The following is a 72,089-nucleotide window of genomic DNA, read 5'->3' as shown; positions in this document are numbered from 1 at the left end:
ACGTGACTATCATCACAAACAAAGATTACTTCATTGCCTTGAAAAATGGTAGCGGCCATGTTACTCGCATCACCATTTTCTTGTTGCTCTCTTTTGAGCTTCCTACATTCTCTCTTCATGTGACCTTTCTCGTGACAGTAAAAACATTCAACGTCTTTTCTTGCCCATGATATTCCATTGAACTTATCTCTAGACTTGCCTCTTGACTTGTCTTTATTATTGAACTTCCTGTGAATACTTCTTCCACGATACTCTGTGACAAGTGCCTCAGATTATGACGGCATTCCTTGTTCCTTCCGTCGGGATTCTTCATTGAACATGCTATCTTTTACTATGTCCAATGTTAGAACACCTTGTGGTGCCGAGTTACTCAATGAAACCACAAGTGTATCCCAATTGTCTGGCAAGGAACTTAATAATAACAAAGCTTGCAATTCATCTTCAAGAACCATCTTCATATTGGTCAGTTGATTTATCAATCTTTGAAAATCGCTCAAGTGTTCGGAAACACTTCGGGTTTCTCTATACTTGAGATTCACCAATCGCCAAATAGTATAGGCTTTATTCTGGGTTGTCTTTCTCTCGTACAATGTTTCTAGTTTCGTCCATAATGTGTACGCAACTGTTTCTTGCGCAACGTGATGGAAGACACTTTGATCTATCCATTGTCGAATTTGTCCAACGGTTTTCCTATTCATCACATTCCAATCATCATCTGACTTGACGGTTGGCTTCGTCCCTTTATCTTGCAACGGTTGATGCAAATCCTTGCAATAAAGTATGTCTGCCATTCTTGGCTTCCAAATGGAGTAATTCGAAGAGGTTAACTTAATCATCATCGATGATCCCGTTGAGGTTGACTCGTCTATTGTTAATAATAGAAGTTAAAATGTATGGTGAGCCGAAGCTCTGATACCACTTGTTGGGAAAGATAACACTTAAAATCTCTAATACAAGGTCAGTTGATGATTAGCCCAAGATCTTACTTTTCCAACTATAATAATAATAGTAACAATGGAGTAATAATAATAACTTTGTGAAAATGAATGAGAATCCAGATGTTGTTATTAGAATCTCACCAAAAATAAATGGTGGCTAAACTCTTTTGGATTTTTCTTCTCAAAAGGTTGTTTCTACGATGATGTTATTGATGTTGTAGAATATGACTTTTATAACCAATGAAAGATAGTAAATAGAGGCTATAATTCAAAGAGAGTTTTTCTCTTTTACTTTCCATATATTTCCTAGAAAAACTCGTGTTATCTTTAGTTTCATAATTACTATTTTATTGGTTAACTCTCCTTAATTTTCTATCCTCCTAAAGAGGAAACCTATCATAGTTGTGGTATGATTTTTTTACTAACCACTTACTCAGGTAGTGCTTGCAGTAGCATAATTTGAAAGAGAATCAACATACACTTTACGGAGATACATCTTCGAATTTCGGAGATTCCGAACAAAGTTTTTAAGCAAAATAGGGGTGCTTCGCTTACGAAGTGTTACAATATGTGTATAAAAGATGTGTCTGAAGACGCATCTTTAGATTTTAGGAGAATATTTCACGGTGGTGGAAGAGTACATATAAGGATGGAAACAGCAATCATATTTTTGTTGTGGTTATAAGTAGATGATTGTGTCAAGTTGTTGTCTTTCTTAGTTATCAGCTAAATTGTTTGCTTGTTATTTTTAATAAATCACTAATATATTAAATAAAAATAAAAGAGTACAAAATGTCGAGGGGACAAAACCTGACTCAGTTAAACCATAGGAAAAGTAGTCAGCATTTCATACAGAATACAATTATTATAACAATGGTTTAAAAGAAGAAATAAAAACACACACAACACATGCGCTACCTAGCGAACTTGCGTACAACAATAGAATCAGATAGCAAAAGAAAAGGTGTTGTGTGGATTTTCATAATCTTTAAGAAATGGTGAATGAATCGACCGTCAACACGAACCAATTCACGTATCAACAACTCTCTGCGACAAATCACAACAAGCATGAAAGCTCTTTAAAGCTAAACAAACCTAGATCACATTGAACCATAACAAAGTACAACAAGATTATAAAACAGAAGAAAATCGTTGTTGTGGTAGCGTCAACCCAAATGCTTTGATAACCGCATATATCAACAAAGTTGAAACGAATCAGAAATCAAAAGCAAGACACGCCACCATCAACCACAAAATCAGAACCGAAATAAATGAATGATTCAAATCTAGAAAAATAAGCAAAAGTTCAATCGATGGAACTAAAAAAAACCACACAACTCTAAATCTGACGCTAACCGATCTACGTGCAGCGAATGTTTGTCGGAACCAAACTGTCAAAAATAGATGGACCAATGCATCAAAATAGATTGGAGGTTCATTGGAACACTATTGTAACCCGAAGAGGATGATGGGGTGGAACGACTTGAAAGGCATCACACCACCAAAGCGAGAAGCTACATTAAGCCATCGGAGAATTGAATTAATGGAGAAGCTACATTAAGCCAACGATGATATTTCATTGATTGAGGCAATATTAACCCATTGGATAGATGAACGCCATTATCATCGTTTTTATACTATCAATGGAACTTATTTAATTTCAATTTTAGAGAGTTCATAGTTGTTTTTGCTTGTAAGTGTATTTTAAAGACTATAAAACTTTTTGAGACTTTGAAGTTTAAGAAGAAGGCTCTTTGGTTTGTTTCACTCTTTCAACATTTCCTCGTATTTAACTAATTAATGTTTTTTGTCTCCACATGAACAAAGATAATTCATTCCCTTCATTATAACAATGTCTGAAAGCATTTATGATTTTCCAAAACTCTTTCAAATTTTTTTATTTTTAAAATAGAAACCAAAACAGCTCAATAGTCAATTTGCATTATTTGGTCTATTGCTACGATTCAAAAAATACTGAAAACACCAATAATTTTTATCAATAGTATTATTGTTAATAATTATATAAGTTGAATTATTACATGTATAATTAAATTCTATAATAATATTTGATTCGTTTTTTTATTATAAGTCACTTTAAAAAAATATTTTATACCATAATATATGTCGTTTTATAATATCAATTAATCATTAATATATTTTTTCTATTCTACCCTTAAATATTTATATTTATTATTCTCTCTTCTTTCAATTATGTCAATTTTTCTTTTCAATATAATTAATGAAGGACAATTTTATAAAACTCATCATATAACAATTACTACATTTCTTAATACGTGTGAAAAATTAAAAACGACTTATAATAAAAAACGGAGGGAGTATAATACAATAATAATATTAAATTAACTACAATAATGTCACTTAAAATTTTGATTTAATTTTCAAATATTTATCAATTACAACATTAAAATATTTTATTTGGTTTTAATAATTATTACTTTATTTTTAACTAAATATAAAGCACCATTTAAAAGACTAAATATAAATTCTATTTTAACTTATTATATTAAAATTTTAAAATATACTCTTACTAAAACTACTAAGAATATATAAGCCTAATATTGACTACATAAGTGGATTTCATTAGTATTATTCATTTATAAATTTTCAATTTTTTTTAATTAATTCATTAATAACTCTATATTATACATCAATAATTCTATATTATCATAATTTTATATTTTACTATTAAGAAAAAGGGTGGATTATGTGGTGAAAGTGTGCCAACAATCACTTACCTTAATAAGCTATTCCCTAAATTTAAATTTTATTTAATTAATGAATGAATGAAATTAAATCTAATTATTTTAATTTGACTATTAATTGATTAGCCAAAGTATTTAATTACGAAAAAATAAAGGAGTTTTGAGATTTCATTAAAAAAAAATTAGCTTAAGGATTTATATCCGTGATTCAATTATACACTAGTTTCTCCTTCAATTTTTTTAATTCAAAATTGATTATGTGTCATTCATTTAATGACATGACACAAAATTATATGACATTAATTCAACAATATTATTGAACTATAGATCATTAATTATATAATTGCAAATTAAAAGTGTATTAATTGAAAATACAATAGTTGAGAGAGATTAGGTAGGAATTGCGAGAGAATATACGCTGATTTCTTGATTTCTTTGTGTAAGGGAGCATTGAACATTGTGAGACTTTTTCTTTTGAAGCAACACCTTTGTGAGAGACACACCACATTATCCTAACCTAAAACCTTAAGGTGGTAGGTGAGTGGGTTCTCTCACTTATAAATGTTCAAGTCTCCATATTACCAACCAATGTGTGACTATTATCCACACTACTCACACTTGATACATTCTCAACAAAAAAGGATTTTTTTGCTTAGTTTCCTAATAAAAAACGTGGGATTGGAAGAAGACTCGGCAGGAGATGTTTTTTTTTTCATTTGACAGATATTTCTAGACAGTTACTCATTAGATACTTCACAGACCAGTCCACATATGTTAAATGAAACAAGTCATGGATTTCAATCTGAGCGGGATGACTCAAGTCCAATTGTGTGACCTAGGATGTGCTTTGAGCTATTAGATTAAGTCTTTCCTGCGCTAGCTCGATTACGACAATTTCATGAACTTTTTCTCAATATCTATGTATATGATGCCAATGAGATTGAAGGATTGAGTTTTGTCTTCTGAAATGAGGTTTGCATGTAATATTAAATTTTAGTCTTCTAATTTGAGAAAAAAATAGAAAGATTAATTGAAGGGTAAAAAATATCAATATAAGAAGAATTAGTTAAACGTTAAGTTAGTTAATTGCCAAAAGAAGTATCACAATGGATAAGAAAATTGCAAAAGAAAAAGTATGAAAGAAGACAAAGAAAAATGAAAATGATTTTTCGTTGATGATTGGATTGCTGCTTCGTTTCAAATCTTCTTTAAATTTTTATATTTTAACTTAATATTTTATTATTTTTTATTCATTTTAATTTGAATAAATTAATATCAATAAATTTAAATTTAATAAATTTTCTAAGAAAAAAATGACATGTAAAATGTGATGAGTCATTTGGAAGTGTACATGAGACTCAAAAATGTGCAGCCAATTAAAAAAATTTACACATCTAGATTTTTTTTTTACTAAAAATAATATTTTTGGTATGAATATAAAGATGATTAACATAAAATAGAGAAAATTTGAGATTAATATGATTATTTATTAAAAAAGTATTCTAAAAATATATGATCATGAATTTCCCATTTAAATTTAATATGATAATCTAGATTAAAATAAATAAACATTATTATAAAATTGAAATATGGATAATATAAATTTCATTTAAAAATAGATTTACGAAATCAGAGAAAAATGAACCGAGTCTGTTATGAGATCATATTTCAAAGAGAATGCAGATACCAGATTATTCAATTGGTAGAGAATCTTACCGTGTGCAATATCATTGCAGCAAGAGGCTTGTAGCAGAGGGATTTTGTGAGCCAATTTTACTATTTGAATTTACCATACTTCTAATTAATTTAATCTTCAGCCTCTTATTTTTTCTATCTTATCCTTATTATCAAAATCACTGCATATACTGTTGTTCATGTGTCTCGTGGCTCGTTCTACAATTATTCTGAACTTTCTGAATAGTTTTTCAGTTTAGGCAATTTAATATTTTCTTCATGTGTTTCTTCTTCCTGATATCATGATAGGGAGCAGCTTTTCTCGATCATCCCATTTCGAAAATAAGAATGGAATTTGGTGCAATGATTTACTAGGGATATCAACAACTTACTCTTTTGAAGTGATAGGCATGAGATGTACTACATCATCTAGCATTTTATCTCTTACCACGTGGCAATCAATTTTATGTGTTTTTTTCTCTCATGGAAAACTACATTTGCAGCTATGTGCAAATTAGAATTGTTGTCATAATAGATCATGATGAAGGTGAGAAAAATACATAAGAATGGGGGTTAATTGTGTATGTCAAAAACTCATTTTTATTATGAGTAAGCAACTTCAGAATTTGGATAACTTTCAGAGTCTGATATCAGAACTAGTAACAACAGCAAAAATAATAATGATCAAAAGTAAAAGCAAACAAGACACAAACATTATCCTGATTCCTCTCCTTAACTAAGAGTAGTCCAGTTCTCTTGCCTCAACAAGAGATTTTCACTATAATCAATATATTACTCTTTGCTCAAGCACACTTGCAAGAGACTTCACTTGCTCAATCAACCTAGAAAGAGACTTTTGCTCAAGAAACCTTGCAAGAGACTTCTGCTCGATCAACCTAAAAGGATAATTCACTACTCAAGTACATATACAAGAGACTTTCTTGCTCCAGCATGCAAGCAAGAGACTTCCTCTAATTTAAACAAATAATTTAGTAGAAATGGTAACCATTATACTTAGATACACAATCATAAGTATAATAGTTGTGTAATAACCACAAAGGTTCTTGACCTCTTAATATTTCTAAGATATACAAAGATAAGAAATCTTAAGATCTTATGCAATAACAACTACAAATGAAAGCTCAAAGTTCTGCTTAAGATATTGGATTGTGTTGTTCTACACCTTTTTTCAAATATTCAACTTCCTTTTATAGAGGTAGAGAAAGAGTCGTTGGATGGTTTAAACATAAGAGCAAACCTAGTGAAAAAGCATGTCAAGAGAGACGTTGTATAATGTATATGGTTAGAAGCATTGTCCACTGAATAATGGAATTGTTCATAGCACCTTTCAAAGTACTGGGTATATACTAAAGGTTAGAACATCCTGAAGAGGTCATATCACAATTCCTTAAGCCTTGCAAAACAAAATCCTAGTTGACTCAGTCCATAAATCTGGGGCTTTGACAAGACAAGTCTGCTTTATTACAGTGTATGGATCAGAGGCTCTTTAAGCCTTTAGAGTCTGAGCTGTCATAAGAGGTTGGAACACATGACTAGAGTTTGAACCTTCAGAGGTTGATGAACACATTCAGAGTCATCAGATTCTGATCAATCAAAATCAGAATTATATTGCTTATCCACATATGCTTTCAATCGGGATTAATTCTTATGCTTGTGATCCTTCACACTTGAACATATGTTACTATACCCTTTTTTTAAGTACTTTGTTATCATCAAAATCCAAGGGATATGAACAATCTTGTTTCAACAATCTCTCCCTTTTTGTTGATGACAAACAAATGTATTTAAGAATAATGGTTGGTCAGTTTAACTAACTTGACAATATCAGAGTCTGAGGTTTGTAAGTCGGTCAACAACTATTAAGCACAAATAATTTAATACTCTACAATAGTAAAAGTCTATCTCCAACGATATTCACAAAAAAAAACTAAGTCAAGCAAATTGTCGAACACTTGGTGTGCGAAAAACAAAGTTTGGAATTTTATATGGTGTTTGTTGTTCTAAGAAATCCAATCACAATCAAATGGTTAATGATCAATACAACAAACACAAGATTCAAAATGTAATCAAAATTATGATCCAAACTATGTTGATGCAGTAATTAAAGTAATCGACAATTTGCGAGTTGAAAAAGAGAGAGAGAGAGAGAGAGAGAGAGAGAGAGAGAGAGAGAGAGAGAGAGTATGCAAGGATTTATTTAGGAGGTTCCCCAATCGACCTCGATATGGGTACATCTACCCTCAATTCAAATTCAAATTGAGATATTAATATAATAAATCTTACTTTGCAAATGTATCAATACAAGATATGAGAAATCAAATCCCATAAACCCTGAGTTTGTTATTGACTCTAGCACCTCCAAAAACCTTGATCAAAGATTGATCAAGTAACAAATAATGCCGCTTCAATTCACCTGTTGTTTCTACTTCCTTGCACGACCTCCTTATCTCAAGGATTTCTCCCAACTGAATTAATCTCAGACGCACACTTGTTGAACCCAAGATTTGTCAACATGATCCACCATTTCCCTCTACTCCCTTGCCGACATACCTAGTCTCAAGACTTTCACTTGATCGGATCAGAATTGAACAATCTTGTCTAAAACCTTCAAACCCTAAAAATCTTGAAGGAAAAACCCACCTCGTTTTTCTTATGTGAATCCCTCAAAGATCACAACCCAATATTCTCAGTATAACAAACCTAACTATACGTTATCAATCCTAATCTAGATGACACCCAATTAAAAAATGATTATGTGTAGTTTGATTGTGTGTATGCATATATTGAATTGAAGATGATGAGATGCTTTGAAATCCTGGATTGATGTAGGTTTTACTCACTCTAGAAACCCTTACTAGAGAATGATGCATGTGTGGAGTATTTATATGCATGGGAGATTTAGGGCAAAAAGAAATGCAAAAAAGGATATAAAAATATGAAATTTTGAAGAAAAATACCGAATAGGTCGACCTATACAGGTTATGTGCTGACCTGTTTGATGCATAGGTCGACCTGTCCAAGGTCATGTGTCGACCTGACAATCATGTGCTTCCTATGTGTTAACCTGAAGACTCGGCACATGAAACAAAGGTCACATGCTTTAATACAAAAGCATATGTTTCGACCTATAGACTTCATGTGTCGACTTATAGCCAAGAAATTTTTTCCATAGGTCGACCTATAATTCTATATATCGACGTATAACCATAAATTTTTCCCATAGGTCGACCTATAGTTCTATGTGTCGACTTGTACTGCTATTTTTCACAAAAAATGATTTTTCATGCATGTTTAATGCATGAGACCTTTCCCACATTTTTTTCCAAATCATTTTATACTTCCTAATGCTAAGATGGACATAGAGATTCAGAGGATACCGTCTAATATACATTTACGCTAAAGTATCCTAGTTTTGAAATCATACAAAACACATCTAACGGAAGTTGTACTCACATACTCCCCCTATTCGATGATGTCAAAAGTTGCGACGATGCGTATGCATTTGCAATGAAAAGTTCCCCCTGAAAGTATGCACCATACAACAACTTCATTCATCTTCATTTTACTTCTCCCCCTTTGACAACATCAAAATGAAGCAAAGCAAACAATGAGAAAAAACTAAAACCACGCATAAACGAATATAACATACATAGGCATTTTGCAAAGATAAGAATATCAATATGATAACACTCACATAAAGTAATTTTCATATTGAAAAGATATACATAAACATAAATACAGGATACTAATGCAACAATAGAACAAATTGTCACAACTTATGCCACATAAACACAACATAATCATGAAAAATGAAGTATACAAAGTGAACACAAAATACTTGACATGCTACAAAGAATGATATGATTATGTGACATACGCCTTTGGTGCTCCCGAAATGCTGCACACGCATGTGCTATAGCAAGACAATAAACAAAGTACCACCACACAAACCAAAAACATAGATGAAAACATAACAATGACACACAACCAAGGATATTGTTAACAATGTAACATGTTCAATCGTAAATCATGAGAAAAATATATAACAAACAAATGCACCAAATACTATATTTCAAGAAGAGTGAAGATGGCATAACGTCACTATAAGCATATGAATTGACATGCATCAATTAAACATTGTTGGAAGTATCATATATGAACTATCTTATATGTCATGAACACCAATTGATATGAACCATAAACAACATGCGAAAAGAGAAAGATAATACACAAAAATGGAAAATGAAACGATAGTACCTTGCTTGTGAAATGATGAGGAATGCACTCTTATGAAGTATGCTTGTCAAGAAATGTTAGATAGACAAGATATATTCAATGTGCATTAACATAAAATTTAGGCAAGTGTCGAGATGTCAAGAATTCCTAATTCTCGTCGAATGTTAAAGAAGGGTTCGGTCGTAAGTGGTTTTGTAAAAATATTGGCTAGTTGATTTTTACTATCAACATGCTCAAAAATGACGTCGCCTTTTTCAACATGATCGCGTAGGAAGTGATAACGAATCTCAATATGCTTAGTACGAGAATGTAGCACCGGGTTCTTAGTTAGGTTAATGGCACTAGTGTTGTCGCACAAAATCAGAATATGGCTTAATTTTATATCAAAATTAAGTAATTGTTGTTTAAGCCACAAAATTTGAGCACAACAACTATCGACCGCTATGTATTCCGCCTTGGCAGTTGACAAAGCAACTGAAACTTGTTTCTTGCTATGCCAACTAACTAAGGAATTTAAAAATATATGAGAAGTCCCACTAGTACTTTTCCTATCCGACTTGTAACCGGCAAAGTTGGAGTCGGTGTAACAAACTAAGCTACAATCACTCCCTTTAGAATATCAAAGCCCATAATTCGAAGTACCGTGAAGATACCTAAAATTACGTTTGGCGACTTTTAGATGAGATTCCTTAGGGGGCCGATTGATATCGGGCACACATACATACACTAAAAATGATATTTGGCCTAGATGCAATGAGGTATATAAGAGAACCTATCATACCTTTATATTTCTTCACTTTCACATCCTTACCATTTTCGTTCCTTTCCAAGTTACCATTTATAGCCATCAGAGTGTCAATCGACTTTGCGTCAACCATGCCAAATCTCTTTAGCAAGTCCTTGCAATACTTGGTTTGACAATCAAATGTGCCTTCATTTAGTTGTTTGATTTACAGATATAGGAAGTAATTTAGCTCTCCCATAAGGCTCATTTCAAACTCTCCCTGCATAAGCTTAGAAAATCCTTTGACAAGTTGCATACTAGTAGATCCAAAGATAATGTCATTAACATATACTTGTACTAGAAGAGTATCATCTCCGTGGTGCTTAATAAAAAGAGTAATGTCAACCTTTCCCCTTAAGTACCCTTGATTAATCAAATATTTGCTTAGTTTCTCATACCAAGCCCTAGGTGCTTGTTTGAGACCATACAAAGCGCGTTTTAATTTGAAAACATGATTTGGATACTCTTGATTTTCAAAACCGGGAGGTTAAGCAACAAACACCTCTTAATTAATATAACCATTTAGAAATGCACTTTTCACATCCATTTGAAATAATTTAAAGTTCTTAGAGAAAGCAAAGGAAAGAAGAAGGCGTATGGCCTCAAGTCGGGCGACTAACTGAGCCTCATAGTCAATACCCTTCTCTTGGTTATACCCTTGGGCGACTAACTAGACCTTATTTCAGGTTATCACTCCATTTTCGTCAAGCTTGTTCCTAAAAACCCATCTTGTGCTTATTACTTGTTGATGTTTTGGACACGGGACAAGGTCCCAAACGTCATTCCTTTTAAATTGATTTAGTTCATCTTGCATTGCCATGAGCCAATGCTCATCAAGTAATGTAGTGTTAGCATTTTTAGGCTCAATATGTGACACAAAAGCAAAGTGCTAACAAAAGTTACTTATCTTAGAGTGTGTTGTCACGCCTCTTGTGATATCTCCAAGACTATTATCAGTAGGGTTATCTTTGGATGTTCTCTAAGACAAAGGAAGGTTATCTACTGCAACTGGACTCTCCTCCTTTTCCTCTTCATGATCATCATCTTCAACTTTCTCATTTTCATTCGTTTGAGGTTGATCAATCCCTTCATTGGCTTCATTGAGAATGTCATGCGAAGAAACACCTATATCATGAAACGCCATACCCTTCCCAACATATTTTGGAAAAGACTCATCAAAATAAACATGAACGAACTCTTCAACAATAAGTAGCCTCTTATTATAGACCATATATGCCTTGCTAGATTGTGAGTATCCGAGGAAGATACCGTCATCGACTTTAGCATCGAATTTACCTAGATTGTCATTTCCATTGTTTAAAATAAAACATTTACATCCAAAGACATGAAGGTGGGAAACATTAGGTTTTCTACCTCTAAGTAGTTCATATCGGGTTTTGTTTAGAATAGAATGTATCAGTATCCTATTTAGAACATATCACGCCATGCTAATAGCATCAACCCAGAAGTACTTTGGTAAATTTCCTTCATTAAGCATTATTCTTGCTAACTCCTCTAATACTCGACTTTTACGCTCCACAACCCCATTTTGTTGTGGAGTTCTAGGAGCCGAGAAGTTGTGCTCAATACCATATTGCTCAATACCTTTGATTTTGACATCTTAGGTATTGATTTGTTCAAAACCTTTGATTCATTTATCTTGGGTTCTGATTTGTTCAAACTTTTACCTTTGTCAAAAGCAGACACAAAACAAGTTTTTAGCCCTATTTAAGCATTGCTTGAAGAAGAAGCGTCTGAGGTTTTTTTTTATTTCAGCTTTAGCACATTTCTCATTGTAACCCATACCTTTTCCTTTGATCTTACTTACTCCATATATTATGGAAGCAAGTTTGGTCATTCCAAGACCAGCTATGATAAAGTCTTGAAGAGTTATCTCATGATCACTCAAGTTTTTATCAGATAATTTATTTACTAGAGTAATGTGCTCTTTCTCCAAAGTTTCAAATTTATTTTGAATTTTTTTTAGTTATTCTTTCATAAGATCACATTCCTTTTTCAATGTCTTCATGAGTCTTTCTTTATCTTGACAATGACTCGTGATCACTTGAATGAAAGATATTAAGTCAGAATGAGATAGGTTAGAAAATACATCGTCTTTGTCATCTGAATCAGAATCAGAGGTTGATTCATATTTTGTATTTGAGGGTGTTACGGCCATAAGAGTCGGGTTTTCTTCTCCCTCATCTTTATTAGATTCGTCCTCGTTATCAAGTTCATCTCATGTTGCCATGAGAGTCTTATTGAGTTTAATTCTAAAGTTATCTTTATGAAAGCTCCCTTTCTTTTTGTAGACCAAGCTTCTTACAGTTGAAACAGTTCTTCTGGTCATCATCATTGTCTTAAGAACTAGACCCTCTGAAACCATTGCTTTTACCAGAGAGTCTTTTGTTATTTTTAGACAGATGTTGGAACCTCTTGATGATAAAGGCCATTTCCTCCATATCAGAGTCACCATTAGAAGCTTCTTCATCATAAACTTCTTATGATTTCCAGACTTTAGAGGATCTGATAGTTTTACCACTAGATCTTCCAGCCACAAATTTCAATGCTAGTGTTTTAGATTTCATTACTGGCTTGTATCTATTCAGTTCCATTTCATGGTTCTAAAGATTGCTTATTAGAATTTCAAGACTCAACTTACTCAGGTCTTTAGCCTTCTGAATAGTTGTGACCTTAGGTGTGAATTTAGCTGGAAGACTTCTCAAGGTCTTCTTTATATGGTCAACCATAATGTAACTTTTGCTCAGGATCTAAAGGCCTGATACAAGAGTTAGAAACCTATAAAACATGGTTTCAATGTCCTTATCATCCTTCATCTTGAACAACTCAGAGTGTTGAACAAGAAGATTTGTCTTAGTTTCTTTCACTTATTGGTTCCTTTCATAAGTGGAACATATTGATTCAAAGATAGTCTTAGTAGTAGACGTATCAATGATTTTTATGTATTCCGAGTGAGGTAGAGCCTCAATCAGAATACCTCTTACTCTGTGATGTTTTCTATACACTTTCTTATGAGATGGTGTAAGAGTTTTTCTGTCTTTAACCATCCCAACACCATTGACAGCCATGTAAATGCCATCTTCAAGTATGTCCCATAACTCATCATCAAGGCCAAAGATGTAAGTATACATTTTGCTTTTACACTACTCAAGCTGGGTGGAATCATCATTGAATGAGGGTGGTTTAGCAGAATAATGACTTTTATCATTAGCACTATAGTCATAAGGAACAGACGCATCTGACATGATAGATCAAGTTGATACGTCTCGTGACTGTATATAGAATATAATATATCGGGTACTTAACTGCAAGTGCACAGTCTAGTCGTTTTAGTTTTAAAAGATATCGAACCCACAGGGACCGATGGTCAAACTAATGCTATCGACGTTACTATGTTTAGCTAAGGAAATGATTTTTAGAGGTTTGGTTGAACAAAAATTAAATCTAAGGGAAGTTAAGTTTTAAGAAAATATTAATAGGGGGATATCAGTATGCAACGCATTAATCGTCAGGGATTCGATAAGTCACCGGTGTATATTTTAAGTACCAAATATCTTCAAGTAGAAAATACTTATTTAAAAGGCTTTATCTCACACTCTCATGATTGTTGATTCGGACTATACCTTTAAGTCAGAATGTACGCTCTCGGTGTCTCATTTGAAGTTAAAAATACTTTTTAAAAATAAATAAGTTCTAATTGCTTTAAAGTGCTCTCACTATTTTTAAAATCAATGTCTAGTTTTTACTATCCAGTTCGACCCTCACGCTCTCGCGATTGTCGGTTCTCACCTTAGTTAATTTCCCACTCTCGTGGCAAAATCGTATTAAATAGCTTCTCACCCTTGTGACAAAGTTAATTAAATTTAAATTAAAAACCACAATTAAAAAGATTGTTTGAGAAAAGAAGTTTTACACTGAGTATTATTAAATCCCGTCTAATTAAATTATTTACATACCGATACCGGTAGTTTAGCCGAACATGTTAAATAACGCAAACACATACGAACATAAACAGATCAACAATAAAGTAAACATGATTATAATAATAATAAAGCAATAACAATAATAATTGAATAAAAACCTGGAATTGGATTAATAGAATATGTCGAATCTTGAAGTACTTGGGTAGTCCTCCACAGGTCGGTAGGATTCTGCTTCTTCGAAATAATTGTTTAAACTAAATTAAATAAATTGCAGTAGTTCCCCAGTGTAGGAAACTACTACTTTGGCTAAATGAAAAACGGAAAGGGAAAATCAAAGCTCTGAACAGAATGGTAAACAAATTACGGTAAAAGAAAACAACGTTGCTGAAGAAAAATAAAATAAAAACAGAATTGTTGTGGAAAAATAAAATGCAGAGAAAGGTCTTGAAAGCTGGATTCAGAGAGGAAAATTAAGCGCTCCCCTAGGTTTCCAACTTCCATCCTTTTATATTCTTCATTTGGTCTTGGCAGTTGAGAGAAATAAGGGTGACTTGGTTGAGTGAGAAATCCACGGGAAAGTGGTTGAGGAACGAGAAATAAGGGTGTGTGGATCACTTCTGTTGATAGATTCAATACACTGATTTTGGCCTTGTGACGGTCGTGATGGGCTTGTAACGGTCGTGACACCCAGGGCGTGACGGTCGTGACAGGCTTTGTGACGGTCGTCACATGCACATGATTTGTATTCTCTGCTTTTCTACTGTTTTCTCTTCTATTTCTTCTTCTTTTCCTTCCTTTTCTATACTTTGCTCATTTAAGCATGGGAATTGAAATACCTGCAAAAATAACTCGAACACTTGCGGGATAATCGGGATATAAATGAACATGATATGATTTTTGAGTGTAAATCGAGGCAAATATACGATGTATTTCCGCGTTATCAAACTCCCCTAAACTTGAATCTTTGCTTGTCCTCAAGCAAATAAAATTTGAAAACACTAGTTAAACGCGAATACATAACATATTTCCAATTCGTACGTGGTTGTTAGATGACCAGTCTTTTCTAGTTATTCCGACAGTCTTTTCTAGAATTTGTTTGATTTATCTATTTGAAACTTTGACTTGTCCACTGGTTTGTGGGTGATAAGGTGTTGTTACACGGTGTCGGACTCCATACTTCAGAAGAAGTTTTCCAAAGATATTCGATATCAAATTGGAGCCACTGTCACTAACGACTAGTTTTGGCACACCGAATCTAGGAAAGATTATGTTCTTGATCAACTTAATCATTACTCGTGTGTCATTTGTCGGAGAAGCTACAACCTCGATCCATTTCGAAACGTAATCGACAACTACGACTATGTACTTATTACCAAAAGAAGACGGGAATGGTCCCATGAAGTCAATCCCCCACACATCAAAGACTTCCACTTCTAAGATGCATGTTTGTGGCATTTCATTACGTCTTGAAACGTTACCAGTGCGTTGGCACCGGTCGCAATTTATAACCACATTATGGACATCTTTCCATAGAGTAGGCCAAAAGAGGCCAGATTGTAAGATCTTAGCACAAGTTTTTGAAGTGTTTGCGTGCCCACCATAGGGGGCGGAATGGCAATGAGAGATTATATCGTATATTTCATCCTCAAGAACACATCGACGGAAAATACTGTCGGTACCTCTTTTGAAAAGTAGAGGTTCATCCCAGTAGTATTGTTTTAGATCATGAAAGAATCTCTTCTTTTGTTGGTATGATAGGTCTGGTGGAAGTACTCCAACAGCTAGGTAGTTGACAAAATCAGCATACCATGGCAGAGTTGTATTCGCATGAATTTCTTCCACGGATTCTTTTATTTCGATATCATTTAAGGTTAGTTCAGACATGTCGCTTTCCATTTGGGCTATAAGTCGTTCGTAAGGGAAATCATCATTGATTGGAATTTGTTCAGGGTTATTCCCTTCGATTCGTGATAAGTGGTCTGCTACTACGTTTTCAGTACCCTTCTTATCTTTTATTTCTAAGTCAAATTCTTGTAAGAGTAGGATCCATCTTAAGATTCTTGGTTTGGCATCCTTCTTACTTAGCAAATATCTAATAGCGGTGTGGTCAGCATAAATAGTGATTTTTGCTCCTACTAAGTAGGAACGAAATTTGTCTAAAGCGAACACAACGGCTAGAAGTTCCTTTTCAGTGGTGGCGTAGTTTATTTGGGCAAGATCTAATGTTCTACTTGCATAGTAGATAACATGAAGTTTTTTATCCTTTCTTTGTCCTAGCACTGCGCCTACGGCATAATCACTCGCATCACACATGATTTCGAGTGGTAATCTCCAGTCAAGTGGTTGCATGATAGGTACGGTAATTAAAGATGTTTTTAATTGCTCAAACGCTGTCAGACATTTCTCATCAAAGATAAAGTCAGCGTCTTTCATTAATAAACTAGTAAGTGGTTTGGTAATTTTTGAGAAATCCTTGATAAAGCGTCGGTAGAAACCGGCGTGTCCTAAAAAACTTCGTATTTCTCGTACGGTTTTCGGAGGTTGAAGATTCTCTATAATTTCGATCTTAGCTTTGTCTACTTCAATTCCTTTATCAGATACTACGTGTCCTAACACGGTTCCTTGTTGGACCATGAAATGGCATTTCTCCCAGTTCAAGACGAGATTCACCTTTACGTATCTTTCAAGTACCATTTCAAGGTTTGATAGACATCCTTCGAAGCTCTGCCCACAAACAGAAAAGTTGTCCATAAAGACTTCCACAATGTTGTCTATAAAGTCAGCGAAGATTGACATCATGCATCTTTGGAATGTTGCGGGAGCGTTGCATAGTCCAAATGGCATTCGTTGATAAGCGAATGTACCATAAGGGCATGTGAAGGTTGTTTTCTCTTGGTCGTCGGGATGGATAGGAATTTGAAAGAATCCTGAATAACCGTCTAGATAGAAGAAGTGGGAATGCTTAGCCAATCGTTCAAGCATTTGATCAATGAAAGGCATAGGAAAATGATCCTTTCGAGTGGCTTTGTTTAGTTTCCTATAATCGATGAACATTCTACTTTCGGTCACAACTCTTTGTGTTATAGATTCACTCTTCTCGTTCTTAACAACTGTAACACCCCCTTTCTTGGGTACTACATGAACGAGGCTAACCCATTGACTATCGGAGATCGGGTATATAACTCCTGCATCTAATAACTTCTTTACTTCATCCTTGACTACAATACTTAAGATTGGGTTGATCCTTCTCTGGTGTTCTCTAGAGGTCTTACAATCTTCCTCTAGCATAATGCGATGCATACAGATAGAAGGACTTATTCCTTTTAGGTCCGCGGTGTTGTAGCCTAACGCAGTTGGATATTTTCTTAAGACATCTAGTAACTTTTCAATTTCCATCTGTCCTAAGTCAGTGTTGACTATTACTGGTCTTTTGAGTTCAGTGTCTAGGAATTCGTATCTTAGGTTCTTTGGTAGTATTTTTAATTCTAAGTCTGGTTTCTTCGGGCATGGCATGTGGTTAGATGTAAGTGTTAAGCATTCCCTTAGACTGTCGTTTTGGTATGGTTCACGCCAATTATCATCTTCAAAGATTAGAGGGATTTGGATTTTCATTATATCAGAATATGTGGTTTCTTGCATCTCCATCTCTCTTACGCACTCGTCTATGACATCAAGTAGATAACAAGTATCGTCTATAGCTGGCGCTTGTAAGAATTGTGTCAAGATGAATTCAACCTTTTCTTCTCCAACTTCGAATGTTAGTTTACCTCTTTTCACGTCTATTATGGCTTCAGTGGTAGCTAAGAATGACCTTCCTAATATAATAGGTGTACTGGCATCTTCTTTGATGTCCATGATTATGAAGTCTGTAGGAATGTAGAATTGTCCTACACGTACTGGGACATTCTCTAGTATACGAACATGATATTTGATTGAGCGGTCAACTAGTTGGACTGACATCTTGGTTGGTCTTAGTTCTCCCATGTTGAGCCTTTTACAGATGGTTAAGGGCATTACACTAATGCTGGCTCCTAGCTCGCATAGAGCTTTGTCTATGACTAACTTCCCAATGACACAGGGTATGGAGAAACTACCCGGGTCCTTTAGTTTTGGAGGCATGTTATTTTGGATTATTGCGCTACACTCAGCAGTAAGTGTAATTGTTTTGTTATCCTCGATCTTTTTCTTATTAGATAGGATCTCTTTAAGAAATTTGGCATATGAGGGCATTTGTGTGATGGCTTCTGTAAATGGATTTGTAATGTTTAGTTGCTTCAGAAGTTCAACAAATTTCCTAAATTGCCCTGCAGTTTTAGAATTTGCGAGTCTTTGAGGATACGGAATGGGTGGTTTATAAGGTGGTCGAGGCACATAAGGTTTTTCTTTCTCTTCGGCCTCTGGGGTATTCTCTTCCTTCTCCTTCGGTCACTTACCTTCTCAGTTGTTGTTTTGTCAGGTTTTTGGTACATGGCAGGATTTTGGAGTCTTGGATCTACGGGTCCGTCTAGTTCTTTTCCACTTCTCAATATAACGGCATTTGCATGTCCTTTTGGATTAGGTTGCGGCTGTCTAGGAAATGTGCCAGCGAGAGCAGCAGTAGATGCTTGTTGTTGAGCCACTTGTGAAATCTGTGTTTCAAGCATTTTGTTGTGGGTGGCTAAGGCGTCTACTTTGCTCGCTAATTGTTTAAGTTGCTCACTAGTATGCATGTTTTGGTTCAAGAAGTCTTTGTTTGTTTGAGCTTGGGTAGCTATGAAGTTTTCCATAATTAGTTCAAGGTTGGACTTCATAGGCATGTTAGGAGCATTATTAGCTGGCTTTTGATATCCAGGTGGAACAACGGGTGCTTGGCCAGGTGCATACAGGGCGTTGTTATTCTTATACGAAAAGTTAGGATGGTTTTTCCAACCTGGGTTGTATGTATTCGAATAAAGGTTTCCTTGTGTGTAATTTAATTGATCAGTGGGGACTCCTGCTAATATCTGACATTCTGGTGCAGTGTGTCCAGGAGTTCCAGATAACTCACAGTTTGGAGTCACGGCAGCCACGGTGGCTGCGGGTGGTATGGTCAAGTTGTCTAACTTTTGAACAAGGGCATCTACCTTTGCATGGACATGGTCAAGGCTACTGATTTCGTACATACCACTTTTTTTGGGACTTTTCTACTGGAGTTCTTTCACCTCCCCACTGGCAATGATTTTGGGCCATGTTTTCAATGAGTTGATAGGCTTCGTTGTATGGCTTGTCCATAAGTGCACCGCCCGCGGCAACGTCTACTGTCAGTCTTGTGTTATACAGAAGCCCATTGTAAAATGTGTGAATGATCACCCAGTCTTTGAGACCGTGATGTGGACATATCCTCATCATGTCTTTGTATCTCTCCCACGCGTCGTAGAGAGATTCTACATCTTTTTGTCGAAATCCGTTGATTTGAGCTCTCAGCATAGTAGTTTTGCTTGACGGAAAATATCGGGATAAGAAAACGTTCTTCAATTCTTCCCATGTAGTAACTGAGTTGGATGGCAAGGATTGCAACCAAGCCCAAGCTCTGTCTCTTAGAGAGAAAGGAAAAAGGCATAGTCTTATTGCATCTTGAGATACACCATTCTCCTTCACAGTGTCTGCGTACTGCACAAACTTGGTCAAATGTTCATTTGGGTCGTCCGTAGGATTTCCAGCAAATTGATGTTGTTGGACGGCTGATAATAATGAGGGTTTCAGCTCGAAATTGTTTCGATTGATAGCAGGAGCAGCAATGTTGTTGTGAGGTTCTTGTGGGGACGGGGTAACGTAGAACTTAAGAGGACGATTCTGTGGTTCCACTATAGCCATGGTTGGTTTTTCAACTGGTTCAGCAGTAGGAAAGAAGATATCGGGAATATCATACCTTTGTTTGTACTCTAGTATTCGGCGTCTTAAATATAAGAAACGCTCTGATTCTGCGATTGGTGGTGCTAAGTTTTCGCCTTGTGAGCGAGTACGTGGCATACAATCGGGGGAAATAAGGGAAAGGAAATTAATTTTTACCTTAGTCTATACTGTGCAACGAAAGAATCGCACTATTTGACTAAATCAAGTCCCCGACAACGACGCCAAAAACTTAATATGTCTCGTGACTGTATATAGAATATAGTCTATCGGGTACTTGACTGCAAGTGCACAGTCTAGTCGTTTTAGTTTTAAAAGATATCGAACCCACAGGAACCGATGGTCAAACTAATGCTACCGACGTTACTATGTTTAGCTAAGGAAATGATTTTTAGAGGTTTGGTTGAACAAAAATTAAATCTAAGGGAAGTTAAGTTTTAAGAAAATACTAATAGGAGGATATCAGTATGCAACGCATTAATCGTCAGGGATTCGATAAGTCACCGATGTATATTTTAAGTATCAAATATCTTTCAGTAGAAAATACTTATTTAAAAGGATTTATCTCACACTCTCGTGATTGTTGATTCAAACTATATCTTTAAGTCAGAATATACGCCCTCGCTGTCCCATTTGAAGTTAAAAATACTTTTTGAAAATAAATAAGTTCTAATTGCTTTTAAAGTGCTCTCGCTGTTTTTAAAATCAATGCCTAGTTTTTACTATCTAGTTCGACCCTCACGCTCTCGCGATTGTCGGTTCTCACCTTAGTTAATTTCCCACTCTCGTGGAAAAATCGTATTAAATAGCTTCTCACTCTTGTGACAAAGTTAATTAAATTTAAATTAAAAACCACAGCCAAAAAGATTGTTTGAGAACAGAAGTTTTACACCGATTATTATTAAATCCCGTCCAATTAAATTGTTTACATACCGATACTGGTAGTTTAGTCAGACATGTTAAATAACGCAAACACAGACGAACATAAACAGATCAACAATAAAGCAAACATGATTATAATAATAATACAGCAATAACAATAATAATTGAATAAAAATCTGGAAATTGGTCTAATAGAATATGCCGAATCTTGAAGTACTTAAGCAGTTCTCCACAGGTCGGTAGGATTCTCCTTCTTCGAAATAATTGCTTAAACTAAATTAAATAAATTGCAGTAGTTCCCCAGTTTAGGAAACTACTACTTTGGCTAAATGAAAAACGGAAAGGGAAAGGGAAAATCAAAGCTCTGAACGGAACGGTAAACAAATTGCGGTAAAAGAAAACAATGTTGCTGAAGAAAAATAAAAGAAAAACAGAATTGTTGTGGAAAAATAAAATGCAGAGAAAGGTCTTGAAAGCTTGATTCAGAGAGGAAAATTAAGTGTTCCCCTAGGTTTCCAACTTCCATCCTTTTATATTCTCCATTTGGTCTTGGCAGTTGAGAGAAATAAGGGTGACTTGGTTGAGTGAGAAATCCACGGGAAAGTGGCTGAGGAACGAGAAATAAGGGCATGTAGATCACTTCTGTTGACAGATTCAATGCGCTGATTTTGACTTTGTGACGGTCGTGATGGGCTTGTGACGGTCGTCACATGCACATGATTTGTATTCTCTGCTTTTCTGTTGTTTTCTCTTCTGTTTCTTCTTTTTTTCCTTCCTTTTCTATACTTTGCTCATTTAAGCATGGGAATTGAAATACCTGCAAAAATAACTCGAACACTTGCTGAATAGTCGGGATATAAATGAAAGTGGTACGATTTTTGAGTGTAAATCGAGGCAAATATACGATGTATTTTCGCATTATCACAAGTATATCTTTTTTCAGGATCGATTGTTGCACCATAGTTAAGTGTTAGTACATACCATGCTTTGGTGCCAACTAAAGGTGATAAAAATACACAATAATGGGGGTTGAATTGTGTATACCAAAAACTCGTTTTGCTTATGATTAAGTAACTTCAAAATCTGTGCAACTTTCAAGTTTGATATCATAACTAATAACAGAAACAAAAATAATAATGATCAGAAGTAAAAGCAAGCAATACATAAAGATAATCCTGGTTCCTCTCTTCAACTGAGAATAGTCTGATCCCCTTGCCTCAACAACAACTTTTCACTATAATAAATAGATCCCACTTTGCTCAAGCATACTTGCAAGAGACTTCACTTGCTAAATCAACCAAGAAAGAGACTCCTGCTCAAGAAACCTTGTGAGAGACTTCTGCTCAATCAACATAGAAGGAGACTTTATTGATCAAGTACAAAGACAGGCGACTTATTTGCTCAAGCATCCAGGCAAGAGACTTCCTCTACTTTAAACAAGTAGTTTAGTAGAATGGTAACCACTATACTTAAATACACAATCAGAAATATAGTACATGTGCAACAACCACAAAGGTTCTTAACCTCTTATGATTTATAAGATATACAAAGATAGGAAATCTTTAGATCTTATGTAATAGCAGTTACAAATAAAAGCTCAGAGTTATGCTCAAGATATTTTATTGCGTTGTTGTACACCTTCTTTCAAATCTTCAGCTTCCTTTTATAGAGGTAGAGAAAGAGTCATTTGAGGGTTTGAACATAAGAGAAAACTTAGTGAAGAAGCATGCTAAGATATATGTTAGATGATATATTTGTTTTGAAGCATTGTCCACTGGATAATGGTATTATTCACAGCACCTTTCGAAGTACTAAGTATCTAACAAAAGGTAGAACAAACTGAAGAGGTCACATCATAATTCCTTGAGCCTTGAAAAATAAAACCCTAGTTGACTCTGTCCAGAAATTTGGGGCTTTTACAAGACAAGTATGCTTTGGTACAGTGTACGAATCAGAGGCTTTTCAAGCCTTCAGAGTCTGAGTTGTTACCAGAGGTTGGAACACATGACCAAAGTCTGAACCTTCAGAGGTTGATGAACACATTCAGAGTCATCAAATTCTAATCAATCAGAACTAAAATTATATTGCTTCTCCGTATATGTTTCAATCAGGATTAATTTTTATGCTTGTGATCCATCACACTTGAACATATGTTAGTGTACTCATTTATTCTTGAAGTACTTTATTATCATCAAAACCCAAGGGATATGAATAATCTTGTTCTAAAAGATGTTTGTCATTTGGTGTGAGATCTGAAAGTATTTGAGTAAGTAGAGAAGCCATTGACCTTCACAAGTTGTTTGGGCAATGCTTAATACCCTGCCTCTAATGATGATCGAGACACCATAGCTTATTTTTGGATTTTCCAGCTAATGATGGATTTTCCAAGAAAGAAACAAATGTATGTAGAGGATCTGCGTGTTTAGGACATGCCCCGAGTCAGAATCAGAGAAGCCTTTGAGGCACAAAGTTGGGGATAATATGAAGAATAAGCATTGACCTGGATTGTTGTTTTTGTGTCTTAACACATGTAGACCATCTAGCATATGTTTGTCAGTAGGAGCATCAAGGAATTGGTTGAGTTTACTTAATGCATAAGCTATCTCAGGCCTGGAGCGAGTAAGGTACAATAATCTGCCAATGAGCTTCCTGTATGCAGTAGGTTCTGAGAGAGGTTTTCCATATGTTTGGTGAAGTTGCAGATAAGGTTGCATTGGTGTATTGCAAGGCTTAGCTCTAATGAGACATGCATTAAGAATTAAGTCTAAAGCATACCTTCTTTAAAGTGAGATGCCATTTTTAGTTATAGTCACCTCAAAACCTAAGAAGTGTTTCAATACTTCTAAGTCTTTTATACTGATTGTCATCCTAGAGAGCTTTGAGTTGCCTAATTTCTTTAAGGTTAATTCCTTCTGAGAACAAATCATCCATATAAACAAGAATGATTGTAAAGCCTTTGAAATAATTCTTAGTGAAAAGTGAATAATCAACTATTGATTGGATGTATCCTGATGAAGTGATTTTGTCAATGAGTTTGGTGTTCTATTGCTTGCTTGCTTGCTTCAAACCATGTAGTGATATTTGCAATTTGCATTCAAGATTAGGTTGTGGCAAGTCAAGACCTGGAGGGGCCTTCATGTAGACCTCTTAATTGAGATTTCCATGAAGAAAGGATGTGTTGACATCATGTTGAAAGAGTGGTCAATTCGAAACCGCTGTAATGTCCATGAGAACTCCGATTGTAGTCATTTTTACTATATAACTGAAAGTGTGCATATAATCCAACCCTTCAATTTGTGTGAATCCTTTTGCAACCAAATGTGGCTTGTATCTCTAAACTATACCATTGGCATGCAATTTCAATTTTAACACGCATTTGTATCTAATGGTTTTCTCGTGTGAATGAAAAGGAACAAGATTCAAAGTATTGGTTTTAAAGTGACCAACTAACTCAGTCTCAATAGCATCCCTCCAACTAGCATCACATACAGTTGTCTCATAAGACTGAGGTTCACTAATGGTAGACAAATTTAGAATGAAATGATTGTTTGCAGAAGAGAGTGAATCATATGATATGATTGATGATATATGATACTTACATCTAGAAGATGAATTGGGAGCATCTTCTTCCGAATTGTGGATTGTATTGGAGAGAAGATCGCAATGGTCATATTGTAGGTATGTTGGAGGGTGAACATGTCTAGTAAATTTTATGACAGGTAAATTAATCTGTGGAGTGGGATTGGTATCATGATTGGTTCCCGGTATAATGTTGGGATTTGGAATTGGTGGTGATGATCCATAAATCAAATCAATTGAAGCATGTGATGTGAGATTTGAAGTATTTGGCATATCGTGATGTGTGATAGAAGTAGTGGGGGTAGGTTTGTATTAGTTTGTATGGTTGGATATGTATAGGTGGTTAAATAATTCATCTAATATAGTAGGATTGTAATCATTAGATTTAAAACCAGTTACATAAGCATTAAATGAACCTTGCTTATAAGGAAAATATTGTTCAAATAAAATAACATCTCTTGATATAAACAACTCTTTACAATGAAAGTCAAATAAGATGTGACCTTTAGTCCTAGATTTATATCCTAGATAGGTGCATTTTATGGACTTATAGTCCATTTTCTTTCTATTTTCTTTTAAGGTGGATGCATAGCATAATGACCCAAAAACTTTAAAGTTGGTAATGTCCGGCAGTTTGTTGTACATAATTTGATAAGGTGACTTGTGTTTTAAGAAAAATTAAGGCAATATATTTATGATATGTGCAACATGAACAACAACATGAGCCCAAAAAACATGAGGTAAATGAGCTTTAAGTAAGATGGCTTTAGTTATGCCAAGAATATGTTAGTGTTTCCTTTCAACAATACCATTTTGTTGAGGAGTACCAACATAATATGTTTGATGAATTATGCCTAAATATTTGTAAAAATCTGTGAGAATGAACTCACTACCGTTATCAAATCTAATTCATTTTATGTGAAGATTGGATTGAGTTTTTATCATTGACACAAAGGACTTAATGATGGATGATGTCTCAGATTTTAATATCATGAGAAATAGTCAGGTAAACCTACTTTTGTCATCCACAACAATTAAGAAGTATATGTATCTCATCATGGATGATATGGATAAAAGACCCCAGATATCCATATGAACTAAATCAAAAATAAAATTAGAAACATTAGAACTAAGAGAGAAATGAAGCCTCTTTTGCTTAGCATAACAACAAATATCACAAGGAGAAGTATGAGTAAAAATTTTGATAAAAAGAATTTTTTTATTAAGCTCAAACAATTTTACATGTGAAGTGTGACCAAGTTTTAAGTGCCAAAGATTACAATTGTGAGATGTATATATGGTATGAGGATGTATGGCATTAATAGAATGATCAGGTAGAGCATTGTGCAAGGTAATAGATGAAGAAGTCAAGAGATACAATACACCATTATTTTTTATTAAGCTAAAACAATTTTGCATGTGAAGTGTGACCAAGTCTTAAGTGCCAAAGATTACAATTGTGAGGTGTATATATGGTATGAGGATGTATGGCATTAATAAAATGATCAGGTAGAGTATTGTGCAAGGTAATAAATGAAGAAGTCAAGAGATACAATACACCATTCGATTTATTTTGCCAAAGTATCTCCTTGGAGCATGTATCATGTATTATACATAAATATGATTAAAAAGCAATTGGCAATTTAGGGACATATATGAGATTAAAAGTGAAATCGGGAAACACGTATATGATATAGAAAGACTGGTCAAATTGTATGGTTCCTGCAAAATTGGTAGTTACTAAGGCTCAATTTGGTAATTTAATAGTAATGGGTTTTATTCTCTTCATGCACTAAAAACAATTTCTAGTGTAACACACATGGTCACTTGCACTGGTGTCTAAGAAGAAAGTTTCAAGTTTATAAGAGTTAGGGATAGTGCATATGATACATGTGCCTAGATCATGTTGGATTTTCAAATGATTGATGCTGTGAGACTATGAATGAGATGTTCCTTGAAGGAGTTCTAACAAGGATTTGTGTTGATCTGATGTAAAAATCAAATTACTGTATTCCTGCTAATTTTCTTCATTGAACTCAACTTAATGCTCTTCTACTTTATCTATCATGGCTGCATAATTGTTGACTGCGTCATCTTGCTTTCAATATGGGGAAAATCATGCTTTTTGAAGTAAGAATCAATCGTGTGGTTGGTCATGCCACAATAAATGAAAACTCGTGTGCCTCTACCTCAACCACTAAAGGATCTGCCACCTCTATTACCTTTACCATGAAAACTAAGATTGAGCTTAAAGTGAGAACTCTGATTCTGATTTGAAGTAGGAAAAGCTAACAATTTTGGTTTATCAATAGGTAGAATAATTTGTCTTTCTTGTTGAACAAGTAAAGTATAAACTCTGCAAATGTTGGCAAGAGGATCCATCAACATGATTTGTGACCTAACAGTTAAGTATTGATCATTCAAGCCTTTTAGAAATCGTATAACTTAATCTCCATCTTTGTATGTACGTATTTTAGTAATGACTTGACAAGTGACATCATAAGAACATTCAGGAATTGGACGAAAATTATCTAATTCTTGCCATAATTTCTTGAGTTTGGTATAATAAGAAGAAATGGAAGAATCACCTTGTTTCAATGTGCAAATTTTTTCCTGAATATCAGAAATTCTAAAAACATCTTCTTGATAGAAACAATCATTCAATTCAATCCACATTCCAGCAACATTATTCATCCACAAAATGCTTTGAGTTATCTATGATTCAACTGACTTGTTGATCTATGACATGATCATGGTGTTGCACAAATCCCAAAAAATGGATTTGTGATCTGCATCTAATGGTCGAGGAAAACTATCATTGATGAAATGCAGATTGTTCTTGGATCTTAGTGCCATTGTCATGAATGACGACCAAGAATGATAATTATTGCTTAAGAGTAAAGGAGAAACGAGAACAAAAATTGAATTTTCATTACGATGCATGAAATATAGATTGAGAGTATCAGTTTGATACAATCAAGCTTTGAGATGAACGAAAGAAAAGACGTTCAAGTTTCTCATAACTAAAAAAATGCCAGTTGATACAAGAGCATGTAGTTGCTTATATAGCTAGCAACTACTAACTAATTAATAAATAACTTGAAATTAGTTATTTTTTCATGTAGTTGCTTATATAGCGAGCTTGAAATTAGTTATTTTTTCGGTTTTGATTTTTTATCAACTAGTTTAAACATTCTTTTCTTCTCTGTTATATTTAACATAACAAGTAAAATTTAAACAAATTAGAGTGGAAGAATTTATTAAAGGAGAGGATAAATTGGTTATAGATATGGTTTTGTAGAGGTTGCTGCATATGTAGTTGTTTTGCTCCCATCTTGGTTGTGTCTGCTAAGATCTTCAATTTCCAAGGATGGATAAATTGGTTTTAAGTGAATGCTATTGTATATATATAGATCACTATAGTGTACATTAAAGCATCTTATTTAGACATATACTCTTTCATTCTCATATTATATGTCTTTTTAAAAATATTTTTAAAGCAATTAAATTTTTAAGAAAATTATTAGTTAGCTTGAATTTAATATTAAAAACCATTAAAACATTTATAAATAATAATATTAATTACACATAAATAAAAGTAAACAAACAATAAAGTGTGTGCTATTAAAGTGGTAAAATTAATAAAAAATAATTGCTCGAGTTGTTTAATTAAAAAATAAGGAATACATTTTTAAAAACAATTTTTCTAACTCCTTTTGCAAATGAGTAAAATCCGTGGAGCGTTATAAAATATAAAGTGACAAAATTTATATAAGTTCAATTAAATAAATAAATAAATGTTTTGTAAAAAAATTCCTAACACTTCTCTTAATTAAATGAAAATATTATTTAAAAAGTTAATAAATACTATTAAATTCTAAAACAATTAATGTAAGATTAGAAAATATTATAAACATAAAAGAAAGTAGTATTGTCCAAAGATAAATGATGGTTTTATTTTATTAGGAGAGTGGGTGGGGAACATGATCTTTACTATATTCCAATCTACAAATATTAATTGCCCATAAGGCATTTAAAAATATTGTCTAGAAGAAAAGGGTTAATTAAGTAATTTAAGTGATAAATGTTGAACATGGTCAAGCCATCGAAAGAGATTCATGAATGTGATAGGCTGCTTTATTGTATGCGACATGGGCTGCTTTTCTTCCATCTAGAAGTCAAATTTAATTAGAAAAAAACAAATTAAATACTAATACAATACACCACTTGGGTGACTTTATGATGTGATTTAGTGTAAATCTAAATCAAACTAATAATGTATTTGATTACGGATTATCCAAAAAAAACAGTGGTGTTTTTGTTCAAAAACAGTGATTTCATTTTTATTAGTAAGAAAGTGTTTTAATTAAATATTGAATTTGATTAAGCATTTTTCAAAAATAACTACTATTTAAAAAAATCAAATGACGATATTTTTAAAATATATATCAAATTAATCATTTAAAATAATAATAATAATAATAATAATAATAATAATAATAATAATTCTTCGTCAACAATAGAATGTCTCATTATGTGATATGTGCATCAAATTTTTGTTTTAAAAGTTATTACATGTGACACATGCTGTTGTGTGATACTAATGCAATAAAAATAAGATAGCATAATTACGTATTTTTCTAAAGATTGTATGCATGCGTTAGTGCTATTGACATCATATATGAGTATGTATCACATGTATTGACGTAGTAGAACATTCTCTAAGTGACGAATTTCTGATGTCATCATTAAGAAATCAACATTATTATTGATAATAAGTATTAGAAAATTTAAAATACAGTATTTATATTTATTACACTCTCTGATTACTATTATAAGTAATTTTTTATATATATACTTACCTGTTAATATATTTAATTCATATATAGATTAAATATATTAATTGTCAATATATAAAAAGAATCAAATTATTCATAATAATGATAATAATAATAATAATAATAATAATAATAATAATAATAATAATAATAATAATAATAATAATAGGAGGGAGTACATGCATCATGCAATCTTTTATTTCTCTAAATGTTGTTGATATATTGTGATTTTTTTACGAAAATGACCCTGTTTTTCAAGAAAATTCCCAAAATAACTCTGGTTTTAAAAAAAATCCCAAAGTACCCCATTTTTAGAAGGAAGCGTCAATCCAATTGGCACTCCTCTTAAAAATTGAATGGAGACGCCAATTGGATTGACTATGGCACATGGTGCAGCCAATCCAATTGACGCTCATGTGTATCAGTTGAGAGGAGGCGCCAATTGGATTGACACCTTAGTGTAAAATGCAATTTTTTTTTGTTAAATGGTCTACGTGATACATAATTTCGAAATAGGACCAATTGATATTAATAAAAATTCTCGTTTACACAAAAAAAAGCCTAATGGTGATGATCGGGATCACCTAACTGACCTCCGGTCCCACATCCCCTAGCTACCTTAACCCACGTTGATGATTCAACACTGGTGTTTGAGCATCTGAGGGGCTAGGAACGTCACTACCAACTACAGGAGATGGAATGTTGAGATAGTCAGATAAATCGACATAAGGTTGAATCATCGGGTCCATGTGGACATATTCGTGGACCCGAGTATGGAACCTTGAAACATCCTATAAATGAAAGAACAAAAAACTTTACTAAGTTGATATGTTATTAAAAGGTACTATATTAAAACAAATAACAAAACAATAAAACGCTTACATAAGTTATTATGTTTGCAATTGTTCCTCTGTGTGATTCGCCCATTGTGAGGATATACATTTTGTCGGGGATGAAAGCGGTTGGTGCAGATGAAACTACAAGAAGTTGTTACAGATGAAATTGTAGCAGAAGTAGTGAGTGATGGTGTGGAAGAAGTGTTGATGGTGTGGATGAATTTATAGGCAAACGAACAGGAACATGGAAAATTGTGTTTGCATGTGGTAGCCAAATGAATTGGCACCCATGTGCATTTTGTACATGGTGTCGCCATTCAAATTGGCGCCTCCATAGGGACATGTATGACACACCTAGGTCTGATTGCTTGGTTTCGAGGTCTGCATGCACGCAAGACATGGTGTCGCCGAATGGATTGGCGCCCATGTGCAAGGACTGTAAGGAGGCGCCGATTCATTTGGAGTGTGTGCGTGCATGTGTGACACGTGACTGTCCTCTCTCTTGCATGCTGGACATGTCACTTCTGACTAGCTTGCATGGTTAACACATCATTTCGGACTAGCTTGCATGTGCGACACATCACTTCGAACTAGCTTGCATGTGAGACAAATCACTCACCTATTTAAGTGTCTTACTATCAACATCCAAGACTCAACCCACATTCATTTGCAGCAAGAAAATAGTTTTCATCCGCACAATGTCATCTTCACTGAAATATAGTGTCAACGTTCACTGCAATGGTGAAACATACGAGTCTGAGTTATACGAATTTTGTTTTTGAAACCTCGATACCATTCGACTTACGATCAAGAGAAATGCAACCTTCTTGCATTTGAAAAAAAGAATACAATCCTGTATAGGATCGGGTAATGTGTCAAAGATCACGTATCAAAATCCAATATTTTTTTAGAACAGTCAATGCAAGTTTTTCCCGCTTAAGGTACGGGATGATGAAGAAGTTGAATACATGTTTGTTAGTCATGAACATTCAGGCTGCAATTGTATTGGGTTGTATATTACTCTTCAACCATGTATACCATTTCAGCAGTCTCAAATAACTAGTCAGGATGAATCTGGTGAATTTGATCCACAATGATCAAATGACGTCAACCCAGAAGCAAAAGCATAAGTGAACGTCGTTGATGAAGAAGAAGAGGAGATCGACATACATGTCGATCATATGCTGAACAACATTGAAGATGATGATCAACCACCGTCAATACCTCCTAGTCATGTTTACAATCCGCCTCAACATATGACAAACATGCATCTGCATGATAATGAAACATCCAACAGTGTTTTCTATAACCCATATCCACGATCAGAAGGCGAACTAAAGGTGGGAGACATGTTCCGTACCAAAGAAGAATGTGTGCGAGCTATCAAAAAATTCCACATGAACAACTCTACTGATTTTACAATGAAACGCACTGATTCGAGAAGGTATGTCATCGAATGTTGTAACATCCTTTGTAAGTTTCGGTTGGCTGCGTCTTACAAAAAGAAAAATGACTCTTGGGAGATAGCTTCAATAGACCCACCTCACAGTTGCATTGCAACTAACATTGAACAAGATCACCGTAAATTAAGGGCTGCATTGATATGTCAAGATATTCTGTCGTTGCTTAATAAAGATCCATCAGTGAAGGTGAGTATAATTATATCTCATATCAGAACAAGATATAATTATACTCCATATTACAAGAAAGCCTGGATTGCGAGGACAAAGGCTGTTGAACCGGTATTCGGCAACTGGGAGGATTTATACAAAGAATTGACACGGTTTTTATGGGAACTAAAAACATATGTCCCAAGAACTGTGGCAATTATGGAGACATTGCCAACAATGCTGCCAGACGGAACCTGTATTACAGGTAATAAAATCTTTCACCGTCTCTTTTGGGCGTTTGACCCATGCTTCAAAGGTTTCGCATTTTACAAACCTATTATTCAATATGATGGCACTTGGTTATACGACAAATACAATGGTACTTTGCTTATGGCGGTTGCACAAGACGGCAACAACAATGTCTTTCCCATTGCCTTTGCTCTGGTTGAAGGTGAAACGGCTGGTGGATGGGGTTTCTTTCTTCGACATCTCAGAATGCATGTGGATCCACAAGCCAATCTTTGTTTGATTTCTGATAGACATGTTTCCGTTGAGAGTGCCTACAACAACCATGACAACGGATGGCGTGATCCTCCTTCTACCCATGTCTATTGCATTAGACATGTTGCACAAAACTTCATATGTGCAATAAAAGATAAGAATCTTCGCAAGAAGGTGGTGAATGTTGGGTATGCTCTAACTCAGTCATCATTTCAATATTATCGTGATGAAATTAGATTGTCTAATGAAGACGCGGGAAGATGGTTGAATAACATACCAGTAGAGCAGTGGGCAAGGGAATTTGACGGAGGTTGTTGATGGGGCCACATGACAACAAACCTTGTGGAATGCATGAACGGGATATTCAAAGGAATTAGAAACCTGCCAATAACCACCTTGGTAAGAGCGGCCTATTATAGGTTGACTTATACGTTCGCAACCAGAGGTGAAAGATGGAGTGCGATGTTAATGTCTGGGCAAGTATTTAGTGAGTGTTGCATGAAAGTCATGAAAGAGGAGAGCATCAAAGCTAGCACACACGTTGTAACAGTCTTTGACCGTCATAGACAAATTTTCAGTGTCCAGAAAACAATGGACCACAACGAGGGGAAACCAAATTTAGCCTATGTTGTTAGACTAAACAGAAGTTGGTGCGATTGTGGAAAATTTCAGGCCTTTCGCATTCCTTGCTCACATGTCATTGCAGCATGCGCATATACTCATCAAGACGCTTACAACCATTTATTTGATGTGTACAAGGCCATCACCGTCATGAATGTATATAATAAAAGCTTCTCGGTGCTACCAATGGAGGAATACTGGCCTCCATACTAAGGTGATATAGTTTGGCACAACGACGAGATGCGTAGAAAGAAAAAAGGAAGGCCAAACAACACACGTATCAGGACAGAAATGGATTCGACAGATAAAATGATAAGATTATGTAGTATTTGTCGTCAACCAGGACACAACAAGAACAACGGTCCCAATCGAGGAGCATCATCTGGGTCATAAGCTTTTTGTAACATTGTATTTCTGTAACCTTCAATTATTATATATCATAAAGTTTTTGTTACAACGGGGTTCACAACAAACATCAGTACAAAATAAGCTAACTGAAAACAGAAATATTTCTAACTGATTACAACAATCAAAGTGATGTCATCTCGACCGAACATCATTTCCCTAGCATCCTTATCAGTTTTCATTCGCACCCAACCAAAGATATTGTTGAGTCTCTCAATACTTCTAATTTTTTCCCTTCTGGTATTTTCCCATCTAACCAAAGAACCAGCTCCCTCTTCAGTTGATCGAACGTAGTGATGTTCCAGAACATCATCAGCATCTGAGGCTTGTCTCTCGCATAAATCACCTTTCTGTATCGACGACGAACACCAAACATGATTGCCAAATGATGAAATGAGATGTGGAAAAATGATTCACACAACACATCTATTTATAACAAAAAAATTGTATTTTACACTGAGGTGTCAATCCAATTGGCGTCTTCTTTGTAAAAATACACATGGGCGCCAGTTGGATTGGCTGCACCATGTGCCATAGTCAATCCAATTGACACCTCCATTCAATTTTTAAGAGGAATCGCCAATTGGATTGGCTGCACCATGTGCCATAGTCAATCTAATTGACACCTCCATTCAATTTTTAAGAGGAATCGTCAATTGGATTGACGCCTCATCTTAAAAATGGAGTACTTTGAGAATTTTTTTGAAATCAGAATTATTTTAAAAAATTTCTTGAAAAATTATATTATTTTTATAAAAAATCTTATATTGCACTATCGATTAATGTAATAATTTATATTAAATTAAGAATTATATATTACGTAATGAATGTGCTAGGACATATTAATGAACGTTATGAAATATATGCGTTTTGCTTTTTATTTGTAAATTGAAATTGGCATGCAATCAACTTTCTAAACACAGTATATCTGACACATTTCATTGTAATGTTATGTTCTTTTATTTCTTCAAAAATTAATTTACATAAAGTTAATAATCGTAAATTATTAAATAAATCGATTAGTCAAATCATTAAAATTTGTAATTTTAAATTATACAAATTCAATTGTTTAATTTATTATCATAATTATACTGCTTAATGAATATAAAATTTATTAATCACCATAGTGATCAAATACATAAAAATTTACTATTGAATTTTGATTATGAACTTTAATTTATTATTTTATTTTGAAGTGAAAGTGTACCGTATAATTTAGAATTTCTAGCAAGACAGTTCCTAGCAAGACAATTTAGAATTCCTAACATTAAGGACCATTGTGTATTTGCTTTAATAGGATTCCTAGCAAGACAGTTTCTAAAACTCCTTATGAATTATAGTCAGGAAGGAAACCTAGTTTAAAGTATCTTCATGTTTATGAATATCAAGCAAAAGTAAAGGTGTATAATCCACATGAAAAAGTATAACTTTATTGTCCTAATCATAATATGAGAATAATTGAGTCTGTAATGCTCGGTTTATTGAAAATGGTCAATTCAGTGGGAGTGAAAAATCACATCAAGTGGATATTATGGAGATTTATGGGTAATCTTCTTCACCGAAATAAACTCTTCATGTTGTTTCCCACCTAGTTGTGTTATCGTTATACAATACAAGGAGATAACAAATGATTATTCGCTTCAGCATGAATGTGACTTGAGCATTGATGAGGATCCAGTCTCGTTCACACAAGTCATGGGAAATTGCAAAGAAGGTTCTTAGATACTTACAAGGCACCAAATATTAGATGCTCACATATGGAAGGTAAGATCACCTTGAAGTGGTTGACTACTCGGATTTAAATTTTGTAGAAAGTGCGGAATTAAGAAAATTCATATGTTTTCTTCAGACTGGAAGAGCAATATCATAGAAGACTGGAAAACAATCTCTAATTGCTACTTCTATTATGGAGACAAAATTTGTGACATACGTTGAGGCTATAATTCAATCATTGTGGTTGCCGAATTTTACTTTAGGACTTAATATTGTCGAGAGTATAGTTGCCGCTAAGGATTTATTGTGATAATTCTGCAAATGTCTTCTTCTCTAAAAATGACGAGTATTCAAAAATTGATAAACACATGAAATTGAAGTACTTATCAATGAAAGAAGAAATGCAGAAATAAAAAGTTTCAGTTGAACACATTGATACATATTTAATGATAACAGATTCGTTAACTAAATGGTTTGTTGCCCAATACATTTTTTGGCCATGTAGAAAGGATGAACATTGTGTAAAAGCCCTTGTTAACATTATAGTATAATTGATATATATACAAGTATAGTTTAATGTTTGTATTGTATGACACTTGTGAATTCAATTAAGATTATGTTTCTGCTTAGTTTTGTTATCCATATTATGTTGTATACATTATTGTTAATATATGATGAGAAATGTCTCTTTAAAGAGACATGATAGACACATTATTGTATCACTTAAAGTTATTTAAATTGGATTAATTTCTAATACATGGAAGGAATCAAGTTGATGAATAACTTGTGACCGCTATGATCCGATTATTTCACTTTATTAAAGATAATTACTTGGTGCTTTCAATGAATGGTGCATAAACATGGTATAAGATTGAAACATCAAGTTGTCACATGATTCAAGTGGGAGATTGTAGAATTAATTTATTAGTCCATTAAAAATGACTCATGTAAATAAAATTTTGGCTTTAAATAAAAGATATATTAATGTGATGATTGTTTGAACTTGATGATAATTAAGCCAATGGGATTTTTATTTTGAATTTCAAAATAAAACTTAAATTTATCTTCTCTCTCTCTTCATGGCTATTGGGACATGAGTGTTAGGATGGGATGGGACTGTTAGGATGAGATGTGATTGTTGGAATAAGATGCCTATAAATAGGCACCATTTGGAAAGCAACATTAATTTTTTCTCTCTTTATGATTTCTCACAATCAAATGAACATAATATTCTCATCATCAAATATACACATAAAAAAAGAAGGAAGAGAGAAAAGAACAATTCAGATCCAATACCAAGAACTAAACAAGAACCCACATCATGGATACAGATACGTTTTCTTAATGGTTTTTCATAGAAATTAGAACACTGTGAAAATAATGATATCAAGATCTTAAAATTGTTTTTCTAACACATGCACCAGACAATGCATGCAACAAAAACAACATAGGAGCCACATGCAATCACACATGCTCTTAAAGATTGCATACATGTGCCACTTTGACATCACACATGAGCATGCGCCACATGCATTGACGCCTAAGTAAAAAAAAAGTTCATGCACCACATGCAGTGGAGCATCCTCTAAGGGACGATTTTTTTTGTTTTGTTTGAAAAGTGGTTAGTTTGAAATATATTTTAAAAATGTGGTTATTTGAGAAATATTTTTTAAAATAATGGTTATTTTTTATTTAAAAAATCGATTACGCAAATAGTTTTTCGTTATCAAATAATTTAACTGCTAAATTCACACACTTTAAAAATAAAAAGAACCATAGATTTTCAATTTTAATTTGAAAATTCTATAAATTAATGTTCTTGTACACTAAATTAGCAACTTCAATTTAATAACGGTTGAAAATATAAAATTTTAAGTTTGAAGTCTGACTATTTTGAAAAAGTAAAAAAAAAGTTCAATCTTTGACGAAAAATGCAATGCTCAACTACATATTCGAGTATCTCAAAATGGTGGAAAGAAATTATAAATTCAAAAAACTAACAAACGGCAAAGAGGGGGAACTTAAGAAGACTCAATTGTTAAGGGGGTTTCATTCTTCTTTCCAAGGCTATTCAAAATAACAAATTAAAAAAAAGATAATAATCTCAAACATGGCACGTGAAGTGAGTGATTTATGTTTCTTCCTCATTTAACACATATATTTAGAGAATTGCTAATCTCACCATAAGTAGTGGAAAAATACCCTATAAAACTTCTAAAATGTCCATCAAATTCTAAAATATCCATCCAATTCTGAAAATGTATCTTTGGATGCACTCTGCGTCTCACTGAAACATTTATCAATTGAGTCTCACCCCATATTTTTGCAAAAATTTAGTATGGAGAGACATCTCCGAACTCACCATCTCAATTTGTTCTTAATTTAACAACTTAATGACTTTTCTGGAAGTGCATTTCCGGATTTGTGAGGCGAGAATTTAAAAATCTGTTGCCTTTGCATGTCAGTCAATTCCGGAGGTGCATTTTCGGAACTATCAAACTTGATTTTTAATAAAACAACACCTTGCATAATCAAACACCATTAGAATTTTTTTCTCAAAACCCTTACAAAAAATATTTTCATTCTTAATAAATATTTCCACTCCAAAACTTCAATCTTGTGTTTTATCACATCAAAAGGAGAAAAAGAAGTTGAAATTCAAGGTACAGATAGTTTATTCCATTCCTCATTGTTCACATTAATCTTGTTTTCTAACTAAAAAAGTTACGTTGCGTCTAGAAATGCATTTCCAGATTATATATGAACTCATCCAAAGATGCATTTCCAGATTCGTTATGTGTTAATTTTTAATATGCTTTTGAATATTTTGTGTTATTGTTTGTATTAGATATGATGCACCCTGATGTTTTTCCCAAACCTATTGTGTCGACGGATCTTAAAAACATGTTGATGTGAAGGAGGTAGATGTTAGTAACCAAATTAGAAATGAACAATAGTTTAAGTTTTATGATAATATGCTTCAATGGATTCACGCGGAGGTATCCAAATTGGGGTTTGGTGTTGTAATCGAAAGATGCAATAATGGTTCTGATTGAAGAATTGTATTTGTAACAATGAGATATTAAAGAAGTGGGAAGTATTAAACTCATGTCAGGAAATTCAAATAAGATGACACCGGTTCAAGAAAATGTGAGTGTCCTCTTAAGTTGTGTGGTTATCTTTTGTTAAATAAAAAATAGAGATTTTATGTGATTTGTGGTTTGCATAACCATGACATGTGTGACAAGTTAGTCGGGCATCTAATTGTATGTCGCCTTATGTTGGAACATAAGGAGATCGTTTCAGAGATTTATGTCAAATACCAAACAAGTGTATAATATTTGTATCCATAACAACAAGGTGATAAGGGAGAAGATGGAATAATTTCCAAAGCTAGCATGATAGTGGAAATAATAATGAATGCATGGAGTGTTATAATAAATTCTTCTACAAAAGAATTATATGCCAATGTTGTTATAGATTTCAGGAAGGTATCTAAGAAATATCAAGATTTGTTAAAATATGTTGAAAGTGCAATTCTGGACTAGGCGAAGAAAAATATTGTTTGTGCTTGGATCGGTCATGTTAGACACCTTAGAAATACAACAAAACACTGAGTTGAGTTTGTCCATGTTACACTAAAAAATTGGTTGGAAAATAATAAGGGTGATTTGTGTAGAGATTAAGACTTTATGAACCAAATGATCTAAAATCAGCATAATAAGATACATACATCATTTGGTCGCAATATCACAGTGTTGGAACATAGATTCAAAGACGAGAATATTTATTCTTAGTTGGTCGTTAACATATCTTGTACAAGACCGGATTTTATTTTTCACGAAAATGAATTAGCTGAGAATGTAGGTTCTCATAGCTCAAAGTGTGGTTGCACGGTTAGGAAAATGTATGGGCTTTCATGTGCTTGTCTAATTTCAAATAAGGTGAAACTTGATAGCCCGATACAAATGGATGAGGTTTGCACTCATTGGAAAAGATCGGGTTTGATGATGATGGTGTGATGAAGGATAATAAATCAAATATATCTATCTCGACCATATGGTAAGTGATACAAGAAAGATTTTTGAAAGCCGGTGACAATATGAAACTCCACATAAAAGAACAATTGAGGAAAATTGGTTATCCAGAAACCATTGATTTGAAACCACTGTTTCAACTGGTAAAAATAAAAGGTGCTCCTAAGAAAGTCAAACCAACACCGAGTGACAATTCAACGATGCAATCTTCTTCCTATTTTTAACATGTTGAAACAAAATTTATGGATTCTCCAACTCCAAAATCTCAAAAAGTGTTTTCAAAGGAGCTCGCATTAGCAAACCACCTTCTTCACCGCCTCTACCAAAAATCCAATTAATCGATGAAATTTCGATATTTATGCACAAATACATTGAACGGATTGTTAATGTTAAGGGTGATAGTAACTGCGATTTTCGAGTTATTTCTGCTTTGCTTGGTAAAGGATAAGAAGATCATACACTTGTTCGCCAACAACTTATCAAATATTTGAAGGGCCATAAAGAATCATACACACGAGTATACGAGAAAAAAAAAGAAAATTTTAATGTAATTTATGAATCTCTTGTTCCTTGAATTAGTGGACCAGCACCAGAGGATAAATGGACGTGTTTTTGTGAAATGAGGCATCTTATAGCAATTGTGTAGGAAAGAGTGTGTATTAATGTGACAAGATATGATTTCTCAAAAGCATTTTTCTATTGTACATTGTCCCACATCCAAATCCAAATGACCGTATTATGTGTATCTGGTGGCTTTCAAAAATTCGATAATTTGTTCAAGTTTATTTGAAATCGGGATGCCCTATATCACTGACATCGTCGAAGTGGACAACTCATTCATTAAGGAAAGTCAAGACTTGACCATATTATTTTTTGGAAAGGATGTAAGAGTTCACCAAGTAGAGCGAGATTGAAAGAGAATTAAATAGACAAAAGTCAAAGGTGGTACCACTTGTAGATATAGATTTAGCCGATGAAACATGTTTTGATTTATTTTAGTTTTTTTTCAACGATGTATTTATGTGGTTAGACATGTTTTGTATTAATATCAATGATGTCAAATATATACATTTTCAAAAAATTTAATACATGTTTAAGTTTCCAAAAAAAAACTCCATTTTTCATTCTAAAACAGGTTATGTTTCTCACTATTTCTGAAATTGCTTCCATGTTGTGTGGTTCCGAAAATACATCCCGTAATCATAGGGTAAGGTGGTTCTGGAAATTCATCTTTGGAATTTGCCCTAGTACAAGATCGAATTTCCAAGGTCGATATTAACCTAGAACTTGTATAAGTATGTGGATCTTATATCATATTTCTTACCAAATCATATTACACCAAAATGAACATCAATTGACATGTCGCACATGTCTTCAATTGGGCAAAGCCCTCAATTGATTTTAAGTTCAATGAGTACACCCCTATTGTAGATATGAATTTCATATTGGATAATCTCCTATCATATTTCGGCAATCAAAAAATTGTGAAGCTTAGGTACCATTCATCCTCGATTGACAACGAGGGGAAGATTGAGTTCAACAACTTTGAGCTGAAGATGAGTGCAAATTTAAGGGTTATGTAGAATACATTTTTCCATTATGAAATGAATCAAATATGTTAGGTTAACAATTTCGAGATGGATCAAATATATCATGAAGATGTTGGAACGTCCACCTGGACGTTGAAATATAATGTTCGATTTAGGTTAACGATTACCTATGTAATGTTTTTTATGTTATCAATGTTAATTTTATTTTTCATTCTACATCTTTTTGTTTCTGTGTTTATTTTTGGTTCAGTATGATCCGAAAATACACTTCTGTAAGGTTCATGAAGATACATTTCTAGATCCAATTCACTCAAATATTTTGGGCGTTATTAAAAAACATATGGGTTTAGTGTGTTTTGAGTGTGTCTGAAGATGCATATTTGGAATCTAGGGGTATTTTTATTTTTCACGAGGGCGTGGTAGCAATCTTTATGGTGCCTTAAGAAATTCCCATATTTATACCATTATCATCCATTTATTCCTTTCATTTTACTGTATTTTATTGTCTTTTTTTTTTTACTTTGTAGTTCATATATTTCATTAGAAATACATGCTAGGATTAGTCATTCAAACACTACATAGAGTTTAACTCGTAAATGTATCAACTAAGAAATCCAATATGATATAATTTGAATTCTAGATTGATCTATTGAGTTAACTTGTTGAAAGAGAAGATTTTTATAGTCAACAAATTGGAACACCTAGTGGAACATAGTTTGAGATAGTTGTGTCAAAGTTTATGTAACTTACATTTTAAAACTTTATGAAGATTAACCAATGGCCACTTCTCGAAAGAGACATGCCAATCTGACTGATGACTTAAAGAGTGATTCCAATTTGAACGAAGAAGAAGTTGATATGCATGGGAATGACGAAATTCCTAATTATAATTACCTTTAATTCTTGCTATTAGTTAAATAGAGATTAGTCTTACATGGACGTATCGTGTTCAAAGGCTATAGACTAATTGGCCTCTATATAGATTGCCAAGAGATTTTGTACCTCCATTGCAGTTTTCTTACACTGCCTTTATAATTGCAAATGTTCCAGTTCCTTATATTACACTATAGCCTCTGAGAATACAAATGGATGATAAAAACCAAAAAATGATTAATATGATAACCCAACAAATGGATATGATATTTAATGCAAACATAGAAAACTCAGCTACAATATTCCAAAATTGGCCACTCGGATGAATCAAATTGCTAATGTCCTAGGGGCATAAACTGGCTTTATTAATGATAATGTAAACAATGAGATATTCCAAGGAACACTTGAAGATCGTATGTTGACCCTCAACGTACCATAATGGAAATTAGGAATCAAAATATTGACAATCTTCTTCACCAAATTAGATTTACCATTGAAGGCAGAATATTGAAAATGTTGTAAAACAAATTATAAATAAACATGTTTCAATGTAGGGTATGTAAACATAAATTATTTCAAAAATTCATTCTTGTTTGATTTAATACAAACTAAATTACCCCAAGGGATTAAATTTCTAAAATTCACAAAATTTATTGAAGAAGTTGGGGGAATAAATGGTATAACACATAGACAGATACAAAATCAAATGTAGAGATATCACTACTGTTGAATTTTTGAAAATGAAATATTTTCCTAGTTCCTTAACTAAAGATGCATTCACTTGATTCACCCATTTTACTTCCAAATTCAATTTTAAACTGTGAGCATTTAGAAACTTTATTTCACAAACAATTCTTCAGGGGAGAAACTAAAATTAAAGTCATAGATTAAGCTAAAGTATAAAGAAGAATCAACGAATATGTACTAAAGTCATAACTTAACTATGTCGCGATAGTTAAACAACTAGAAGTATAAATCACTTGAACTATAGTTAAATAATTCTTCAGCATCAGCAGTTTATATTTTTAATTATTTAAAAATGATATATTCCTTCGGTTATATTTAATAACCGAGGGATTAGATTATCATATTTTAGCATAAAAACACTCGTTAATCAGATTTTACCCTAAACCTAACTCATATACACCTGCTTCAAAGTCTTACGCATCATTTTTTAGGATGGATTGCAAGACAGAAAAAATCTTAAATGTTCTTCAATATTGAACAAAACATTTTTCTGCCCTTACAATCTATCTCACATAATGATGTGATGTTGTTGTTGCATTTTTGAAATAACCTTCCTATGTTGTCAATCGAAGAAAACATTGAGAAATTTGTTGCTTTCCTCGGTTGACAACACTGAGAAATTTATTCCTAAACACAATCATTCATTTCACTTTCATGTTCTCTTTCATGTGAAAGTATTTTCCATGAAAACATTTGCTCAAGATAATGAAATCTCTCTATGATGGATTGCAAGTACATAATTTTTTTTCTAATTTGGAATAGATAACTTATAAGAAATTTGAAAAGATAGGTTGTTCTCCAAGAATTCATTGTCAAACACTTAATTTTTTTTTTAATATTATGTGTAAACAATGTAAATATAAAAAAAAAAGTTTTTTCCCCTCGGTTTTTAACAGAAACCGAGAGGTATGTGGCGCTTGGGTTGAAACATATTCTATTGTTTTTTATTTGAAAAAAAACATATTTTACCTTATATTTTAGTAATAATTGAGGTGAAATATAAGCGTGTCTATTCAGTTTCTTCATCGTCCTTAAACAAATCTTTATCGTCCATTTAATTTGGAATAGATAACTTATCTGAAATTTGAAAAGATTGGTTGTCCTCCAAGAATTTACTGTCAAATTCTTGATTTGTTTAATTTTTTTTTAATATTCTGTATAAACAATGTAAATATAAAAAAAAAAAGGTAAGGATGATAATGAAACATTTGACATGAAAACTTTGAAACTTAAAAAGGTAAGGATAAGTTCTCATTATTTTATTGGGAAAAGTTCTCAATGATGGATTTCAAGAGAAGAAAATTATTTAGGTTTAAGGTTTGCGTTCTTAAATAATCATATAAATGAATATTTATTTTATTTATATAACCTTTTCCTTTGTTTTATATTAGACATTTGATTTTTCTCAATATCAATGAAACGAGGATCCCCAATATTTATTTTTCTCCAAGATATCCAGCATTTGTTCTTCACCAACATAGATGACGATGAGTCAGATATAACATTTTTACTTTAATATTATGTATAAACAATGTAATACTTTGTGTAAACAATGTAGTTTATAAACAAATTAATTTATTAATATTCTATGTAAATAATATAACGAGTATTATATATATATATATATATATATATATATATATATATTTCCTCGATTTTATTATTAAACCAAGAGGTATATTTAGTTTGGAAAATATAAAAAATCTATTGTTGGAGATCGAACTCATGGTCATTTTAACTAACCCCTCGGTTATTATTAAACTGATGGATAAAGTGACATCTTTTCATGACGTCCTTTGTTACCTCGCCTTTTAAACCAAGGTTAAATCAACTTCGCGTCCGAGATTAAATGTGTTTTTTTTTGTAGCAGCGTTGTATGTTGATAAGATCTTTAGACTCAAAGAACTAGATGAACATTTCCATAGTTTCGACTTTGAGGATACTCTATGTATAATAGACATTCCTAGAGTAATTTATAAACCAAAGGAAAAAAATGTTTATGTCTTTACTAAATAAAAGAATTTTGATTGAATTTAGAACATCATAAAAAGTTTGAAGAAGTTAGGAGGTATGTCATAAAACCTCATATCATGATGCCTTAGCTAAATCTTAAGAATGTAGGGGTTTTTCGATGAATTTTTGAACATCATAAGACATTCAAAGAAGTTAAGAGGTGTATGATAAATTCTCATATCATGACACCTCTTGTAAAAATAAAACCACTGAAATATTACATTTTTTCTTCAAAATAAACAATCGGAAGTTTTCTCCCTAAAGAGAATATGAGTGCCAACGAAATAATCATCTATTATCTAAGTAGAACTCTAGTTGATGCTGAGACTATATATAATGCTATAGAGAAGTTATGTTTAGTCTTACAATATTAACGTACCAAATTGAAATACTACATTAAGTATTTGAGATATTTGTAACTTTTCACTATGATATATGAATCACTAGGTATTGAAACCTATTTTGCACACTAAAGTATAGCAACTCGATTTGGATTAAGTGGATTTTCCTTAACATATGTACCTTTAAAATGCATAAAAGGATAAGTAAATGCATATTTCTTAACGAATTACTCTGATAACGAATATGATAATTTCGAACAAATCTATGTTGGTTTAAATCCTTGAAAGTTGTATTTCGATGGTAAATCCCATGGGAAAAGACAAATCCCCCTTGAAATATGTGGATGCCATGACCAGCAGAGAGGGGACCAGTGGCGAGGATAAGGGCGCAAGCAAAGGGAAATTCCAATACATTGTTGCTATCAGTGGAAGAGAACTTTGGGCGAATATCATGTCCAAAGGTACGATGATGAGAAAAATTGTTGAAATGATGGTCGTCCATAAGAAGGATGGAAGTACGTCGACAGAGATCCTTGACAAGCCAATGCTCGGGTTTTGGGACTGCGAGAAAATCAGGTGGACCCTGAATGAAATATTCCCTTTAGTCCTAATTGCTACGGTCGAACATTTCGACATCTCCCGAAAATTGATCGACGACCGAAGCTCATGTAATATAATATAATCTGAACTGTTTGAGAAGATGTTCCTTGAGATGGAAAACTTGTGGTCGTATGAGGGGCCATACTTACAAGCTTTTAATGACATGACTATAACACCTCAAAATTTGCCCTCTTCTCTTGGGACTAGCATAACATATTGCATAATATTTTTAGGTCATTAGGCATTGCATATTGCATATCATGTGGTTACATTGTGCAAGTCATCCTCCTAAGTCTTGGTCAGCAGATAAGAGGTGGAGATGCAAGCCTAGGGTTTTATTGACTGATCATTAGCCATTTGAGGATTGGGCTATAAATTAGGGTTTTTGATTTCTCAAGGGGATTGGTCTTGATCTTGGTTGAAGTGATACATCATCATCATCATGGTCTTGATATCATCCAAGAAGATTCAAGTGATTGATCATGCACCTTGAGATTAGGGTTTTGACCATTGGTCAACCCTAATCAGTCTAATCAGTTGCATTGGGCCAATCAGGGCATAGCAAGGAGATGGGGTCTATAATGGATATGGGGATCATCAGGTGATTGTATTGAGCTTGTGGAGGCTAGGGTTTCACCATTGAGCCATTTCATCAGAAGATTGGGGCTCAGATTGATCAGTGCATTGCCAAATTCATCTATCAGTTGAAAAAGTCAATTGTGGTCAACTGTGCTTGATTTTATGGATTTGGAGGTAAGAGAGAGTTGGATACACTTCATTCATGTTGGAACAAGTTTCATTTGACATGTCAAAGCTCAAGAATGAAGAAAATAAAGTCAGGACAAAAATTTCCAAAAAAGGAAAGTGACTTGTAATGGAAGTTTCCAAAAATGGAAAGTTTTTCACCACAAAATTACGTGTCCAAAAAAGCTTCAAATGAAAATTTGTTCAACATGAAAGTTGTAGATCTTGGTCTCACCTTTCCAAAAAGTCTAAGAACTTGAAATTCCCATGCATGGTTGGCAAGTTATGGTCCATTCATTTTCCAAAAATGCCTATAATCAAGGTGGCATAACTTTCACATGGAATGTCCAAAATGAGTGATCTTTTTATGAGCAAACTCCATTTCACATGTACTTTCATGGTGCATAATCAAAATTCATCAAAAATGGTCAATGCAAAAGGTCAATTTTCAAGTGTAACAATTAAAATCCAAGGGCAAAATGGTCCAATTTGAGAAATACATGGAATTTTGGAATGAGGATTTTTGCAACACACTCCAAATGACATTTAGAAGATGTTTGAGCTATCATGAGCTGTCATGGTGTAATATTTGGCAAGGGCATTTTGGAACTTGCACTTAAGTTTCATATTATGCTAATCACATGAGTTTTTGCTAATTGGTGATTAAGAAAGTGATTAAGTTGGAGTATAAAAGTTTAATCATAACTGAATTGCAAAGGATAATCACAATTTTCAAGAGCTGTAACTAACTTTCCCTCCAAATCCACAAAAATTCTTCAATCTTCATCAAACTTTTTTGATCCAAACTCCTTCAATTCTCAACCAAATTGTGAAATTCTTGTTGATTCGTGCTCCTTACATCTTCCTCTCCAACTGTTTTGGTGAATCCATGCAAGAAAGCTTCAGAACCGCGACTGTTCATCATGAACTCATCAATGGCATTTTGAGATTTCTCACACTTGGAGCTGTTTTGGATCAAGCTACACGTGGCATTCATCTTCCTCAACCTTAATCTCCATCTGTTTTTGGTTTTTACTCGAGATAACATCAAGATTCATCACTGCCATCTCCAAGGTACATAAATTCGAATCTCACCATTGCTTAAATTAATAGGTGGTTTTTATAGATCTTGTAGTGTAGAGTAACATGCTATGCTTGGTTTGTGAATTGGTTAACTGTAGAGGAAGTTATCGTGATTTTAGGTTTTATGTGCTTAACTTTAATTGATCGATCCGAGTTGTATAGTGAGAGTTAGGAAAAATCGTTGTCATATTCGTAACCTACGTTGAGAGACGGAGAGATCGGTATATCGCTTGTGCAATTTCGTGAAGAAAAGTTCGTAACCGAAGCTGGCGTTGAAGAAGCGATGAACGCGTGATGAACATGAACAATTCTGGAAAAATAAGCTGTTCAATCCGTTTCACAGCATGGCCATTTTCGAAAACTTGTTTCCCACTAAAACCGGCCAACCAGAAGCTGCCACGCAATAAATGAGGTTGTACCACGTTTTGGACTATTTACGGAACTGCCATTGCAAGCTTATTTAATTCATTTAACCATTAAATAATTATTCCATAAATTAACAAATCTTCTAAAATTCACATAAAATCCAATATTAATCCAATTTGAGTGGAACTTTTTTTGTTAGATCCCAAATTTCATCTAGTTTTTATAGGCATGATAGTCCAAGTTGTGCTTGGTGGATTTTTGACTTTGCCTATTGATCTTTGACTTGTGTGCATTTTGTATATGTTTCACCATTTTTAACATGAAATACTCATACCTTATCCAAATTGAATGAAATTTCACATGCGAATTCTTGACTCCTTGCTGTTTATTTTGATGTATAGTTTGTGAATTTTGGATCTCTGGTTTGGTAGATATGATGTGTGAAAGTTGAGTGTGACAATTTGTGTCACACTAGGTTAGGTCAATTTCATGAATTTATTGGACATGCCTATGCTTTTCCAATTGATCTCAAATTTTGCATGCTGTGTCTTGTATATGTCTAGTTTCACCATGATTTTTTGTACGAATTGTTGATTCATTTTCCATTTAATTGAGATTTTTGATTGTTGTTTAGCATTTTTAGGGCTTTGTTTGAGTGTTTGTCTTCCAAGTCTTGTGAAATGCTCATACCATATCATATGAATGTGAAATTTAATGGAGTGATTCATAGCATGTTTAGATGTAGTTTGGCTTTGGTCCCATTCATTTCTTAATTGTTTTCACTATTTGGCATTTGATTGAAGTTGATGCTCATTTTGCTACCATGTGTTGACTTGTTTGGATTTCTGCTGACTTCATGATTTTATTTGCCTGGCTTAGGGACATTGGATTGAGCCAATTTTTTTGCATGAATGAACATTGATATGTCAAGATAACATGAGATTTTTTCTGGAATTTTTGATGTCATTTTCTAATTGATTGATATTTTTCTTCTCTGTTGGCTTATTATGTGACATTGTGTGATACATGTTGGCATTTCGCTTGTGAAATTCTCATAGTGTATTGGATGAAGATGAAATTTGGTATGAGTATTCTAGACACATTATAGGACATCATGGTTTTGATCTCATTCATTTCTTAATTGTTGTCACTGTTTTATGATTTATGGAAGATGATGCTTGTTTGGATGCCTTGAATTGGCTTGTATAAATGTGTCTGGACTTCTTGATTTTCATTGACCTACTTTCTTTTGTCCAATTGAGCTGAAAATTGATATGCTATACATTGAATGGGTCCTGTTTAGGTGTGAATTTTTGTGGAATTAATTGAACTGTTTTGATATGCTTTTGAGTGAGATAGTTCTGTTTGGTCATTTGAAGTTGCAAATTACATGATTGATGTTAAATTGTGCATGAAATGATAATGGTGAATGGTATGAGCATGGGACCAATTGAAATTGCTTTTAATTTGTTTGAATGTGATTTTGGTTGGTTTGCACTTGCTGTTTTGATTTTTTTTATCTCCTTTGGACCCTAGGCTTGGCCTAGTGGTCTAGTTTCTCACATTTGTTGTGGATTTTCAGGATGAAATGCAAAAGGCTCAAGGAGATAAATGCAAGTTGCAAATTGAATTTGTTTGATGTTGTCCACTAACATGATTTTGTTTTGTAGGGTTAGAAGCTTGAGTTTGAGCTCATGGCTTGCACTTATGTGCATTAACCTGTGTTGTCTGTATAGATTGACCTTTGCTGTTTATTGTTGGTTTGTCTGAGTACTGATGATACTTGATTGATTTCAGGTACATTTAGTCGCTTACAATTCTTTAAGAACTTGCTTGCTGTTGCTTGGTTTTTAAACCAGTTGAGGTAGACTCTCTTGTCTTCATGTAGTCTGGAAGACCTGGCTTGTTATTTAGCCAGGCAACTGTCTGAAGTCCTCCTTAAGAGGCGATGTCTGTGATTGTTTACTTTTGTGCCAAGCAGGAAAAGACCTCTATGAGGCAATTGGCGGAACCCAAGGGATATGCAATCTATCCCCCGCTATTCTGTTAAGTCGTCCCTCTGCTCACACCACTGTGTTGACGCATTGGGACATAAACCCAAGATCTTGTGCTGTTGCACAATCGAGTCAGAGTCTTGAGCGTAGAAGGGTCCCTCCATTCTGGACCCACGCTCCTTTGTCTGAAGCTCTCCTTGAACAGGGATAAGAGCTGTGAAGTCTCATCTTCACTCACCTTTCATCTGCTTCACCTTAGCCCCTCAATGGCAAGGTTAAGAGCGAATACTGCCCCTGTACAGATGACTTGCCTCGGCAGTCCACCCTTGTTTGAGCCTCACTTGACTGGATATAGTGTGTGCTTTGTGAATATTTGTTTGAAATGTTTGTTTTATTGTGATCGATGCTTGCATGCTTGCTTTCTTCCTGGATAGGATTAGCTTGCTGTTGTGCAAGTAGGTAGAAACCATAACATAGGGCAATGATGCATGATAACACTAGGCTCGAGTACAGCTCCCTGGTAGTGTGTCTCCCCTTGGTTTCTGGCTAGAATTTCTTTCCCTTTCAGGGGAACTACATCGCCCTGATCCTCGTTCCATATGAGGTATGTAGGCAGGAGACTGTGCGAGGTCTCTCCGGGCACTTTTTTTTCTTTTTGTGTGTGTTTTGGTTCGGATGCTGATGTAAGTCCAGTGATTGGCATTCAGGCTCCATGTTTGCCTGTGTGTGTGTTTGCTTGTTTGGCGTGCGTGAGCCGAACTACGGCAACTCTGATTCTCGTTCCAGACGAGATACGTAGGCATAGGACGCGACGTCCTAGCGAGCCCTCTTCCTCTTAACCCCACCTGTGTTGTCTTCGGTGAGTGTGTGTGTGATGTTTGTTTAGCAACCTTTTCTTTTCTTAGAGCGTGGATCCCGTCGAGTACGACGGACGTGAGGGGTGCTAATACCTTCCCCTTGCGTAACCGACTCCCTTACCCTTTCTCTTTGGTCGCGAGACCATGCTTTTTCCAGGTTTCTCTGAGCGTTTCCTTTCCCTATCTTGGGATAAATAACGCGCAGTGGCGGCTCTGTGTTGTTTTTTGTTTCAGCCCGCCGGTTGTTTTTCGCGGATGCGACAGCTGGCGACTCTACTGGGGACTAACAGATGTTGACCTGTGCTGGTCCATCTTCCCTAAGCGAGTCCTTCCTAGCGTTCTAGGATAGTTTAGGTTGCTTGTTTTGCTTTATTTATTGCATTTATTATTCTAACAGTGTATATATATTTGCATAAATATTTGCATGTATCATACTATCATGTTGCCGTCCTCTGTGCAGGTGGTTCCTCTGTTTGGGGTGGGTGTTCTGAGTGGGGCTAAAACCCAGGCCCGAGTATACACCTAGGATTAGCGTGGTCTCACGTCGCTCACATGCCGGTTGGGCACATTGTTGCGACGTGACATACCACAAGCCGGACGAGGTTCATCTGAGAAGTGCTCTTCCAGTGGGGTTTTCCACTTTGGTTGGGTTATCTCTTTTGAACTATTGACTCCGGTGACCGATCATTTCCCGGATCTTTGGTTTAGACGATCTTAAGGGAGCTACAATGGCACACCCGAAAGGGCAAACCCATTGAGTATCTCTGCCCGATTGTCGAGACTATTATCCGCCTTAGGATGACCTGATTAGACTTTACCTGTGACAGGAGGGTGATTCTTACAGATGCATGTTCAGATGGTGACTTTGATGGTGACTATCGATTCAACAGTTGATCAGAGTCCTATTTATAAGTCGGATTTATGGGCATTTCTTGCCGAGACGCCGGAGTGCTGTCCGAGTTATTTATCAGTGGGGATCCGTTTATTTCAGGATTCCCCGGGCCGATTCAGATGGTTATGGGTATCTGCTCAAGGATTGTTTGGTGATGATGATGGTGTATATTTCAGTTCCGTTTATTTCGGAACCCTTGAGTTGGATTGGTGGTTACATTTTATTTCAGATGGTTATGATCGGTTCAGAGATCAGGGCTGTGATTCAGTGCAACAGATGTTCAGACGACTTGGAGGATGGCACAATGCATTGCATTCATACATCTGCATCATTCTCATTTTACATTCATCTGCATCAAACCTATGCCTAGCCATATGGGGAGTATTACTGATTAAGAATCTGGTTGAGAGACATCCTGATGTCAGAATGTTATTGACAAAATATTATCTGTCTCGATGAAACCAGGATCGAAGGACAGAGTCTTCCTCATATGGATGGACGTTGCATTCATGCATATTAACCCATTTGCTGTTTTGTAGGTGTCAACCGGTGCGCATAGCTTGTTTGCTCAGATATCCTGCTGGGGGCAACAAATCCAAACTGATGGATCCTCCCAACGCCGACATCCTCGAACTGAAAGAGATGGTGAGGGATTTGTTCAGTGTTGTGCAAGGGCTTGCCTTGGGGCAGAAAGCCATGGCCGAGAGATTGGAAAGGATTGAGGGTTGGATGATCAAGGAGAAAGTTCAGGGGAAGGCTCCGTCATCCGAAGTAACAAATCCTTCTGGCTCTGTAGCAAAGAAGCCCTCTGGCAATGGTCATCTTGAGAAGGAAGTTGAATCAGGTGGTGTGCAGGCCAAAAGAGAACGCGGTAAGGATCGTTATCACCCATATGCTGATACGGTAACAATCCCTACTAGTAATCAATCTGCACAACAGCAGCAACCACCACCTCAACAGAGGACACAAAGAGCAGTGGGCCAAGTGAGAAGGAGAACGACAGATCGTCATTTCAATAAGCCTCCCGTGACTTACGCTTCTCTGTTTAAAAAGTTGAAGGATCTTGGGTTGGTGCAGCCGAGGATGTTGACTCTGTTGAAACCTGATCAGAGGCCTGCCAGTTACGATGAGAATGTCAGGTGTGAGTTCCATGCTGGGGCACCCGGACATCACATTGAGGATTGCAAAGCTTTTAAGCATGTGGTCCAAGACTTGGTGGATTATAAGGCAATCAACTTTGCACCGACGACAGATGATAGTGCTAACCCCGTGACAAGGCATGGTCCTATAAAAGTGGAGATGATGTCGAAGGACAAGAAAGGGGTAGAGGTGACTGAGAAGGATCAGTTAAGAATGCCCATGTCTGTGGTCCCAAAACGCCCGACGAAAAATGGAGCATTCCCTCGTGTTGATAATTGTTGTGCGGCCGTCGCCACAAAGGGGTGTATTGTGATTGGGGAAACAATTCGAGGAATGATTGAAGTAGAAATGGACGATGCAAGACGTAAAGCACCCAGTCTGGCAGCGGAAACCATCAAGGTGAAAAATGCCGTTGGTGTTGAGAAAGAGAAAAAGCCGTCCATTTCTTCTTACAAACAGGCGGTGGAAGTGGTGAGAAATGGAGGGATCCCAAGCTGGGGACGGATCATAGGCATTGTGGTAAAGGCGGATATGTTTGGGATTGGTTATCATCCAGGTCAAGACTCGTCTGAGCAGAACAGAGGACGTCGTCCGTCGTTCATCTTTGTCAGTGCTGGAATGCTAGATTCAGATCACGCCTATACAGTGGGTGAAGAGAGTGACAGCGACCGCGAACTGGAATCATGGATAAAATCGTGCGTACCAGGGAACTGGAAGGCCTAAAAAGATCAGCACTGTCACTCATCCGGAAGAGTAATGTTTCTTGTTTCTCAATTTTATTTGCATGAAAGCCATACGTGTTGCCCGACACGTAATGGTTCATTGTAAGGGCCACCTCATGTTTCATTTTGCAACATTCTGCATCATTAATAAATGGATGTTTTTCAGTCAAAAAGCGGTGTTCCCTGTTTTTCATTTATTTTTGCAGTTTAAAAACAAATAAAAATGGCAATGTTTATTTTCATTTTTCTCTTTTTTTGATTGGTCTCGTTCCGAATTCAAGAATAATTCTCCGGATCTCATTGATAACAATTTGGTTACACCTCATATGACTTCGACAAACCGATCTATCATGCCGAAGAAGAAGGCGAAGAAGATTGTGATCTGCTGGAATTAGCCAGGTTGTCAAAACAAGAGGAGAAGGTGATTCAGCCGCACGAGGAGCGGGTTGAGGTTGTTATTCCAAGCACCGCCGAGGTCAGGAAGGAAAAAAATTGGGGCCGCTTCAGAGGCAAGTCGAGAGCAGAATGGTAGCCATGTTAAAAGAGCATGTGGACACCTTCACCTGGTCGTGTCAGGATATGCCAGGGTCGGATACCAATGTCGTTGTGCACAAGCTACCATGGAGAGAAGATTGTCCTCTAAAGAAGCAGAACGCCAGTGCCTGTATCAGAGAGCCATGGTGACTTTGTTTCATGATATGATTCATCATGAAGTTGAATGCTATGCTATGACATGATAGCAAAGTCCCAAGCAGAAGAGGGGCATCTGGCAGACCGGGGCAAGTCGTTTGACCGGTTGAGACAATTCAAACTGAGGTTGAATTCAAGTGAGTGCACTATCAGAGTGCGATCCGGTAAGCTGTTGGGGTTCATTGTAAGAGAGGAATCAAGGTTGATCCTGCTAAAAAAAAAAAAAAAAAAAAAAAAAGAAAAAAAAGTGCCTGAACCGAGAACAAAGAAAAAGGTTCGTGGTTTCTTAGGTAGATTGAACTACATGTCATGGTTCACATCTTATCTAACTGCCACGTGTGAACCTATATTCAAGCTGAGAAAGAAAGATCAAATGATCAGGTGGAATAGTGATTGCCAAGGGGCATTGGAAAATAAAAGAATAAGTTGCAGGAACCTCCGATTCTGTTGCCTCCCTATGGAGAGAGACTGTTAATCTGGTACTTGACGTCCCTCGAGGGGTCTATGAGGTGTAATGGGGCAGCATGACGAGTCTTGTCGAAAAGAGCATGCAATTTACCTTAGCAAAAAGTTTGCCGACTGTGAAACAATACATTCACTGTTCGAGAAAACTTGATGTACTTTGGCATAGGCTGCTCGCCGACTGAGACAGTATATGCTGGTTCATACCACTTTGTGGATTTCAAGATGGATCTGATCAGGTAGATTTCTGAAAGAGCCAGCAATGACCGGACAGGTTGCGAAAGGGCCAATGATTTTGATTGAATGCAATATTCAGTATACCGCTCAGAAAGCAATCAAGGGGTGTATTGTCTGATTACGTCGCCCAACAACCCATGGTGGATTATCAATCGATGAAGTTTGAATTCCCTGATGAGGACATCTCGAGGTGCTCTGATCGAAAGATTGAGAGTAACCAATCCCGGAGGAGGGGCCTGACCCTGAATCCGAACGGGTTTTGATGTCTGATGGGGTTAATGTGGACGAGTTAGTGCTTTGGTTACGCCAAAGGGATCCCATGTTCCCTTCGTTTCCCGGATAGCATTTGAATGCGCCGACAATGTGGCAAGTACGAAGCTTGTATACCGGGTATCGAACCTCGGTGCGTACATCTACTGGGGCAACGCCTTTCTCGTGGGTATATGGGATGGAAGCCATGCTACCGGTTGAGGTTTAGATTCCCTCTTTGAGAGTCCTGATGGACGTGAAATTGCAAGAGGCGGAAAGGGTAAGAACCCGGTACGAAGAGTTGAGCCTGATTGAGGAAAAGAGGCTGGCGGCCATTTGTCATGGGCAGTTGTAACAGCAAAGGATGAAGCGTGCTTTTGACAGAAAGGTACGACCTCGGGTGTATCACGTGGGTGATATGGTGCTGAAGAGGATCCTTCCTCCTCAAAACGATCGAAGGGGCAAACGGACACCCAATTATGAAGGTCCATTCGTGGTCAAGAAGGTTTTCTCTGACAGAACCTTGTTGCTAACGACCATGAATGGCGAGGATTTTCCATCCCCTGTGAATGCGGACGCAGTTAAAAAATACTTCGTATAAAGAGACCCGCTGAACGAAAAGAATAAAATAGTCCAGGCAAAAATGGGCATCCCGGCGAACCAAGAAAAAAGAGAAAAGGTTCGGGCAAAAATTAGGGATAAAAGGAAAAATGTACACCCGGCAAGTCGAAAACCTGAAAAGGCGACTTGGGCAAAAAAGGGTATCCCGGTGGACTGAAAACCCGAAAGGGCGGTCCAGGCAAAAGATGGATTGAAACGAACAACTGCGTCTGGCATGATCGTTTGCGCTTTGGTTAAAGCATCATGGATAATACCCGGTGGGGTTCAATCAGAAACGTCTTGTTCAGAAGGCAGAAGGAATGGAGAGTCTGAGGACATATGGGGTGTAACCGGGTTGGAACTCGATGAGATTACGGGTTTCACATTGCCATTAGGATAGATTTTTCCTTTTGTGCGCAATTACCTCTTTTCAGGAATTGCTTCCTTTGTATTGCTCAGTTGGAGCCACACATTTCCAATCAATAAAATGCATATTCAGTCAAATAATTTTGTTTTTGTTTTTCATTACCGCTTTGATTGCAAAAACATCCGATTATTTTGATAAAGAATCTTTGCATTTTAAAACATATAGGTCCCTTCCAATGCATGTTTATAAGATTGAAAGCTTGAAATCTTATTTGGAAGGTTGGGTGACCCAAGTGTTGAAATCTTGACACGCCTGGGGCACGGTTTTATCTAACGATATGTTTTGCAGGAACTGTTAGATATTTTTTCACTCACTTGCAGGTTGTGATGGAAAACAAATCCCCATGGAGTCCGAACAGGGACGAATGTATATGAAGGGATGACGAAGAGACGTTGAGACGTACGACGATCCTTGAATGATAATCAAGAAGACTCTTCAAAATCGAAAGATTGGAAAGTCTGTAGAAATTCCCCATAGGGTCCAATCAGGGACGAATGGATGGGTAGAGAAGCAATGAGAATACGTCGAGACGTACGACGACCCTTGGAATCAATCAAGAAGACTCTTCAAAGTCGGAAAATTGAAAAGTCTGTATAGTCCCCAGGAGTTCGCTCTCCGTCGAGCGCGGAGCGATTGGGAATACAAGATGATGGAGCAGAAAAGGTCCAGACGAGTCTGGGAGTTCTCAAAAGTGGAAAGCCGATACGAGATTGGGAGGTGGAATACCATGGTTCGACGAGTCGACGGGTGTTCTGTACCAACTTTTCTCATTTTCCCAGCGAGGTCCCCAAGCAGAATTAGGGGACCAACTCCCCAGCAGATCCAAGGTCTGTGGATCCCTTAGCCGAGCCATGATGATTATCCCCGACTCTGTTTAAAACGATGTTTCCTCGGAAGCCAGACCCGAAGGTGGCTATCCCGAGTGGAGCGGGTTTCAATGAAATATATCTCCAGCAGTGTTCATCCTACCGGTGGATTGGATGAGTTTCCGTAGCAGACTAATATCTGCATCCCCAGCTGAGTTGATTCTACCTATGGATTGCATGGGTTGTCCCCAGCGGAGTGGCATTTGTTTCCCCTAGCAGGGTCAGGATGGTTATCCCCAGCAGGTGTCAAATCAATGCTTCCCCAATCACCAGGCCTGGAGGTTGCTGTTTCCCCAGCAGAGCTATCTGTGAGCATTTCCCCGGTGAAGTCGTCAGGTATCTGTGAGGTTTCCCCAAAGCAAGTTCGGGATTGATATCCTCAGCAAGTCGAAGACCGTTGTATCCCCACAGAGTGTTGGTGGTTCTTATCCCCAGCAGTTTCCCTAGCGGATTGGGTGCAAAGGAGGTTCTTCCCCAGCAAGGATTACCTTTTCCCAGCAGCATCAGTGTTATTCCCCCGGCGGGGTGGAGATCGGAGTATTGACAAGTTCCTCAACGGAGTGTCTCGTGATCCCCAGCAGAATCCCTTGAGGGGGACGTTTTTATGCATTCATCATGAAAAAAATAGCATAGCATGTTGCATAGAAAAATAATAAATCGTGTAGCATTTCCATAATTATGGAGCATTACGCAGAAAAAGTCATGCATCATTGCAAGCATAGGCTAGTCTCAAGCTGTGGTTATTGTTTGAGAGGTGGTTTCGACAGAAGTTGGAAGATGTTACTCTGAGGGGTTCAGCATCGTGATTTTGGAGCAACAGTATTTCCCAGTCATCAGTAAGTGTCTGGTCGAGCTTTCTTTGGTGTCAGTAAACATCATCATTCGATGTCCAGTAAACGTCGAGTTATTTCCCAGTCATTGTTTAATGTCTGGTGATCATTGTTTGATGTCCTGTCAACATCATTGTTTGATGCCTGTCAACATCATTGTTCGATGTCCTGTCAACATCATTGTTCGATGTCCTGTCAACATCATCGTTCGATGTCCAGTAAACGTCGCGTTTTCTCCCAGTCATTAGTAAGTGTCTGGTCGAGTTTTCTTGGGTGCCTGTAAACATCATCGTTCGATGTCCAGTAAACGTCGCGTTTCCTCCCAGTCATCAGTAAGTGTCTGGTCGAGCTTTCTTTGGTGTCAGGTAAACATCATTGTTCGATGTCCAGTAAACGTCGAGTTTCTTCCCAGTCATTAGTTAGTGTCTGGTTGAAGGGGTTATTCTGAGGAGTTTAGCATCTGGATGTCAGATTAGCAATGTTCTCCGTAGTGCGATATTGGATGAAACTTTTTTCCGACGGACGGAGATGGAAATGAAATCAAAGGACGTTACGCGATCAGCGCGACTATCGGGGTTCAAACGGAGAAAGGGAAATGTTGAGACATTTTCTGGAGATCGGGGTCTAAACGGAGAAAGGGAAATGTTGAGGCATTTTCTGGAGAGCGGGGTCCAAATGGAGAAAAGGAGATGTTGAGACATTTTCTGGAGATCGGGGTTCAAATGGAGAAAGGGAAATGTTGAGACATTTTCTGGAGAACGGGGTTCAAATGGAGATTGGAGTTGTAGATTATATTCGGGATGAGGTCCTCAGGATTATCTTCTGTTCATGTGTCACCTTAGACTTTGGCAGAGGCCAACAGAAGTCGTTATAGGTGTCTTCTGAGGAAGAGATGCACATGTTACCTTCCTTTTGTGAAGGTGTACCCTCTGATATGTCGCCCTCAGAGTGGTTTGGTGTTATTTCCGATGTTGCCAGCGGAATTATCACGAGAGATGGGAGAACGGGGTCCAAATGGAGAAAGGGAAATGTTGAGGCATTTTCTGGAGAACGGGGTTCAAACGGAGAAAAGGAAGTGTTGAGGCATTTTCTGGAGAACGGGGTTCAAATGGAGAAAGGGAAATGTTGCGACATTTTCTGGAGATCGGGGTTCACAATGGCGATCGCAAGTTATCGTCAGGCGACTGGGGTTCAAATGGAGAAAAGGAGACACGAGGTGTTTTCTGGAGAATGGGGTTCATTATTTTGGCAAACAAAGTATCAGGGTTCAAATGCAGTGATCGGGGATCATTGGCGCGAAAGAAAATTTCGGGGTTCAAGAAAATGAAAAAAGAGCGATTATCAGAAATTTCGGGGTTCAAGAAAATAAAAAGAATAAAAGATAATAATCCCCAGCGGATGTGGTGTTCAGGCCATGGTTACCCCTACGTTACCATTTATTTTGGTATCCAGGTCGACGTTGCTGTTTCGGTGATCAGGCTGACTTTCTCCGTACCAGACGGATGTTTTTTCTTCAAGATTGTGTTCTTCGCCGATTCTGACAGGCGTTGTTAATTATTTTCCCATCAGAGTGCAAATTGTTCGTCTGTTCTTGGTATTCAATCACTCTTCATCCTGATAATCTGAAAGCCGAGGCTATTCATATCGACAGGTTCACAGTGGATTGAATAGGGGCAGCTGTAACACCTCAAAATTTGCCCTCTTCTCTTGGGACTAGCATAACATATTGCATAACATTTTTAGGTTATTAGGCATTGCATATTTCATATCATGTGGTTACATTGTGCAAGTCATCCTCCTAAGTCTTGGTCAGCAGATAAGAGGTGGAGATGCAAGCCTAGGGTTTTATTGACTGATCATTAGCCATCTGAGGATTGGGCTATAAATTAGGGTTTTTGATTTCTCAAGGGGATTGGTCTTGATCTTGGTTGAAGTGATACATCATCATCATCATGGTCTTGATATCATCCAAGAAGATTCAAGTGATTGATCATGCACCTTGAGATTAGGGTTTTGACCATTGGTCAACCCTAATCAGTCTAATCAGTTGCATTGGGCCAATCAGGGCATAGCAAGGAGATGGGGTCTATAATGGATATGGGGATCATCATGTGATTGTATTGAGCTTGTGGAGGCTAGGGTTTCACCATTGAGCCATTTCATCAGAAGATTGGGGCTCAGATTGATCAGTGCATTGCCAAATTCATCTATCAGTTGAAAAAGTCAACTGTGGTCAACTGTGCTTGATTTTATGGATTTGGAGGTAGGAGAGAGTTGGATACACTTCATTCATGTTGGAACAAGTTTCATTTGACATGTCAAAGCTCAAGAATGAAGAAAATAAAGTCAGGACAAAAATTTCCAAAAAAGGAAAGTGACTTGTAATGGAAGTTTCCAAAAATGGAAAGTTTTTCACCACAAAATTACGTGTCCAAAAAAGCTTCAAATGAAAATTTGTTCAACATGAAAGTTGTAGATCTTGGTCTCACCTTTCCAAAAAGTCTAAGAACTTGAAATTCCCATGCATGGTTGGCAAGTTATGATCCATTCATTTTCCAAAAATGCCTATAATCAAGGTGGCATAACTTTCACATGGAATGTCCAAAATGAGTGATCTTTTTATGAGCAAACTCCATTTCACATGTACTTTCATGGTGCATAATCAAAATTCATCAAAAATGGTCAATGCAAAAGGTCAATTTTCAAGTGTAACAATTAAAATCCAAGGGCAAAATGGTCCAATTTGAGAAATACATGGAATTTTGGAATGAGGATTTTTGCAACACACTCCAAATGACATTTAGAAGATGTTTGAGCTGTCATGAGCTGTCATGGTGTAATATTTGGCAAGGGCATTTTGGAACTTGCACTTAAGTTTTATATTATGCTAATCACATGAGTTTTTGCTAATTGGTGATTAAGAAAGTGATTAAGCTGGAGTATAAAAGTTTAATCATAACTGAATTGCAAAGGATAATCACAATTTTCAAGAGCTGTAACTAACTTTCCCTCCAAATCCACAAAAATTCTTCAATCTTCATCAAACTTTTTTGATCCAAACTCCTTCAATTCTCAACCAAATTGTGAAATTCTTGTTGATTCGTGCTCCTTACATCTTCCTCTCCAACTGTTTTGGTGAATCCATGCAAGAAAGCTTCAGAACCGCGACTGTTCATCATGAACTCATCAATGGCATTTTGAGATTTCTCACACTTGGAGCTGTTTTGGATCAAGCTAGACGTGGCATTCATCTTCCTCAACCTTAATCTCCATCTATTTTTGGGTTTTACTCGAGATAACATCAAGATTCATCACTGCCATCTCCAAGGTACATAAATTCGAATCTCACCATTGCTTAAATTAATAGGTGGTTTTTATAGATCTTGTAGTGTAGAGTAACATGCTATGCTTGGTTTGTGAATTGGTTAACTGTAGAGGAAGTTATCGTGATTTTAGGTTTTATGTGCTTAACTTTAATTGATCGATCCGAGTTGTATAGTGAGAGTTAGGAAAAATCGTTGTCATATTCGTAACCTACGTTGAGAGACGGAGAGATTGGTATATCGCTTGTGCAATTTCGTGAAGAAAAGTTCGTAACCGAAGCTGGCGTTGAAGAAGCGATGAACGCGTGATGAACATGAACAATTCTGGAAAAATAAGCTGTTCAATCCGTTTCACAGCATGGCCATTTTCGAAAACTTGTTTCCCACTAAAACCGGCCAACCAGAAGCTGCCACGCAATAAATGAGGCTGTACCACGTTTTGGACTATTTACGGAACTGCCATTGCAAGCTTATTTAATTCATTTAACCATTAAATAATTATTCCATAAATTAACAAATCTTCTAAAATTCACATAAAATCCAATATTAATCCAATTTGAGTGGAACTTTTTTTGTTAGATCCCAAATTTCATCTAGTTTTTATAGGCATGATAGTCCAAGTTGTGCTTGGTGGATTTTTGACTTTGCCTATTGATCTTTGACTTGTGTGCATTTTGTATATGTTTCACCATTTTTAACATGAAATACTCATACCTTATCCAAATTGAATGAAATTTCACATGCTAATTCTTGACTGCTTGCTGGTTATTTTGATGTATAGTTTGTAAATTTTGGATTTCTGTTTTGGTAGATATGATGTGTGAAAGTTGAGTGTGACAATTTGTGTCACACTAGGTTAGGTCAATTTCATGAATTTATTTGACATGCCTATGCTTTTCCAATTGATCTCAAATTTTGCATGCTGTGTCTGGTATATGTCTAGTTTCACCATGATTTTTTGTACGAATTGTTGATTCATTTTCCATTTAATTGAGATTTTTGATTGCTGTTTAGCATTTTTAGGGCTTTGTTTGAGTGTTTGTCTTCCAAGTCTTGTGAAATGCTCATACCATATCATATGAATGTGAAATTTGATGGAGTGATTCATAGCATTTTTAGATGTAGTTTGGATTTGGTCCCATTCATTTCTTAATTGTTTTCACTGTTTGGAATTTGATTGAAGTTGATGCTCATTTTGCTACCATGTGTTGACTTGTTTGGATTTCTGCTGACTTCATGATTTTATTTGCCTGGCTTAGGGACATTGGATTGAGCCAATTTTTTGCATGAATGAACATTGAAATGTCAAGATAACATGTGATTTTTGCTGGAATTTTTGATGTCATTTTCTAATTGATTGATATTTTTCTTCTCTGTTGGCTTATTATGTGACATTGTGTGATACATGTTGGCATTTCGCTTGTGAAATTCTCATAGTGTATTGGATGAAGATGAAATTTGGTATGAGTATTCTAGACACATTATAGGACATCATGGTTTTGATCCCATTCATTTCTTAATTGTTGTCACTGTTTTATGATTTATGGAAGATGATGCTTGTTTGGATGCCTTGAATTGGCTTGTATAAATGTGTCTGGACTTCTTGATTTTCATTGACCTACTTTCTTTTGTACAATTGAGCTGAAAATTGATATGCTATACATTGAATGGGTCCTGTTTAGGTGTGAATTTTTGTGGAATTAATTGAACTGTTTTGATATGCTTTTGAGTGAGATAGTTCTGTTTGGTCATTTGAAGTTGCAAATTACATGATTGATGTTAAATTGTGCATGAAATGATAATGGTGAATGGTATGAGCATGGGACCAATTGAAATTGCTTTTAATTTGTTTGAATGTGATTTTGGTTGGTTTGCACTTGCTGTTTTGATTTTTTTTATCTTCTTTGGACCCTAGGCTTGGCCTAGTGGTCTAGTTTCTCACATTTGGTGTGGATTTTCAGGATGAAATGCAAAAGGCTCAAGGAGATAAATGCAAGTTGCAAATTGAATTTGTTTGATGTTGTCCACTAACATGATTTTGTTTTGTAGGGTTAGAAGCTTGAGTTTGAGCTCATGGCTTGCACTTATGTGCATTAACCTGTGTTGTCTGTATAGATTGACCTTTGCTGTTTATTGTTGGTTTGTCTGAGTACTGATGATACTTGATTGATTTCAGGTACATTTAGTCGCTTACAATTCTTTAAGAACTTGCTTGCTGTTGCTTGGTTTTTAAACCAGTTGAGGTAGACTCTCTTGTCTTCATGTAGTCTGGAAGACCTGGCTTGTTATTTAGCCAGGCAACTGTCTGAAGTCCTCCTTAAGAGGCGATGTCTGTGATTGTTTACTTTTGTGCCAAGCAGGAAAAGACCTCTATGAGGCAATTGGCGGAACCCAAGGGATATGCAATCTATCCCCCGCTATTCTGTTAAGTCGTCCCTCTGCTCACACCACTGTGTTGACGCATTGGGACATAAACCCAAGATCTTGTGTTGTTGCACAATCGAGTCAGAGTCTTGAGCGTAGAAGGGTCCCTCCATTCTGGACCCACGCTCCTTTGTCTGAAGCTCTCCCTGGACAGGGATAAGAGCTGTGAAGTCTCATCTTCACTCACCTTTCATCTGCTTCACCTTAGCCCCTCAATGGCAAGGTTAAGAGCGAATACTGCCCCTGTACAGATGACTTGCCTCGGCAGTCCACCCTTGTTTGAGCCTCACTTGACTGGATATAGTGTGTGCTTTGTGAATATTTGTTTGAAATGTTTGTTTTATTGTGATCGATGCTTGCATGCTTGCTTTCTTCCTGGATAGGATTAGCTTGCTATTGTGCAAGTAGGTAGAAACCATAACATAGGGCAATGATGCATGATAACACTAGGCTCGAGTACAGCTCCCTGGTAGTGTGTCTCCCCTTGGTTTCTGGCTAGAATTTCTTTCCCTTTCAGGGGAACTACATCGCCCTGATCCTCGTTCCAGACGAGGTATGTAGGCAGGAGACCGTGCGAGGTCTCTCCGGGCACTTTTTTTTCTTTTTGTGTGTGTTTTGGTTCGGATGCTGATGTAAGTCCAGTGATTGGCATTCAGGCTCCATGTTTGCCTGTGTGTGTGTTTGCTTGTTTGGCGTGCGTGAGCCGAACTACGGCAGCTCTGATTCTCGTTCCAGACGAGATACGTAGGCATAGGACGCGACGTCCTAACGAGCCCTCTTCCTCTTAACCCCACATGTGTTGTCTTCGGTGAGTGTGTGTGTGATGTTTGTTTAGCAACCTTTTCTTTTCTTAGAGCGTGGATCCCGTCGAGTACGACGGACGTGAGGGGTGCTAATACCTTCCCCTTGCGTAACTGACTCCCTTACCCTTTCTCTTTGGTCGCGAGACCATGCTTTTTCCAGGTTTCTCTGAGCGTTTCCTTTCCCTATCTTGGGATAAATAACGCGCAGTGGCGGCTCTGTGTTGTTTTTTGTTTCAGCCCGCCGGTTGTTTTTCGCGGATGCGACAATGACCACCCATTGATATGGGTACATTTAATTAATGATATTTGTGGGGGAATGAAGAAACGTGAGAACCGTGGACTCTCAGTTCCTTGTAGTCCCTTAGAAGAGAGTCTACAATTACATACTTGACAAACCTCGGTCCATCTTAAGCTCATATTCAACAATTTTCACTGTGATCCGGTCACGATTAATGCTGACCTTGAAGAAGCTAAAAGAATATACTAGGTACTATAGCAGAACCAGGGAGAATGTGAGGCCATGAAGATCAATGTAGCTTCCCTCACATGCCAGCTAAAGAGCATGAACATTTGGCCTCCCGTAGAAAGAACATACCATATCGGCCTAATAGGCAGGAGCGGTTGACCCAACAAGCTAGAAACAAGGAAAAATAAGTGGTGACAGGCCCACCTGGTTATGTTTAAAGCTATATTTTTTTATTTCTTTATGTAATTAATTACCTCAAAAAAGTGTATTGTTATATTTCCATTATTAATGAACAAAATATAAGTTATCAAATATATATTTTCTTTATGACCGTGTAAGGTAACGACGAGTCCGAGGTACAACCAAAGAGATCGAAGTCCTAACGCAAAGACTCAGGGGTGTTGTCATAAACCCCACAGACGTATGAATAAAGTAATCAAAACCCCACAATACAAAGCACATAAAGAAAGTGGAAAAACCACTAAAAAGACTATAAACAACCCACCTCTTATTGGTAGCTAGCCACTCCAGAGGTCGCGATGAGTCTGCCACACGTCAACCTCAGACTGGGTTTTTACCTGGGGGAAGGGGTACCGAACTTTGGATGAGCACGGCCCCAAAAACATCCAATAAACTTAGAGCAAAAACCTCATAAGTTAATACAAAGCATGAAGCAATTAACTCAATGTCAAATACATGCACCTTAAGCAGGTAAAAATAATATCTAAATGTCAAATTAATTTACTCACACTTACTAGTGCAAGCCATTACATTAAAAAAAGATGGAGAATAACACAACTAATCTATAAGCCAGATGACTTCTCCATATTTAAGCATTTGTTCCGACTATACCTGCACCTTTGAAATATGCATAGGAGAGTAAAAATGTTCCACTTACAACAAATCCTTCTTAAAGGTCTTAGAAGTGGGCACGAGACCGACAATGAATGATTCATTTAACTTATGGGCAAACAAGGCATTCTTAAAATGAAAGTTTTCAAGATCTTCCTGAAGGATAAAAAATATATGTCTTTGTAGCAGATAAAGTGAGCCGAGTGGAGGCCAGAGCTTTATCCTTCCTCGATATTTCCATCGCCAAGAGATTTATCTGATTAACTAAGGAACTAGGGAGGTTGAATGAATTAAAGGCATTACATATCACAGTAAGAGAAACATAAGCCTTTTGTAATTCTTACATGTATATATCTCGCTAAAGCCTCAAGTTACATATGCTCTCCTTTAGTTATTGTTTCTTTTTACGATCCTGATTAGATTGACCCCACCAGTATCTAAAAGGCTGGGAGAATGTCGAGTATAATACGCCAGATTTGACAACTCCTTCTTGAGAACTTCACCGATCAGGTTGGCAAGGTAAGAGCAGTCTTCTTATGAATTTGATGCACAATTCTCTTTTGGAGTACGAGGTCTCGACCTAGCCAAGAGGACCAGAATCGAAGGACCAACATCTCTAGAAGGCCTTGAGGAGGCTCTCACCTTGAGAATTTAGAAGGGCCAACTCAAAATCCTCTTCATCCTAGTCAGAGGAGGAACATTGATCGACATTGAGTGTTTGAAGGACCAACAACAACGGAGGTGACTCGGAATCCCCGTCTTATTTGGCAGATTGTTTCCCCGTTCTTCCTCGAATATAGAAATAACAATTATAAAAGGTTAAGGGCAGTACAAACAACAAAACTGACGGAAGGGGGAAAGAATATTAGGAGCTCACCGAAAATGACCTTCCTATCTTACTTGGTACGAGCGTCTATTATCATGCATGTTTAAAAACACCACTTCAAACGTTTCTTTGAGGTTTCTTTCTAGGGTGACACCCCAATGTAACCCAACTCTTTTACTAAGGTGACTAGTCGTTTCTTTAGATAAATCTCCTATGGGGATAAATCACTTTCCTTGTAGACTTATGATTCATTCCTCGTTAGGAAATGACATTTATTTCAGTACTTATGAAACAAACATGTACAATTGTTTTCTATCCCAGATCCTAAGGTGCATATTGTCGCATGAGCCTCTTTGCAAAGAGGAGCAACCAAGAAGAACCAATTTTCAAAATGCTTCACGCTCTCTGAAAACACTCACAAACAACGGGTAACCACCACCAAAGAAATCAAGTCATGTCCTTGCGTTTGGTTTGCCGAACTATGTTATACTCTAAAAAGGTGGAAGAAAAGGGATAAAAAGGATTTCCCCCCTGATATTCATACTGGAAGACTTTCATATACACATAACTCATATGGTTCATCTACAAAGGAGAAATCATCAAGTGGTTAAAAACCTTCATCTCAGAGCTGTTAAATGGCAAACAGAGACCTAGGATCGAAAAGATGCACCAATTGAAAGGAATAACGCATCCATCGTACTCACTACAAATCATTATGTCTTCCTCTGAGGTCAGTACACCCCAATCCAAAGAAGGACAAACATCTAAAAAGGCCCTATCAAGACTACCTTCGCGAGCAAAGGTAGATACAATTTTTGAAATTACATGATCAACCCAAGACGCAAAAGCATCTTCTTTTGAGTTTGACTCGTGACGGCACTACTTCTTCCGACTACGAAAAATAGTATGTTGTGGAAAAACATATGACAAAGAAGTAAATGTAACATCTCGATAAATTACTATAAGATTGACTCTTCAGAGATCGCGTGGTGACTTACCAAGAGGTAATAAGCATTGCCAACATCCCAAATTGCCTTATGGAAACACTCAAGTATTTAAGTTTCCAAGATCGTTATGATGGAGCCTACGAAACAAAATTTGTAGCACGAGGCGCATTTAAAACGCAAATTCCAAGGACATCAACATCATATCTTTGCTTTCCATTCAAGTCAGGGTGTGGCCAACGCAAAATGGCGAATACAACCAAGCCTTCACACTATAAAGTAGAGACAAGGGCTTGGAGGACAACTATTTAGATCGGCCAAAAGACCCTATAGTCGCGGCCCAAAGAAGGCAAAAATCTGCCATGTTACCTACAAGATAAGAGTGTTATCCCGAAGTAGTGCACAAGAGATATGGATTCATAGTTCATCCAACGACTTCCCGCATCCTACGTTTGAAGACTAGCGGATTGTTATAACGCCCCATTATATAAATGGGAAGTGCATCATTTCTCAAGGATACAATTCAAATTCAAACTTCTTCACGCATCTTATTTAAATATTAACTTGAGCGTTTAAGTTATAACCTTGCAGATTAAGAATTTTTTTCCAAAATAACCAACTTTTTCAAATAAAATACGAAAATAACCATTTTTTCAAAAAAAATACCAAAATAACCAACTTTCCAAGAGGAGGCGTCAATGTGTTGCTTGTGAAAGCAAAATTTAATTTTGCAGCCAATAAGAATCAAGCACACAACCTTTTGATCAGAAGTCAAACACGTTACCATTGCACCACAGACCCTTCATGTTAATTTGTTTCATCATATATTTAATATACCGTGTATAATTACAGTAGATTAATAAATTACTAAACCTTAGTTGAAATTTTTTTCACTTAGTTTTAAAATAATGTATAATTACAGTAGATTAATTTGTTTCATCTCTATATATTTGTCTTAATTATTTTCACTTAGAACTTTTATACCTATTTTAAAATTTTAAATTAACTAAATATATATTTAATTTTATTTTATCATTGTTTTAAAATATATAAGTTAAGAATATTATTTAATATTTACATTTTAATTTCTTAAGAGTACAATCGCAATTTTATATTATAACATTAAATATAAAATATAGATAATATCCATTCGACATATCAAATATGAACATAGATAGTTAAAATATTTATGTTTATTTAAAGTTTATTATACTAAAATTAAATAATATATATATTTTTTATTTTATAAAAAGAATTATTTAATAAAAAAGAATCTTGTATAAAAGAATATTTTAAGTTTATAAAAATAAACATTAAATAAAATAATGGATGAAACATAATTAGTTAAAATATTTAATTTAATTTTACACTATGTTTCATCAATTATTTTATTTAATGTTTCATCCATTATTTTATTTTACACTATGTTTCATCCATTATTTTAAAACTAAGTGAAATTTTTTTTAACTAAGGTTTTGTAATTTATTAATCTACTGTAATTATACACAGTATATTAAATATATGATGAAACAAATTAATATGAATGGTCTGTGATGCAATGGTAATGTGTTTGACTCCTAATTAAAAGGTTGTGTGTTTAATTCTTGTTGGCTGCAAAATTAAATTTTCTTTTCAAAAGCAACACTCACGCGCCAGATGCATTTACAAAATTGATTATTTTGGTTTTTTTTTTTATAAAAATGATTATATTTTCGTATTTTATTTTAAAAAATTGATTATTTAAAAAAAAAAATCACAGATTAACCTCTCTTTCTCCTTATCAAAAACTCAAATCTAGTATTTCATCTCACAATCTTTAATCTTCGATCAATTATAGTTCCTAAAAAAACATAAACTATCATCATATGATCACAGTAGCTTATGAAATGCATTTATTCTATAAAACTCAAATATTTATTTTGAAGTGTTAATTTTTTACCAAGATTTATTTAAAATACGTCTATTCCCACGATGATACTGTTGACGTATGAAGAAGAGTCTCCGAATATTTATTCTATTTTAAAAAGAGAATGAAGGCAAAATTATCTTCTAAGCACCATTATTAGCAATAATGATTTCGTAGGAAATACAATTAATTATCCAGTATCTAGAAGTTGAATACTTATTGGTCCACATTTCCTTTAAACGCAAAGACGAACCAATCAATTTGAATTTGTTGACAAAAGGCATGTTAGTTTGCTTATCCATCTAGAAGTCAAATGTCAATGTTCTAATCTTTCTAGATTCCTATATTTGGAAAAGGAAGACTGAAAAACGCATGTCAAATTCTAAAATTTTAAGATATTTTCTTTAACACACTTTTATTATTGTTTAACTTTTAATGCGATAATAATAAATACTGTTAACTTAATTGTTTACATTTATTTAATTAAACTATTATATATCATTTGAAATATTTGGAAAATTGAGTTGAATACTAAATTAAATATAAAAAATTTAAATAAAAAAGTTTTAAGTTACCGAGACGAAATTAAGTCTAATCAAATTCAATCAATCATATTCAAATTAATCGAAAGTAATTATATAAATTTTAAAATCAATTTTAATTTTTTAAATTTACATGAGATATATGTCAGAATAATTTTTAAATGGTAAGGCGGTGAAATATTCTAATTGCACCTTCATCACCCTGATTTTTAAAGGATTGTCAAATTTTTAATCGTTTTTGTTAGTGGAGTGTATGTATAATGTTTTGTCTAAAGTTTTAGAAAATTGTGTGAGATTTGTTATTGAAAATGTTATATCTAAGCTCCAATATGATTTTGTGAAAGGTCAATAACTTTTATTGTTATGGCGAATGGGGTGGTGGATGACGTAAAGAATTAGGAAAAAATCGATTATATTTAAAATAGATTTCGAAAAGGCTTATGTTTTATCTGAATGTTATAGAAAAATGTGCTTTCCATAAAGATGAAGGTATTTGATTATGAAATGCACTATGTAAACTTCAACATTAGTCATTATTAACCGGAGTTTAATTGAAGAATTTATGACGAGAAAGGTTTGCGACAAGGTGGTCTGAACCATATATCACCGTGTTTGTTTTTTATCGCAACAAAAGGCATGAAGGTTATGTTGAACACTTCAGTTAACCCCAATATTTTTTAGGTTATAGGAAGGACACAAACTCTGATTTCATAACCTCCCACTTAAAATTTGTTGACGACACTTGGATTCTATGCGAGAAGAGTTGGAAAAATATCATTTCTTTGAAGGCAATTTTCATATGAGTATGTTCGTTAGCATTAATCTTACGAACTCTTAGCTGGTGGAGGCTTAAGTGGTGCTAAATTATAAATCTTGCCATGTTTGTTTATTTATCTTGAATTTATTGGATTCATTGAGATAAAGCATGCGATTTGGGGGTTCTGAGAATAAGTGAGCTTAATTTAGTCTTTATAGGAAAATGGTGATGGAATTTGTATATTGACAGAGATGGTTTATGGTATGAGGTTCGACTAATAAAATATAAGATAAAAAACAATCATATTAAGGGTAGGCGCATTAAGGCGTCTGTATGGTGGAGGAGCCTGACTAGAGTTAAGAAAGGAATATGGGTGATTCCGGGTCAGGGTTAGACGACCATTTGTCTCATTCAGTGGATGGAGGTGAGAAAAATACACAAAAGGGGGGGGGGGGGTGAATTGTGTATGTCAAAAATGTTTTGCTTCTAATAAGAACAATTTCAAAATCTGAACAAGGTTCAGAGTCTGATGTCAAAGTTTATTAATGGCATTAGAAAGAGGATTATGTATCAAAAACAATAAGTAAAGCAACACACAAAGATTTATTCTGATTCCTCTCCTCAACTGAGAGTAGTTCTACCCTATTGCCTCAACAAGCGCTTTTCACTATAATCAATTCAGAAAGAGACTTCTGCTAAAGCATACCTGTAAGAGACTTCCTTTGCTCAAGAAAACTAGCAATAAACTTCCTTTACTCAAGCAAACTAGCAAGAGACTTCCTCTACTTTAAACAAACACTTCAGTAGAATAGATAACGACTATACTTTGATACACAATCAGAAGTATAATAGTTTTACAACAACCACAAAGGTTCTTAACTCTTAAGATTTCTAAGATATACAAAGATAGGAAATCTTAAGAGTTTATGCAATAACAATTATAAATAATAGCTCAAAGTTATGCTTAAGTTGTTGTATTATGCAAGTGTAACCTTCCTTCAAATCTTCGTCTTTCTTTTATAGAGGCAAATAAAAGAGTCAATGGAGGGTTAAACACAAGAGCTATCTGGTTAGAAACATTTTCCACTGAATAAAGACATTATTTACAACACCAGCAACATAAGATAACCTTAGTCTTCCTAGTACTAGTAATATTGTCTTACTCGTTTCTTCAAGATTCCACATTTCCTTCCTCCTTTAGAGTTAGGATTTGGAATGTATGCCTTCTTCTTGCTATAAGTTGTAAGCAACGATTATCGTGAAACAATAGTTGTTGCTTAGCCTTTTCCTTTTAGCATATCCGCAACAAACACAATCTCATTATTTGGCACCCATAGTCTTATGATCCTTTGAGGTTAGTTTTGCAGGGTTTTCTCTTGCTTTGAGCCTTAGCCTTATAGTGAGGTTTAGACTCATTCTAGACTTTTTGTTTACAAACACTTTGTCTAGGATAACTCTAGACCTTGACTTCTGATCCTCTTGAAACCTTTGTTTCAACAACCTTGAGTTATGAATTCTTTAGAACCTCTGACTTGATAATCGTAGGTTTAAATTTTCTTAGAACTTTTGATCCTTGAGTCTGAGATTCTGATTTCTTCAGAACTTGTGGGTCATTCATCACAGATTCTGATTGGTTCAAAACTTTACTATTTTCAGCAGCAAGCATAAAGGAAGCATTCAAACCTTTTTGAGCAGTGCTTGAAGAAGAAGGATATGATGGTTTCATCAAGATATCAGTCCTTGGATTATAAGG

At 35.5% G+C, this 72,089-nt stretch overlaps 1 protein-coding gene and 1 non-coding gene across 2 annotated transcripts; one reads left to right on the top strand and one right to left on the bottom strand.

Annotated features, from left to right (window-relative positions):
- Positions 1–272: 272 nt before the first annotated feature.
- LOC127082620 (uncharacterized) lies at positions 273–791 on the bottom strand. The gene has a single exon (XM_051022848.1). It carries the CDS (start codon positions 789–791, stop codon positions 273–275), a length of 519 nt encoding a protein of 172 aa, XP_050878805.1.
- Positions 792–19,658: 18,867 nt separating this feature from the next.
- On the top strand, positions 19,659–19,765 carry LOC127088708 (small nucleolar RNA R71). Its single transcript, XR_007790534.1, has one exon. It is a non-coding gene; the product is annotated as a small nucleolar RNA R71 (small nucleolar RNA).
- Positions 19,766–72,089: the final 52,324 nt, after the last annotated feature.

This window comes from Lathyrus oleraceus, chromosome 5 (genome assembly GCF_024323335.1).
Source record: "Lathyrus oleraceus cultivar Zhongwan6 chromosome 5, CAAS_Psat_ZW6_1.0, whole genome shotgun sequence".
In the NCBI taxonomy this organism is placed as follows: Eukaryota; Viridiplantae; Streptophyta; class Magnoliopsida; order Fabales; family Fabaceae; genus Lathyrus; species Lathyrus oleraceus.
Note: the sequence above shows the minus strand (reverse complement) of the source record. Positions and strands in the feature narration are given on the sequence as shown.

Coding starts and splice junctions, on each gene's coding strand:
- LOC127082620 (XM_051022848.1), bottom strand. CDS start 791: ATGGCAGACATACTTTATTGCAAGGATTTGCATCAACCGTTGCAAGAT.